This window comes from Pistacia vera, unplaced genomic scaffold (assembly GCF_008641045.1).
Source record: "Pistacia vera cultivar Batoury unplaced genomic scaffold, PisVer_v2 Contig578, whole genome shotgun sequence".
In the NCBI taxonomy this organism is placed as follows: domain Eukaryota; kingdom Viridiplantae; phylum Streptophyta; class Magnoliopsida; order Sapindales; family Anacardiaceae; genus Pistacia; species Pistacia vera.
This window is the reverse complement of record NW_022196421.1, coordinates 88,585-160,673: the sequence shown is the minus strand read 5'-3', so window position 1 is coordinate 160,673 and position 72,089 is coordinate 88,585. Positions and strand designations below refer to the sequence as shown.

Sequence of the window (72,089 nt, the reverse complement as noted above, 5' to 3'; positions counted from 1 at the left end):
ACTATAAAAGCGGGCGAACTTGTCAGAAAGATTACTCATCTTGCAAAAAGTCTCAAACGTTCTTGTCATTTCATTGTTGCTTCTTCATCTTCATGGTGTTTTTTCTAACGAGTTCATCCCATTCACTTGTTCCAATAAGGTTTCTTTTCCCTTTCTTTAGTTGTTTTCTTGATTTTGGCGGCTGAGAATGGCCATTTCTGTGGCCACATTGAGTCTTTTAGGGTTTTATTAAGGTTTTTAAGTGTGTCTCCAGCAGTCTTGGGTATAAGAAGGGTTTATCATGGCAACTGCCAGAATCCTTGGTAAGTCACATGCGTCTGTTGTTTGGCGCGAGCTATCTCGGGCGCCTAAACTAAAAGCAAAGTATGGATAGGTTGCCGAGTTTTTCGAGCTTTGACACATGTTCGCTTCTGTTTTAGGTTCCTAAAGGCGAGCTATAGTCATGTCTTCGTCTAGCAGCCACACAATTGATCGCATGTTCGATTCCCTTGTAGACTAGACAGTCCTCGGGGGCATAATCCCCAAGGTTTTCGAGGAGTTTATCATGTGGAGCTCGGATTCTGATGCGGCGGGCTCGTCCAATCATGCTTCTATGGAGTTGGGTCAGTTAAGGCGGTCTCCAGTTTACAGGCTGCAGAGGGAACTACAATCCTTCATTGACATTGAGGATCTTAGGCACATAAGAGAGACTTATGCACCTCAACTCAACTTGAGGATTTCGGGGAACTTTTCTCAGAAGAATCGCCCCACAGGATGAGTGGTGATCTCTATGACTCTTTTGAGATGTAGGGTGTCTATTCCCCCTCACCAATTCATTAACAACGTTTTGAGATGATTCGACATCGTCTCTCTCTAGCTGTCCACAAACTCATACGTCATAATCTTAGGTTTGTATATAGCGTACATGATTGCCGAGCTGGGCAAGCCATCTGTTGAAAAGCTAGTCCATTTGCATAGATTAAAGAAAGGTCAAGACCAGGCATATTACCTCTCGAAGGTAAGGAACGTATGTTTCAATGGCCTAGTCAACGTTCCAAAAAAGGTTCCGCATTGGGACTCTCAGTTTTTTTTTTATGAGGTCAGGGAGACTGGCATTTTTTCTTCGGAAGCTAGTAAGACTTCAACTCCCAATGTGTGTGAAGATCGTTTTGAAGCTCGAAAATTGAACTAATTGAACTTCTTTGCTTTGCAGTTAATGTTGAGCAGAATTTTCTCTCGGCTACGAGCTTACAGAGGCTTTAGTGTTTCAGCAACCTTTCAGACAAGGAACGTAACGTTAACGAGATTATCTCGCTTCTTCGCTTGAGGGCATACGACTTTTGCAAGGATAATGCCAAATTCCTTACCATTATCGAGAAAGGTAAAGTATTCGCTTGCTCGCGCTTCTTCCTTTTGTGTAGGTAGGTTGCTTATTGCTTGCTTCTCTTTCCACAGAAATGTGGGCCAAGAAACCAAAGGGTCTTAAGAAAAAGGCGGACTCTTTCAAGGCTACCAAGAAACTGTTGGTTGCTTCAACAATAAAACTGCCCATTGATGTCACTGGTACGAAGAGAAGCGAGGGCGAACTTAGGGAAGGCCCAAGTGCAAAGAAGCTCATGACTGCCTCAAAGGCAACTGGCTAGAAAGGTGCCCTTAAGCCCCAAAAAGGGTTAGTGAAGAAAGCATTTGAGCCAACTAGAGGCTCGGGGAAACAAAAAGCACTTGAGCAATATGATGGCTCGAGCAAGAAGAAATCGACCGAGCCTTAAGAGGGTTTGGGAAAGCAAAAGATGGTCTAGCAATAGGTTGGCTTAGGTAAGGAGGTTGTTGGGCAGGCTAGGGGCCCAAAGAGATCTACGGCCAAGGATTTGGCCAAAAAAGAAGTTTGTTGCCACGGACAAAGCTACCACCACTGTGGGAAGTAAATCCAACTCGTCTCGGCAAGGAGGCAAAAAGATGGATGACGCGCTTAAGCTACGATTGACGCACTAATTGATCAAGTCCCTGATCATATCAGCATCGAGGCAGCAACGGCTAAGGATGTCATCACCCCACAAACCTTCGTGGGTGTTAGGGATTTGTCTCCCACCCAGATGCTAGCATGGGCATGCAGTTATACGGTAAAGGTCCTAGTAGTTCACCCCCTCCTTCCTTTTATACATGTTGTCATTATTTCTCGCTAACTTTCACTCTTTTTTTTTAGGTTGTCGTAGCATGCAGACTTCTCTACGATAAGTGTTATCCCACATTGGAGGGCACTCATTAGGGATGGTAGCTAGCAGAGATGGTGAAGGAGGATTCCTTGGCTAGAGCCCAGGTTGCGGAGAAGGAGAAAGAAGTGAAACAGGCCAAGCTTGAGCGGCTTAGGGAAGAGATGGTGACCTTTGGGGTCAAGGAAAGCAAGTTCCTTGACAAAATTAAGGTGAGCGAGGCTACGCGGGCAAATGCTGAAGCCAAAGTAGGCGAGGTTGAGAAGAGTTTGATACGACAGCAGGGTACCAATAATAAGTTGAACTCCGAGCTCTCCTCGGTTCAAAAAACTGCCTTGGATTAGGAGGCAAAGTTCAAACAGGTCTCACTCAACCTTGCCTAGGAAGCAGAAGGTCGACAAAATGTCGAGGCTGAGATGGAGTAGCTCAGGCTTCAAATCAGGGAGCTGAACGAAGCCATCACTAATCAAGCTTGGGAGACGTTGTACTTCCTTGTGCAAAAATTGTGGGAAGCTCACCCTTCGATCAACTTTTCCTTTCTTTCATGAGCTTATCACAAAGAGGTCGACAAGATGAGGACCGAAGCTCAGGGAATGGCCTATGTGTACTTAGATGATCCGAGCTTGATGGTGAGGGCCAAAAGAAAGTCGAGGAAGGTGAGGAGGAGACTGGCCTTAAGCAAGAGGTCGAGGATCCAACTCCTCTGGCTACACTTCCCCCTATTGTTGTCGATCTTCCTATGGGTGAGGCTCCAAAAGATATGCCAGCTCCTAACCTCAAAGAGGTCGTCGTCACTCCTATTGTCGAGGAGCCATCTGTCCTAGTCAACGACGAGCTTCATGGTTCAGCCGATGATGATGCCCCTGCTCCTCCACTTGCTTAAGAATTTTTTTTTGTATCTTTCTTTCTTTTTTTTTTTTTTATAGTTTGTAACCAGACCTTATAATGAATGAAAGATATTTTTGCATGTCTCTGTCAAGCAATTTTTTTTTTATTTCTGTAGAGTCGTTTCAATCGTCCTAATCAAACTTACCATAAAAAATCGAATTTGCTCCAAGTTAAGCATAGCTCACTTTTTGAGGAACTTTTCAAATATATGCAAGGAAATATTATGCGACAACTCCGACTTTGGATTCATTGTCTGTCTCTGATGCGTGTTTCTTACAACATGTAATATGTAGCAAGTATACTAATTGCACAAGTAATATAATGATCAGTGAGTATCGTTCCCAAAAGGATTGCTAGCTAAGCACTAAGTTTTCTACCGTTTTCAAGTTAGAGTAACCGAAATCTTTTGGATAATTGGGAGCAATTTAACCTATTACTAAGACAAATTTACTAAACTACAAATTAACTAAGAATGCAAGATGTAAAACACGGATAAAAATCAATTCAATTAAAACGGGTAGGGTTTTGACTTCATTCAGATTTTAGGGGTTGAACCTAAAATTTTACTAAATTCATATTCATACGCAATGGTTGTAAATCGAACTCACTAAGGTGTTAAACTGTAACGCCCCACTTGAGGTACGTAGCTAACATTTCTTCTTTTGCTCTTATTTGAGTTGGTTTATTAGTATTATTGTTTGGTTGACCTTTGTTTGAGTGGTGTGTTGAATACTTGCCCTGAAATTGGTTGAAATAGAAGAAGTTCAGTGTTCCATGCTTCGCCGGGGCGAAGAAGAATCTTCGCCGCCGTGAAGAGGTGTTGAAGCCACGGGAAGCTACTGGACAGTTTCGCCGCGGCGACGGAAGCTTCCTCGCGGCGGCGACGTGCCAACCAAAATGTTTGTTAAGTTTTAGATATTTTCTTCCCTAAGGGCAATTTGACCATTCTACCCCTAATTAGCAGGAAAAGTGGGGAGTAAAATGTAAGGAATTTTCATGGAGAATATGTTGTTATGGGGGTGTGTTTGTAATGAATCAAAGGATATAGATAGAATTCCCAAAGAAGAGTAAGGGCAAAATGGGAATGCTTGTGTATAAATTTCATTAAAAGGAATTAAGTCATTGCAAACCCTTCATTCTTCTTCTCCATCGCCACTCTCCTCTCTTGCTTCCTCTCAAATTCTCTTTCTTTTGATCAAGGAGTTTTAAAGGGCTTTTGGAGTGATTTGGGGTAGAAAATCAACCTAAGGCATCCTAAGGTAAGGATTCTTGCTTTGGTTGTGAAGCTTTGTGAGTTTTAGTATATATTGAATATTGAGGGTTTTTGTTCTTTTGTTTAAGAGTAGAGAAAAAGTCAAGCAAACCAAGTGAAAGGAAGAGTTAGTGAAATCTCTCCATAACAAGGTAAGTAAACCCCAACCCAAGTTGAGATTTGGGAATTTTCTTGATTAGGGTTTTGATAGCACTTATGTATGTATGTTATATACATGTTATATGCCATGTTATTGAGGCTTAAATAGAGATTTCTAGTGCTTTGTGATTGTTTATACATTTCAAATATAAGAAGTGAGATGTGGGTTGGAAAGGTAGTTTGAGATGGAATTGAAGGGTATTGGGGAATCCTTTTGGAAGTGTCTTTCTTTGGCAGGATATGTGGCTATGTGAGGGGGTTTCTCCCCATTTTGGATGGTTAGAGAAAGATTTAGAATTATTGTTATAGTAGAGTTTTATAATGCACTTGAGTTGTTTGATGAAATGCCTAATAGAGGTTTGAGTATGAGTAGTGAACCTTAATTCTTGCAACATTGCATGTTGGCATTTCATAAGTGCATTAGTGGAGATGAACCATCCATAGGCACTAATTGTGCATTGAAAAGTGACCTAAGAAAGTGTAGGAAACTTGTGTATGCAATTACCCTATGAGTAGAGAGCTTGGTGGATGCAACTACTCTAAGGGTAGAGAGAATGAAAAATGCTAGAATAGAGTGAATTAGAAGAGTAGTAGAGATGGGTTGATGCTTTGTGATCATCACCCGACAGTTATGGGAATCGGGTTGATGCTTTGTGATCACCACCCGAATAGCCCTTAGAGATGGGTCGATGCTTTGTGATCGTCACCCGATGAGTAGTAGAAATGGGTAGATGCTTTGTGACCACTACCCGGTTAGTTGTTAGATAAGTGGGTTGATGCTTTGTGATCATCATCCAACATTTAGTAGAAGCGGGTTGATGCTTTGTGATCATCACCCGACAGTGACTAGAGACGGGTTAATGCTTGGTGATCGTTACCCGAAAGTCATGAGGAACGGGTAGGTGCTATGTGGTCTCCACCCGATAGTTATGAAAACCGGGTAGGTGCTTCGTGATCCCCACTCGGTAGTCACTAAGAACGGGTTGGTGCTGTGTGAACTCCACCCGACAGTCATGAAGAGTGAGATGGTGCTGTGTGAACGCCATCCGGCCGTGCCTCCGGTAAGATGAGGCCATGACGTTTAGTAGGAAACAACAGAAAGTGTGAGGAAAGAATTAAGAGAAATACATACGGGGATAAACAGATAGAGGGTTTTACTTACTGAGCATTATTTTGTGCTCACCCTGTTATTTTCCTTTGTGGATGCAGGATCTAGGTGATGATGCAGTCGGAGGGGCGTCGACAAGCGAGGAGCAATAGCTACACTGTTTCCCCTGTTTTTGTCTTTTAAAATGGCTTTCTGTAAATGATGCTCTTTGTGTATAAAAGACTTATTACTTATAATAAAAAGTAAAGTTTTGGGCCCATTTTCTATTGTTATTATGCATGCATTGTACTAGTTTACAGCAGTTGTTACATAAACATACCCTCTCGGGCTATGTTTTTCTATTCTTCCTTATTAACCTTCCGCACCAACAATTTGAAGGTTAACAATTCCGAACTCATTAAGCAAGAGAATCCTACAATGATTTCATTGATTCTTGCATCTATCTCTAGCATCCAATACTACAATGGTGATTACCCCAGAAACCTAACATGATTCATTTCTCAATCTCATCATGTTCTTCATATAAAAACATTAAAACTTAGAGTAAACACACAACCAAAGCATACTCATATGAAAATAAAACAATCAAACACTTAACCTATTAAAATCCAAATTAAAATCAAAACCCTAACCCAAAATGGGTCAGTTCATAGCTAGATCAACAATACAAAAACGAAAAACGAGAATATCAAAGTTTAGCATAATGAAAAATGAGATAAAAGATAAGAGATCTCCCCAAAAGATGAATCCCTCGATTAGAATCGAATCTTCACCCTTGTTACAACTCAATATCGCTCAAAACCTCAGCCAAAAAAATGCAAAAGCTGTTTAACCTAAAAACCCAGCCTCCTGGACAAAAGGCTAAGTGTTTCTTTTATACCTCGCCCTAATTACCCAGCAAAAACACGCACAAAGTAAAACTGTGCATTTAACAAAACTGAAAATAATGACCGTCACCGCGGCGAAGAAGAATTCTTCGCCGCGGCGGAGAGAGAAGCAGACATGCTCGTCTCTGGCCTACTTCGCCACGACGACGTACAAATCTTCGCCGTGGTGAAGCTTCTTGAAAAGTTCTGAAATTACAGAACTGCCACTGTACTCGTTTCTTCGCTTGATTCTTCGATTCTCGGTGCTCTCTCTTTGGAACAAACCTCATCGTGCTTTATCCTGCTTCAGAACTCTCTTATCTTTTGAGATCCGCTAACTTCTGAGTCAAAAACTTTCAATTTTGTCCTTATTTGCTCTAAATGTCCATTTTAACCTGAAACACAAAATGTCAAGAATTAAGAAACAATTCAGGTAAAAATGCACTAGAAAGTACCTGAAATCCAATTAAAAAGTCTAATGAAAACTGTATAATCCACGGATTATCAAATACCCCCAAACTAAAGATATGCTCGTCCCCGAGCATACGGTACAAAACCAACGGAAACAAAAACAACAAACAACGAACAAAAACAACAAACAACAAACAAAAACACAAAACACACATAACAACACTGGAAAATGAACAAAACCAACAGAAATCAACTCTACAAATGAATTGCCTAGAAATTGCACACGTCTCAAAAGTTGTTGAAAAATTATTATAAGGAAATGTTCAACACTCCAAGAAGTTATAAGCATTATCGACTGTCTTCCTCAATCGGTTCACCAAGTAGGTGATCCCCACTTCAATCCACATCCCAACTTCCCGGACTATTTTATGCAAAAATGAAAAGTTTATCAAATGGTGGCAGACTCCATAAGCCTACATATCGAACTACTCTCCACTAATGAGGACTAAACACAAATGAGAATCAAAAGGTCTTTAAAAGGTTGCATCGTTAGGCTCGGGTAGTGGGTTCCAAGAAAAGGATAGGAAAAACAAAGTAAGAGAACTCGGTTTTCCTTATGCGAACACTCAAGTCAAAGCAAATTCCACTCCATTTCAACCAACAATCAACATGTCCACTTGTTTACCACCCTCAAACTCGTATCCTCCTTATTTTTGAAACCACAAAAGTACGGGTTTAAGGTGTACGTGGCGTTGTTAAACCTGAGATCGCCAAGTACTGCTAGACAGTTTTTAAGGCAGTTACTGGTTTCCAACCGATATACCCTTAAACCCGACAAACGAATTTATTACAGATTTTTTTTTTTTTTTAATGAACAAACAATCAATTGAATTGAGGTGAACTACCTCTTTTATACTTTTTCTTTTTTTTTCTGCCCTTCTCACAACCCCCAAACTATTCTTTTGGTTTATTCGTAAAACTCTTCTTCCATTCTTTGTGTTTGCACTAAGGTCGAATTCTCCTAAGGGTACAACAAAGTGTTTAGAGTTACAGGATTGGACAATTTTTGGTTTGCCAAGAAAAATAAAGCAATACTGATCCATACGGCTCAAACAGGTGGCTAGGGACAATTTCATTCCTGGGTCGGCTAGAAAGGCTCAAACGTTCCAACAAGAATGCCTAAATCATCTCCTCATCCATGTCTAATCCTAGAATTTCGCCTCAAGCACTTCTCTACTAGGTTCTAGAATCCACCAACATTATCAAACTTCACCTAATCACATAAAATGAATCTAAGCATTTTGAAATAAATGAACATTGTGGCTGAACCACTCAATAAACCTCAATAAAAATCCAGTCAATACACAAAAACTTAAAGCAATGCTTAACATTTCTCAACAATAAGATTTCGGCAACTTAATTATCATCATTGATTTGTACAATTCATCATCGGCAAAAACAAACAGCTAAAGAAAAAAAACTAAAACAATTTTTTTTTTCAGTTTTTTTTTTTTCAGTTTAAGGTGTACGTGGCATTGTTATACCAGAAGTTGCCAAGTACTGCTAGGCAGTTTTTAAGGCGGGCACTGATTTCCAGCCAATATACCCTTAAACTATTATTTTTTCTTTTTTTTTTTCTCTTTTTTTTTTCAGTTTAAGGTGTACATGGCGTTGTTATACCAGAAGTTGCCAAGTACTGCTAGGCAGTTTTTAAGGCGGGCACTGGTTTCCAGCCAATATACCCTTAAACTAGGTTTTAACCAAAAAATTCCTACCCCCAAACTAAACATGACATTGTCCCCAATGTTCCATTATGCATAAATCAGGAATAGAGAAAAATAAAAACACATAGGTACGAGAATGCTCCCTGGTTAATCCATGAAGTGTCGCTCCACAATGAACACCCGGTCTCTGACTTTTCATCACCCATAATCTGTCAAAACAATTGAAACTGTGGTGTCCCTTGTGTTAGCACAAATTCACAACTAACTTGAAAATATTACAACATAATCTCTTCCTTTCAACAACTACAAATTAAAAGCAACAACTAAACAACTAAACAAAAATCCAAAACCAAAACCAAAATAAAACTGAGTTTAATGTTTCGAATGGACACAAAATTAAATGAAAACAAATAAACAAAAACAAAAACAAAAACAGGTGCTCTGGCTCAATCTTCTTCTTCTTCTTCCTCGGAGTCCATCCACTCATCCGAGTTCTAGTCGGCCCATTGGTATGCTGAAGTGTCAACATTGAGCTCCTTAAAGCTATTCGTCAGCAGCTCATGCATCATCTGAGTCTGCTCCACCATCCAATCCTGACATCTCTTCATATATTTCATTAAGCCCATCATCTGCTGCATCATCTCTTTTTGTGTACCTGTGGAGCTAGATGATGTGGCAAGGCTTGTTCTTTGCCTTTTTGCCCCTGCTCTTGGTTGCGCAGCTTTCGAACGGTCAAGATACTTCCTGTAATACTCTGAATCTAGGACTGGGGCAGCATGAATACGGTGCTCGTCATCCTGAACCAGGACTCCAGCTTTAAGGCATAAAGTTGTGATGAGATGTGGGAAACAGTAACTTGTTCGCCCCTATTTGGATGCTAGCTTGATGCTGTTCAAAATCATGTCTCCCACATCAATACTCTTCCCTGTGGCAATAGAGTAGAGCAAAACTGCCTTCTCATGAGTCACGGTGCTGTAATACGATTCCGGCATTAATTTCGCGCAGACAAAATATTGTCACAGTCGAGCCATCGGTGTCAACTGCATTCCCTTGAGTGTCTTCTTCTGTTTCTTTGACACTTTCCACTCTGCACCCGGTTTTGCAATGACCGGAAGGATGATGCTGTCATCAATCTGTGATCTCTTGAAATGCACATACTCATCATTGAGAATTTCAGGCAAGTGATAAAAATCATTGATCTCTTTTCCCGTAAATGGCACGTCCTCCCCTCTTACAAAAACAGTATCTTCCTTACACTCCGGGAGATTGCCATAGAACTCCCTTACTAGCGGCTCAACAGCCAACTACTCAGGAGCTCAAAAAACATGTCCCAATGTCTCCTTTTACTCCAGTCCGAGGCCTGAATCGCGGTCAATCCACGCTCAGGGATAATACCCTTATCCTTTCTTTGGATTACCGCCTCATACCTTTTACGGGCTTCATCATTGACAAAACGATTGTCAACATTCTTTCCTTTATTCTTACTCTTGCCCTTGTATGGTTGCTTAATTTTGGGAGCCATTGTTCACAATAAAATTTCTATCCAAAATTATTCCCCAACAATTCAGACCTAGTTGTTCTACACAGCCAATTCAATCCTGCAAAAACAAGCAACACTTCCAAAAATTCGCACTTTACCCCCAAACTACAAATTTTCAATTCAACATAAACACTCCAAAAATTCAACACCCACACTCCTAACAATCACCCAATGCATGAACTACCCTTCTTCGAACAATATCAATGCTCAAACTTACCCAAATTCCACAACTCAATCGCAAATAAAATCTTCAGATCTACAAACTAAAACTTGAAATTTTGCGATAAAAAGGTTAGGGAACTTGAGATCTTACCAATATGAAGGAGTATTCGCCACCAATTGAACCGGAAACAACCTAGATTGAAAAGCCCCAAATTTTGGATCCAAAAATTTTCGTGAAATTTTCACGAAAATTGTTGTTGAAATGGGTTGTTTTGGTGTTTAGGAATGTTATGGAGTAAGAAATTTGGTTGGAAAAGCACTAGGGAAACAAAAGATTGAATTTTGAAAAATTTTCTCTCAAATGGAAGTGAAGGTTTGCGTGAAGAATGAAAGAGAAAAGTTTGTATTTATAGAAAAGTGTCGTCGCCGCGGCGACGTTCTTCGTTTATGAACCCTAAAAATTTCCCAGGTTTCGCCGCGGCGAAGAATTCTAGCGAAAACTTCCCGAGGATACAAGGCTTACTTCGCCCCGGGGAAGAATATTTCTTTGCCGCGGCGAAATGCCTTAGCCAATTTTCCAAAAATTTTATTTCACTTTCTTCGCCGCAGCGAAGACAATTCCTTCGCCAAGGTGAAAACGGCCAGGAGCTTACCCAATTTTTAGGTCTCTTCGCCGCGACGAAGAATTCTTCTTCGCCCTGGCGAAGTCTGGAACATTTTAATTACTTTCTTTGGCTAAAGACTTCACCTGAAACACCCAAAAACAAATACATAAAAATTCATAAAAACTCATAATGAAATTAAACAAAATCAACAACCAAAATGAAAAACAAAAAGTTAAAAACACTTGGGTTGCCTCCCAAGAAGCGCTTGTTTATAGTCGAAAGCTCGACTTTCTCAATTCTCAAGTTGGGATGTCAAGCCGGATAGGGATGGAATTGCAACTCATCACCCCTTCAATGTATGGCTTCAACCTCTGTCCATTGACCGTGAAAGTGCCCTTTTCTTCATGTGTAACTTCCACCGCTCCAGATGCGTGAATCCTTGTAATAGTGAATGGTCCGGACCATCTAGACTTAAGTTTTCCAGGGAATAGCCGAAGTCTAGAATTGAACAACAACACCTTCTGTCCTACTTCAAATTCCTTTCTCCGGATGTGCTTGTCATGCCACCTTTTTGTCTTCTCCTTATAGATCTGGGCAGTTTCATATGCTTCGAGACGAAACTCATCGAGTTCGTTCAAAGTCAGCATCCTTTCTTCTCCAGTAGCTTTCAAGTCCATGTTTAACTGCTTAACTGCCCAATACGCTTTATGCTTAAGTTCAACTGGTAAGTGACATGCTTTCCCATATACCATCCTGAATAGAGACATATCAATTGGAGTCTTAAAGGCAGTTCGATAAGCCCATAATGCATCATCCAGCTTCCGTGACCAATCTTTCCTAGATGCATTAACTGTCTTTTCCAAAATCCCCTTGAGTTCTCTATTCGACAGTTCCACTTGCCCGCTTTTTTGTGGATGGTATGGTTTTGCAACTCTTTGTGTCACTCCATATTTACTCAACAGTGCATCCATTTGCCTATTGCAAAAATGAGATCCTCCATCACTAATGATTGCCCGTGGTACCCCAAACCTTGAGAAAATATTCTTTCTCACAAACTTAATCACTACCCTAGCATCATTAGTCGGCAATGCAACTGCCTCAACCCACTTTGACACGTAATCCACCGCAATTAAGATAAATGTGTTTCTAGTAGAACTTGGGAAAGGACCCATGAAACCAATCCCCCACACATCAAAAAGCTCAACCACCAAGATGTTGTTCAATGGCATCTCATCTCTTTTTGAAATATTACCCATCTGTTGACATTGGTCACACTCTTGAATCATCCGGAAGGAATCCTTAAAGAGGGTTGGCCAATAAAAACCTGATTGTAAAACCTTCACTGCTGTCCTAGCTCCTCCAAAATGGCCACCTACTTCCTTCTTGTGACAATGCCTTAGAATGCTTTCCATCTCCTCCTCCGGGATACATCTCCGTATCATTTGATCTGTACAGTTTCTGTATAGAAATGGTTCTTCCCAAAAGTAGTACTTCAAATCTGAGAAAAATTTTCTCTTTTGCTGGTACGTCATACCACTTGGGAGCACCCTTAATGACAAATAATTTGCAAAATCCGCATACCATGGTGCTTCTTCCACTCTCATCAACTTCTCGTCCGAAAATGTTTCTTTAATTGGCATTTCCTCCTCATTTCCCTTGATTGGTCTCTCAATTCTTGACAAATGATCAGCCACCACATTTTCCGACCCCTTCTTGTCTCAAATTTCCAACTCAAACTCCTGAAGTAGTAAAATCCATCTTATTAACCGAGGTTTTGCTTCTTGCTTTACCAAAAAGTGCCTGATTGCTGAATGATCCGTGTAGACGATCACCATTGCACCTAACAAATAAGAACAGAACTTGTCAAAAGCAAAAACTACAGCCAACATTTCTTTTTCAGTGGTGGTGTAATTCAATTGTGCATCAACTAGTGTTTTGCTAGCATACTGAATTACATGCAACACTTTGTTTTTCCTTTGTCCTAAAACTACCCCTAAAGCAAAATCACTAGCATCACACATCAATTCGAAAGGTAGTCCCCAATCGAGAACTGTAATAATAGGTGCAGATACTAATAATTTTTTTAGAGTTAGAAAGGCCTGCATGCAATCATCATTAAAGTCAAAAACAACATCTTTATTTAACAAATTGCAAAGGGGTTTAGAAATCTTAGAAAAATCCTTGATGAAGCGTCTGTAAAACCTCGCATGCCCCAAGAAACTTCGGACTACCTTGATATTTGATGGTGGTGATAGCTTCCCAATCACTTCCGTCTTTGCTCGATCAACCTCTATCCCGTCCTTGGAGATCCTATGCCCAAGCACTATCCCCTCTTGGACCATGAAGTGACATTTCTCCCAATTCAGCACCAAGTTTGTCTCCTTACATTGCTGCAAAATAGAAGAAAAATTAGTTAGACAGCTATCAAATGATGAACCAAAAACTGAGAAGTCATCCATGAAGACTTCTATAAACCGTTCCACCATGTCTCCAAAGATTGACATCATGCATCTTTGAAATGTTGCTGGTGCATTGCACAACCCAAAAGGCATCCTACGGTAAGCAAAGGTGCCGTAGGGGCAAGTGAAGGTCGTTTTCTCTTGATCCTCAAGAGCGATGGCAATTTGGTTATATTATGAATACCCATCCAGGAAACAATAATAGGCATGTCCTGCAACCTCTCCAACATTTGATCAATGAAAGGTAATGGGAAATGATCCTTCCTTGTCGCCTCATTCAGTTTACGGTAATCAATGCATACTCTCCAGCCCATCACCGTCCTCATTGGTATCAACTCGTTACTCTCATTCCTTACCATCGTGATACCTCCCTTCTTCGGAACCACTTGTACCGGGCTCACCCATGGGCTATCGAAAATAGGATATATAATCCCTGCATCTAAGAGTTTCACCACCTCCCTTCTCACCACTTCCTTCATCAAAGGATTCAATCTCCTTTGTGGTTGCACCCTAGGCTTAAAATCATCCTCCATGAGTATCTTATGCATGCAAAATGATGGCGAGATGCCTCTAATGTCCGAGATTGTCCATCCAATTGCTAGTCTATGTTCCCTCAACATCCTAATCAACCGCTCTTTCTCTAATGTACTCAAATCTGAACTAATAATCACCGGGAAAGTTTATGAGTCTCCAAGATAAATATATTTGAGGTAGGACGGTAAAGGTTTCAATTCAAGCCTTAGAGCTTCTTCATTTTTTTTCCTTCTCCTTCTCTTTGTCAAAATCAAACTCCTCAAATTCTATATCTTGACTCTCATCAATCGGTTGAAGTGCTTCTAACATCCTAGCACAATCATTACTTGCCAACTCTTCTACCACTACTGTTTTTGATTTGGCTATACAAGCTTCTAGAGTTAATTGTGGGGTGTTTTCTTCCATAGATTCCTCAACCAATTTGTCCACCACATCGACACTAAAACATGAATCCGTTTCAGCTGGAAACTTCATCGCCTCAAAAACATTGAAAGTTACTGTTTCATCTTGAACCCTTAACAATAACTTTCCTTCTTGTACATCAATTAATGCTCTTCCCGTGGCCAAGAATAGTCGGCGCAAAATCAAAGGAATTTCCTTATCCTCTTCCATGTCCAACACCACAAAATCTGCTGGAAAAATTATCTTCCCCACCTTCACCAACACATCCTTTACTATCCCACTTTGGTGTTTTATTGACCTATCCGCTAATTGCAACGACATGGTCGTTGGCTTCACTTCACCAATTCCCAATCTCCTGAAAACAGAAAAGGGCATCAAATTAATGCTAGCTCCTAGATCACACAAAACATGATCAAATGTAATATCTCCTATAATACAAGGAATTGTAAAACTCCCTAGATCTTTGAGCTTCGGGGGTAACTTTTTCTGGATGATGGCACTACACTCCTCCGTGAGCATCACCGTTTCCTCATCGTCTAACTTCCTTTTGTTGGACAAGATTTCCTTCAGGAACTTCGCATAACTCGGCATCTACTGCAATGCATCTGCAAAAGGAATGTTAATATGCAATTTTTTAAAAATTTCAATAAACTTTGAAAATTGTTTATCCTGATTCTTTTTCTTCAATCTCTGAGGAAAAGGCACGAGTGGGGTGTGATGTGCCAACTCTGGTGGTATCTCGGGGAATGGCAATTTCTCCTTCTTCTTTTGCCTTTCATCCTTTTTCTTTTTCTCTTCCTCCAAACCACTTGGTTTCTTTTCATCAACTTCCTCATCAGAAGCTTCATTTCCGGATTGCTCAACCTCCTTTGTAGCTTGCTCTACCTCTGCCAAAACTGTCCCACTTCTCAACATAATGGCATTCGCTTGCTCACGTGGGTTGGTTACTGTATTGCTTGGTAAGGAACCCTGCGGTCTCTCATTAAGCTTCTCGGCCAATTGGCCCATCTGTACCTCAAGATTCCGAATGGATGCCCCTTGATTTCTAAAATTCATTCTTGTCTCATTCATGAATCCCGTGGTCTCCTACATAAATTTCCCAAACATATCTTTCAACTTCGTCACTCTTTGATCTCCCGATTGATTCGTCACCCCTAGTTGGTTATTTGGAACTATCCTCTGGTTCCATTGGTTATTTTGCTAGTTCTGATTTCCCCAAGCCAGATTTGGATGATTTCTCCACCCTGGATTGTATGTGTTGGAGTATGGATTGTTTGGTTGTCTCTGATTGCCTGCCAAGTGAATTCACTTGCTCCGTTGATGAAGATGACGAAGCAAAGGTGTTCCCAACTTGACACTCGCTGCTCACATGGTTCCCTACACAAAAATTACATGTTAGTTGAGGTGCTTATATAGAGTTTACCTGCATAGTTCCCAACTGTTTTTGAAGTGCAGTGAGTTGGGCTGAGATGGCTATGAAGGCATCAACTTCATGAAGACCCGAAGATTTCCTTGTTGTTGCTCTCTCATTTGGTCTTTGATAGTTGTTGCTTGCCAAAACCTCAAGTAACTCATAAGCCTCTTCTGGTGTCTTATTCTGCAAAGCCCCTCCTGAAGCTGCATCGACCATGGTTTACACATTACCCATCAATCCATTGTAGAAAGTTTGGACTTGAAGCCAAACTGGCAACCCATGGTGTGGACATTTCCTCATCAACTCCTTGTATCTCTCCCAAGCCTCGTACAATGACTCGGAATCATCTTGTAGAAATGATGTGATATCATTTCTCAATTTTGCTAATTTAGCTGGAGGAAAGAACTTGGTAAAGAATTTCTGTGCTAGATCATTCCAAGTTGTTATAGTCCCCAGTGGTAATGCCATTAACCACTCCTTTGCTTTATCTCCCAATGAGAATAGGAATAACCGCAGCCTATTAGTGTCATCTGACACTTCATTCAACTTGAAGGTGTCACAAAATTCCAAGAAATTTGCAATGTGCTGATTCGGATCTTCCTTCAAATCACCATTAAATCTAACCGACTGCTGGATCATTTGGATGATTGCCGGCTTGATCTTGAAGTTGTTTGCTTGCACAGTAGGTCTAGTAATACTTGACCCACTTCCATTCACTATGGGAACTGAAAATTCCCTCAGTGTCCTGTTTTCTGGTTCAGCCATTTCAACAACTATTTCTTCTGCTTCAACAACTAAATCCTCTCTTTCTCTTCTCTCTCTGTTACATCGTCGAACGGTTCTCTCAATCTCAGGATCAACATGAACCACTGATTGACGTCTCGTTCTTCGCATAAACTGCAAAGACAGAATTGAAAGAACGTGAGATCACAAACCAACTGAAAAATAAAAACAAAAATAAAAACTCCAATCTAGCTAACTATCGACAAACTCAATGTTAACTTAAAACAAATCCCCAGCAACGGCGCCAAAAACTTGATGCGTGTTTCTTACAACATGAAATATGTAGCAAGTATACTAATCGCACAAGTAATATAATGATGAGTGAGTATCATTCCCATGAGGATTGCTAGCTAAGCACTAAGTTTTCTACCGTTTTCAAGTTGGAGCAACCGAAATCTTTTGGATAATTGGGAGCAATTTAACCTATTACTAAGACAAATTTACTAAACTGCAAATTAACTAAGAATGCAAGATGTAAAACACAGATAAAAATCAATTCAATTAAAACGGGTAAGGTTTTGACTTCATTCGGATTTTATGGGTTGAACCGAAAATTTTACTAAATTCATATTCATCTGCAATGGTTGTAAATCGAACTCACTAAGGTGTTAAACATACCCTCTCGGGCTATGTTTTCCTATTCTTCCTTGTTAACCTTCCGCACCCAACAATTTGAAGGTTAACAATTCCGAACTCATTAAGCAAGAGAATCCTACAATGATTTCATTGATTCTTGCATCTATCTCTAGCATCCAATACTACAATGGTGATTACCCAAGAAACCTAACATGATTCATTTCTCAATCTCATCATGTTCTTCATATAAAAGCATTAAAACTTAGAGTAAACACACAACCAAAGCATACTCATATGAAAATAAAAAAATCAAACACTTAACCCATTAAAATCCAAATTAAAATCAAAACCCTAACCCAAAATGGGTTAGTTCATAGCTAGATCAACAATACAAAAATGAAAAACGAGAATATCAAAGTTTAGCATAATGAAAAATGAGATAAAAGATAAGAGATCTCCCCAAAAGATGAATCCCTCGGTTAGAATCAAATCTTCACCCTTGTTACAACTCAATATCGCTCAAAACGTCAGCCAAAAAAATGTAAAAGTTGTTTAACCTAAAAACCCAGCCTCCTGGACAAAAGGCTAAGTGTTTCTTTTATACCTCGCCCTAATTACCCAGCAAAAACATGCACAAAGTAAAACTGTGCGTTTAACAAAACTAAAAATAATGACCGTCGCCGTGCTGAAGAGAGAAGCAGACATGCTTGTCTCTGGCCTACTTCGCCACGGCGACGTACAAATCTTCGCCGCGGCGAAGCTTCTTGAAAAGTTCTAAAATTATAGAACTGCCACTCTGCTTGCTTCTTCGCTTGATTCTTCGATTCTCGGTGCACTCTCTTTGGAACAAACCTCATCGTGCTTTATCCTGCTTCAGAACTCTCCTATCTTCTGAGATCCACTAACTTCTAAGTCATAAACTTCCAATTTTGTCCTTATTATCTCTAAATGTCCATTTTAACCTGAAACACAAAGTGTCAAGAATTAAGCAACAATTCAGGTAAAAATGCACTAGAAAGTACCTGAAATTCGATTAAAAAGTCTAATGAAAACTGTATAATCCATGGATTATCAGTCTCGAGTTTCAGTTGCCAACTTATGATTGATTTCCCTCGATGTGTTTTACTTGAATTTTTCCAAGTGCAACTTCGTTGATTTGGGGTATTTCACCTTTAATGAGTTGGATTTTGGCATGGTTTACTAAGATAAACTGCCTTTTTTCAAACTCTTGACTCTAAGTTTTATATGCGATCGCATAGGTTGCGATTGTTGAAGCAATGAATGATGAATGCTAAACAACAAGTAAATAAAAATGGTGAACAAAGAAAAGTTATGAATAGTACCTTTTTTATTGATAGAACATTTTGGCCGTAAACGACCTTATAAAAATTGATCGAAAGAAAATAAAACATGAGTGGAACTCGAGCTGTTTATTGGTAATACCTTCGTAGATGCTCGGTGTTCCAGGCTCACAATATTGCTTCGCTGTTAAGGTGTTCCAGGTGGAAGGTTCTTGGTGTGAGCTTTTCAGAGATCCTGAATAAACCTTCCTATTTGGGTCCAAGTGCCCCTAAGTTTGGGTTTTTAGTGCCCTAGACAACCTTTCTTAAGACTAGATCACCCACTTCAAAGTCCCTGTTCTTGACTTTAGTATTAAAGTATCACCTGGCTCGTTGCTGATACGAAGCAAGCCTTAACTAGGACTTGGTCTGATGCTTTTCGATTAGGTCTAGCCTTAGGCAAAGAAGGTCCTCGTTTGTTTCTTTGTTAAAAACTTCCCTTCGAAACGAACTAATCCCCACTTCAACCGAGGCCATTGTTTCACACCCGTATGATAGAGAGAACGGGGTTTCTCTTGTCAAGCTTCTGGTTGTCGTTTTGTAAGACCACAAGGTCTCGGGCAATTTCTTCAACCCATCTTTCCTTTAAGGCGTCGAGGTTCTTCTTAACGGTGTGCTTGATAACTTTGGTTACAGCCTCTACTCTACCATTGACTTGAGACTGATAAACAATAGTGAAGCTCTTCTTAATACCAAGTCGTTTACAAAAAGATTTGAAGTCTTCACTATCGAACTATTTTTCATTATTGGTTATTATATTGTGGGGAATTCTGAACCTACAAATGATGTTTTTGTAGATAAAATCCCTCAATATGTTTGACGAGATGGTAACTAAAGGCTCGGCTTCTGCCCACTTGGTGAAGTAGTCCACAGCAACCATTAAGAACTTAACGTCCCTTTTTCCTTGAGGCAAAGGGCCTATCAGGTCGATGCCCTAGATTGTGAATGGTCAGGGCTCGTCAAAGTAGTTAACTCTTAGGGTGGAGCTCGTAGAACATTTGTGAAGCTTTGGCATTTGTCGACTCTACGTATATAATCTATTGCATCGTCAAAAACTATTGGCCAGTAATAACCCTAACGAAGCACTTTGTATGCTAGAGATTTGCCTCCTGCATGGTTTCCACAAATACCCTCATGGATCTCTCTCAGGACATAGTCTGCATCCTCATGGTCAACACATCGCAATAATGGTGAATTAAACACACATTTGTACAACTTGTCATAGATGAGCATGTATCGAGTTGATTTTGCGTGGAGTGTTCTGGCTTCATTTCTCCTTTCAAGTAATGTTCCATCCCTTAGGTATACAATAATTGTGTCCATCCAACTGTATCTTCGACTTGTCACTAAGACTGGTCCTTATGGAACAAAGATGCTTGGACTTGGGAGGAACTTAACAAGTATTGAATCAGTTTTCTCTTGGCTCATTGCAAAGGCTAGGCGGGCTAGAGCATCAGCTATTGAATTCCTTTTCCTTAGGATCTGAAAAATTGTGAAGGATCTGAACTGCTGAAGCTCAGACTTCACCAACTAGAGGTAGGACGCCGTTTTGCCCTCCTTTGCCTGATACTCCCCAGTGATCTGGTTGACTACGAGCTGGGAATCATTGTAAATCTTGATAGACTCTGCCCCCATTTCCTTAGTGAGGTGGATCCCCACGAGCAACGCCTCGTACTCATTTTTGTTATTGGAGGCAACGAAGCCAAACCTTACTGTGGCTTTGATCGGGTTTCCTTCAGGACTTTTGAGTAAAAGCCCCTCTATGGCCTCCTTATAATTTGAGGACCCATCTACATACAGAGTCCACTACCATAGGTCATCGAGCTTTGGCTTCTATTGTTTAAATCTTCCCGATGTCTCGAGCTTTTGTAATATCTTCCTCAACAAAAAGTTTGTCAGCACATGAACGGAGTGAGCCTAAAAATAAGGCCGTAACTTCCTAGCGGCAATGACAAAGGCATATGCAAGCTTTTTTATTTCAAGGTATCTTGTCTCCACATCGAGCAGCCTTTTGCTCACATAGTACACCGGCCATTGCATTCCCTGTTCTTCGCGTACCAAAGCGGCACTAATGGCAGACTTTAATACCGATAAATGTAATAGCAGTGGCTCACCCTCGACGAACTTTGATAATAAAGAAGGTTGTCCCAGCTGTTTCTTTAGTTCCTATAAAGCTTTCTTGCACTCCTTCATCCACTTGAAGCCCTTTTTTCCCTTCAAAATCTCAAAGAATGGAAAGCACATGTCCGTGGCTCCAGAAACAAACCTGCTAAGTACGGCCACATTCCCTGTCAAGCTCTATACCTATCTTATGCTGATCAGGCTTTTCATGTCTAAAAGAGCTTGAATCTTCTCTAGGTTGGCTTCAACACCTCATTGATTTACAGAGAACCCTAGGAACTTTCCCAAGCTTACTCCGAAAGCACACTTCAAAGGGTTGAGTTTCATTCTGTATTTTTTGAGGATGTCAAACATTTCCCCCAGGTGCTCAATGTGGCTTTCGATGACCTTTGACTTGATGAGCATGTTGTCGATGTACACCTCCATCGTTTTGCCAATTTGGTCGATGGACATCTTGTACACCAAGCACTGGTAGGTCGTCCCAGCATTCTTAGGCCAAACGACATAACCCTATAACAATAAATCCTCCAATTAGTAATAAAGGAGGTATGCTTTTCATCGGGCTGATACATTGGGATTTGGTTATATCCCGAGTATGCATCCATGAAGCTGAGTGGTGCGTTTCCAACTATCGCATCTACTAACTGGTCGATCCAAGGCAGCAAAAAGTTGTCCTTGAGACATGCTTTATTTGAATATGTGAAATCGATGCAAGTCCGCCACTTATCATTCGACTTCTTAACCAAAATTAGGTTGGCAAGCTAGTCGGGATATTTCACTTCTCTGATGAAGTTGATGTTCAGGAGTTTGTCAACTTCATCTTTGAGCTCTTTAGAGCGCTTTACATCCATAGACATTCTCTTCTGTCTTATTGGTCGAGTTGTTGGGTCGATGTTCAATCTATGACACATTACCTCGAGGCTTATCCCCACCATATTTGCATGTACCCATGCAAACACATCGAGGTTTTTCTTTAGAAACCCCACCAGATTATCAACCATTTCCTTGCTCAGACTACTTCAGTATACAAGTTGGATTTTCCTCGTTGACGCATATTTCTCATAACTTTTCTATTAGCCTTGCTGCAGGTTCTTCTTTATGGATGTGAGGATCTATGGTATCCTCAAGAAGTTCATAGTGCGGCTCAAATTTTGTAATGGTAATTGTCCTCAAGAGCAGTCATTTTAGTGTAGCATTGATGGCCTGGTTGTAACATTCCCGAGATTCTTTTTGCAGCTTCTGATCGTCACGAATCCCCTACGAGTTAAGAACCTCATTGCTTGGCAGCGCACTGAAGTGACTGTGCTCAAATCATCCAAGATCGGTCTTCCAAAGATGACATTGTATGTGGTTAGACAGTTTACCACTAAGAATTCAGACATCACCGTCCTGATTTTGGGCTCTGCCCCTAGAGTCACAGGAAGGTCGATCATTTCCTTAGGGACTAAGCTATCCCTGGTGAATCCATAAAGCGGCGATGGACACGCCCTCAAGTCTCTCTTTGTGAACCTCATTTCTCGGAAAGCTCCCCAAAAAATGATGTTCGTTGCACTCCCATTATCGACCATCACCCTCAGTATTTTGGCATTATCGATCCTGACTACGACTACGATTGCATCATGATTATAGCGAGGGGATTCTTCACATTCTTCGTTTGTGAATCCTACTACCTCGTTCTCTTGTCTAGGCCACTTCGACGGCTTCTATTCACATCTCATTACCTGGGGGACCAAGTTTGTTTTGGCCTCTCGAGCATATTGCTCACGAGCGCACTTTGAGCTCCCCGCTATGTCAAGCCCCCCGTAGATCATGCCTACTAGGACTTCATTATTGGCGTTGGCTGGGGCTTACTGGACCTGGTTATTTTACTCGCCAATATTTTTGCAAGGTGGTGCCTCCTTAACAAATTTCTTTAGGTAGCCCATTCATATCAAGTCTTAGATGGCATCTTTTAAGGTCTGACACTCGTTGGTATTGTGCTTGATGTCCTAGTGGTATCGACAATATTTTTGCCTATCTCTTCTGTCTGGGGCCCCCCTCATTCTTTTTGGAGTAGGCAATCTTTTTGTCTCACAAGAGACTTCATATATGTGGGCTATATCTTGTGTGAGGGAGTGTATTTTACATATCACGGGAAAAGCTGCATGTCCCCGTAGTTAACTGTTTTCTGTCTTTTTTGGACCTGTTCTGGTCTCTATCATTGCGGTCTTGGTCCCTCTGCTTGTTTGATGGGAGATCTTATCGCTTGTCCAGGGCTCTTTGCGACGAGATCCTAGCTAGGGCTACTAGCGAGCTTTCTACTCACTGGTGTTTTGCAGCCATCTGGTAAAACTTTGCCAAGCTCACATGATCCTCACTTTGAAACTCTTTCCATAGCTTTGTTTGTGGCCTGATGCCTACAATTAGCAAAGTTTGGATTGACTCTTCGAGCGCGTCCACGACCTTTGCTTGCTTTTACTAAAACCTCGTTAAATACAAGGTCAATGTTTTGTCTCTTTCCTGACGAATGTTGCTCAAATAGCTGAGCGGCATTGCAAACTGTCTTCTTGCTTAGAACTGTTGGAAGTACAACGAGGATAATTGTTGCCAAGAACTGATAGAGTTTGCCTTGAGTCTTTTGTACCACCTCTTGGCATCCCCTTCCAATGTAACCGTGAAGCAGCGACACTTTGCCAAGTCATAGACCTGGTGCAGCTCCATCAAGTCATTGAAAGTGTCAAGGTGGTCTCTAGGATGTCCTTTCTTGTTGAACTTACTTTTTGGTTCCCTGAACCCTTATGGGAGCGGGGTCTGGCGAACTTCCTCTACGAAGGGAGAGCTCACTATTTCTTCTGCCGCATTGTTCTAGCAAGCTCTTAGGTCATCGAGCATTTTCTACACCCGATCTAAGTCTTCGTTGTGATTGCCGTAGCTGGCTCTGTTCAACCTTACCTCGAGCAAGTAATTTAGTAAGTTTGTTGCTTGTGAGCCCCTTCCATCATGCGTATTGATAAGCAAAGTTGAGTCATGATAGCTAGGTTGATAGGTGCTATCATGCTCATCAGTGCGTTGCTCGCGACGTCGGTTATAACCAAAACGTCGGTCATAACCAAAACTTTGATCATTGCCAGATTGGTGCACATGACTCGTCTCATGAGCTTGTGAGGATCAAGCTTGCCTTGGGCGTGGGTTAAGACAGGCACGTTGACGTTAGGGATATTGCCTAATAGGTTAAGCATCTCATGGGCAACCATTACCTTCACTTTCCCCCATTGATTGTTTTCCTGGTCGCCTCCCAGGGTTAGTTTGCTCGCGGGACTCACGCTTATGAGTGGAATGTACTCTGTGACATCAGAGGTGTCAGTCACCCCTTGGTGTCGATGAGCCAGACTAGTCACTAGTCCAATTTCGACCTGTCAGGGTGATATTGGTGAAGCGTGGTTGGTCAAGGTTTTGTGCGGTTGGTTGCTGATTTCTCAATTCAACCACGTTTTGTTGCACCACCTGTGCAACCATTGTTCTGATTATTTCCAACAATTGGCAGTTCTCAGGGTTGACGTCCCTGCTCCCTAGTTATTCACGGTCTGTTGAGCCGGCGGCACTGGTGGTCGAAGCCCACCGGCATCTTGTTGCACCTTTTGGTGGGTGGTCTCCACATGGTCATGGTTTCCAGTGGTGGTTTTTGATCTTATACGCACCATTAATTGTGGGCCTAGACTAATTAAATCACTAAGGTTGTTTGCTGGAATTTGTGAGATTTTGGTGGAGGCCCTTATTCTAGCTCTAAAATATTGATACAAGATTTTGCACCACCAACTAGAGTGATCCAATCAACCTTGATAAGATCGGAACTGATGTGTGCGTGATTGCGAGTAACCAGCAGTAAGTAAATAATAAAATGCAGTAAAGCAAATGACAAAGAGAATTTTAAAGTGGTTTGGCGAGATGAACTCTTGAGCCTACATTCACTGTTTTTGTATTTGCTGTGAGAGCTTACAATGACAATCCTAGAAATGTTTTCTAACCCCTTTCTCATCGTTAAAAGAGGTTTATACATAGAGTTTGTGCAAAGGAAAGAGCAAAAATAATGGGATTACAATTAAGTTTGAAATGCAACTCCGATATTCTCACGATTAGGCACTTGATTGCGCAAAGATTGTTGTCGATCTGATCCTTCTTGAGATATCTGGGATCTGAACTTGTCTGTGAGTTGGTTGAATGACTACAAGGATTGGTTGCAACTAGCTTGTGCTAGGTATAACTCGGCGAGCTTATGCTGGGTTAGTCAATCAATAGAGTCAAACTAGTTCTGGATCGGGCTATAATCTCATAATAATCCGAGCTTGGTAGAAAAATCACACACAATATATCCAGTCTCATACTTCACCAAACACAAGACAGTACTATTCTAATATAATCCTAATCACAAAACCTAATTCAATCCAATCCTCCCTCTCAAACTCAGCCTAAGTATTGTCCTTTATTGTTTACTGATGATAAAAAAACTATTAACCAATATCAGTAAATGTACTTTAGAATAACATAAATACACAAATTTTGTATATACAAACTGATGTAATATTTTCTTTTAATATTACTTTTTTGATCTTCGTTTATTCAATATTTGTTGATCATTGGTCAATATTTTATACGCACTATTTTCTTTTATACAATTGGTAAAATACGTTAATTTATATACAGAAACTTATATACAAGCTTTGTATGTGTAAGAACATTTATAAACAATATGATTAGATTTTGGACTTGGAAGAAACATTAATCGACAAAGAGATGAAAATTTTGGACAGAAAAAGCATCTCTTAAGACACAATTAAGAGCACAAAGGTAGTGGAATTAATGCTCCACTCTCTCTATATACATATTGACCCACATTAAGAGATCATGACACATGACAATCAAGATGATGATGATGATGATCATCATCATCATCATGTTTCATGCTTCATGAATTAATGGCTAGCATTTTATTTGGTGACACGCACTATTGTTTCTGAGTGGGAAGAGATAAAATTAATTTAAAATTTTGATCTTCTGGTACCCATGGCTACCAAGTTATTGTGTGGGATCTAAATTTTGAGCATTAATGGGGCCATGCCACTACAGCTGAGTCAACTTGAGAAAGAGAGAAAAAGATAAAATCGTCAAAACATCAAAACATTATAAATATGAGGCTATCCCACTTGTTACTTTGTCTCAAATTCACAAAAGAAGATTCAATTCAACTCTCTCTTGCTATACAAAAGTAGAGAGGCTGAGTCTCCCTCTTTTATATTTTTAGTGTTTTGGGTAGCTTAAAAAGTATTCATATGGATAGTGTGGAGAAGACAAGAAGGAAGTTGAAAGGAGATTCCAATAATTTGGGTGAAAGTTTTGAAGAAATTTCTGTTGATTGGAGAGGCAGACCATGCAAACTTAACAAACATGGCGGCATGGCTTCTGCCATTTTTGTTCTTGGTCTTTCCCTCTCTCTCTCTATCTCTTTCTCTTTTCCTCTATACATAGTTTGCATGCTCATTTTTGTTTATCTCTATATTTATCACTAGTTTGAAAATTTTAAATTTTATTATTTTCTGAATTTCGTCCCTATTTACTTGAAATCCTGGTTCCGCCGCTTCTAACATCCTTGCATTAAATCGATTTACAGGACTTCAAGCCTTTGAGATGATGGCAATTGCTGCAGTGGGAAACAATCTCATAACATATGTGTTCAATGAGATGCATTTCCCTTTGTCAAAATCTGCAAACATAGTCACAAATTTTATTGGAACTGTCTTTCTCCTCTCTCTGTTTGGTGGCTTCCTTTCGGATTCTTATCTCGGTAGCTTTTGGACAATGCTCATCTTCGGCTTTGTCGAGCTGTCTGTAAGCACCATCTCTCTTTGTGTGTAAACATTCAAATCTCTACAAGAAAATACTTTATGTCAGAAGAAATTTCTTGTCGCAAAGCTTTAATTATCAATTCATTTTACATGTTATAGGGTTTCATATTACTATCAATTCAAGCTCATCTCCCTCAATTGAGGCCTCCTCAATGCAACATGGTGACAGAAAGCAAATTTTGCGAGGAAGCAAAAGGCTACAAGAGTTTGATATTTTATGTAGCACTCTATTTAGTGGCATTGGGAAGTGGGTGTTTGAAGCCAAATATAATTTCTCATGGAGCGGATCAATTCAAGGAGGAATCAAAGAAGCTCTCAACTTATTTCAATGTTGCCTATTTTGCATTTTGCATGGGGGAGCTTGTTGCTTTAACTGTTCTTGTTTGGGTTCAAACACATTCAGGAATGGATGTTGGATTTGGAGTCTCGGCAGCCGCCATGGCTGTGGGATTAATCAGCTTGATTTCTGGCACCTTTGTTTATAGGAATAAGTCTCCTCGTGGGAGTATTTTCACCCCAATTGCTCAAGTAATTAACTATTTCTCTCACTAATTTTCTCTTTTAATTATATATCTTGACTTGGGTTCTTTCTTTCTTGCCGTATTCACATCGATACAAAAGAAGTACGAAATTCACAGATGGTTTATTAATAATATTTACATACCAGAGATGCGTTTAATATAAAACCTGAAACTATAAACGAACAGAGTTTCATAATATTTTTATTGATATCAATATTAATTAATTTAATTAAAATATATTTTTATATATAGAATTGCCTTGAGGTTTCTATGAAAAGTGGAAGGACACTAATAAAAATTGTGAAAAGTAAAAAATCAAAAAAATAAAAAATTATTTTTCTTTCTTTTTAAAATTACAAAAGCTTCTCTTCCTCCATCTTTATGCCGACCATATATGAGATAGTCTTTTTGCCTTTCTTTTCAGTATGCCATTTTAATGTTGTCTGATTATTTTGTGGGAATGTTTATTTTTGTGTACATGAATAAAACTTCTGTCTGTTGGTTCATTCTGGGGCATTAACAAGTAGCTAGCTCCAATAACCCTTCAATAATTTAATAGGGGAAGTGTTTGAATTGGCTAAACACCAAATTATTCTTAGTTCCTTTTGAATTTTATATAATAATAACCATTTGCGTATTTTTTTAATAGAATATATTTGCTTTAACTTTATGTTTAATTATTTATTTCTATTATTTATTTTATTTTATCAGGTTTTTGTTGCTGCAATTACAAAAAGAAAGCAAATTTGCCCTTCAAATATAGAGATGCTCCATGGAAGCCACGATATTTCTCAGAATCACATTTTAGCTACATCACCAAACGTCAGAAGCCTCCTCCATACAGAAAAGTTCAGGTCGGTCATTAAAATTAAAATAAATTGATAACAGATTATGCCCAAATAATAATAATAATAATCTTCAAGTGCTCTCAAAATTTTGAAAATTGTGAAGTATGATGATTATGTTGGCTTTTGTTGGAGATCCGCTTACCCTACTTGGATCAATTTTTAAAGGGATCTTGCAATAATTGTTTCACATATTTTTCTCCAATTACATATACATAAAAAAAAAAAAATCAAAATGATTATATTTTCGTAATTAATAACCATGTATATATTTATAACACATAACGCTATTTATAAATTTCTAATTATAACACTTATAACATGAAATGTTATTATAGATTTCTAATTGTGACAATATGAATCGTTGTTATAGATTTCTAATTGTGACAATATGAATTGTTATTGTAGATTTTTGGACAAGGCATGCATAAAAGTGCAAGATGGAACAAGGGAGAGTCCATGGAACCTATGCACAATGGCACAAGTTGAGCAAGTGAAGATAATAATCTCATTGATTCCCATATTTGCTTGCACAATAATTTTCAACACCATTTTAGCACAGCTTCAAACTTTCTCAGTTCAACAAGGAAGTGCCATGAACACAAGAATCACAAATTCCTTTCACATCCCTCCTGCTTCTCTTCAAGCCATTCCTTACATTTTGCTAATTTTCGTTGTCCCTCTCTATGAAACCGTCTTCGTTCCAATCGCGAGAAAACTCACCAAGAGAGACTCAGGGATCTCTCCTCTTCAAAGGGTTGGAATTGGACTGTTTATTGCGACATTTTCAATGGTTGCAGCTGCATTAGTAGAGAGAAACAGAAGAATTTCAGCCACACGCTTCAATGAAATTCTTTCAATCTTTTGGATTGCTCCACAATTTCTCATCTTTGGACTCTCAGAAATGTTCACAGCTGTTGGTCTCATTGAGTTCTTCTACAAGCAATCGTTAGAAGGGATGCAATTGCAATCTTTTTTGACTGCCATGACTTATTGCTCGTACTCATTTGGGTTCTATTTGAGCTCAATTCTTGTTTCTTTAGTCAACAAAATTACCTCAAGCTCTTCTCAAAGTGGGTGGCTAAGTGAGAATGACCTCAACAAGGATAAGCTAGACTTATTTTATTGGCTTTTGGCTGCCCTTAGTCTCATCAATTTTTTCAATTATCTCTTTTGGTCAAGATGGTACTCTTTTAATCCATCTTTATCACTCAACACTACTACTTCTACATCTACAAGAACTCCACATCAATCTCATGGAGAAGACTTAGAAAACCAAAAGCTTCAAGCGCTAGAACGATCTTAAAGTCGATTAGTTAACAATTATGAAAAAGCAAACCCTAGATAGGTTGAATAAATTACATTAATGTAAGCTTAGGCCCACTTAGTGCTATGTAATATCGAGATAACCCTAGTGTTTATGTTCACTTTCTTTTTGTTTTTATAAATAATTGACTATGTAAAGGAGGACCATAGTGTGAAAGGGTCCCCGAGTAATTGTGTGCTTTAGTTGTTTTCCAAGATTCTATAAGTTAGGTCTAATTCCATCAAGCAAACAAGATTCAATGAACTCTCTATCTTCTTCTCTCCTATCTAGCAATTCATTATTGTTATATTTACCCTTCCATCCTCAAAGTTTGGGGTATCTTTAGCTTGCCCCAGTACTGTGGGATAAAAACACTTTAGTCCTTTTAGATGATTGACATTAGTGTTGTTGGCTCATTTTCTTAACACCATAAAGGTAAATATGACACCTTGACAGAATGTACACTTCAAAAACCCCTTATGGTGTTAAGAAAGTATGCCAACAACATTAACTTCAATCATCAAACAGAATTGAACTGTTTGCATCCATAGTATTGGAGTAAAGTACAACAAACTGTTTGCATCCATAGTATTGGAGTAAAGTACAACAAACCCCAAACCTCAGAGATGAAATCAAAATATCACTATTTCAATGGAGATTTGCAACTGTAGCTAGGGCCTCTTCATATTTTCTTCTTTTTGGTGCAAAAAGAGGAAGATATGTGTTAGTGAATGGTGGGGTTGTGCTTTGTGCTATAGCTTTTATCAATGTAGTTGAAAGAAAATGTAAATCTTTTGATAGCACATCTAAAATATTGCGACAAGAATCACAAGCTATTGTTTCATCTTATTGGCTCTGACTCTATGCACCATGTGAGTAAAGTAAAAATCAATAGTGGAATAGGTCAAAAATGAAAACCACTTTAGCCCAATATTTCTTGAGTGTGTTGAAAAAATGTTTCCACATCTTGTTTGTTTCTCAAATGCTTTTTACCTTCACTAACAAACATGTCACATACATGTTTTCTGCTTTTTCTTGTCCCATTGCATGTTCATGCAATTATATATATATATAAAAAAAATGAAAAATTCTACAAGTAATTGTATGTTTAGAAATATATAAGTGTAGAGATACTTTTGTATCTATAATTGTTTTTTTGTAAATCTTATAGCTAGTGTTAGTAAACAATTTATGGGTTTTATTAACACTAAAAGACAAATTTTGAGAAAAAAAATTGCACTAAAAAAAAAAACTGTTAATGTTTATTGACATAAACTAACAGAGTCCAAATTAAAATAAAAATAATTAGAACTTGCACTTGAAAAATATTTACGTGTATGCATATATAGTTTATTCTTTATTATGAACATCGACATTTAAAAAAAAAATGCATACTTAGTTAACCAATCCAAGTTAATAGTTTATTGTCATCACTAAATGCTGAAACACAAAATTTTTATGAAATTTTTTTATATCAAAAATTGTAAAATTGTATCTTCTAACATTAATAAGAAAACAGTAGTTTAAATTTTAAAAATATAATTATCTTTATCACATAGTAAAAATATAATCTTCTATGACACTATTAATAGTGGACAATCTGCGAGTGATTTTCATCATAATTTCCAATGTTCCATCCATAGTATTGCTAAATGGTCCCATAAGCACCAAACTTTTGCAACATAATTGGCCCCATGCTCTACTTTCCATCTAAGAAGTCAAGAACTAGATAATACATGGATTAAACACCAACCATAAGTATATTAATTGTAGCAAATTAATAATTAATCAACCATAAATTGTCCACAATTAAATGACTTTTTTTTTTTAACCAATGTATCCGAGTCAGCTTACGTACGCGCATTTCGACTAATCCTCAAGAGAGACTGGCACATCAACCCACTGCCACGTCCCCTAATTTAAATCGTGAGAGTTAAAGGATTTAAACTTGAGAGCGTATATTTTAACCACACATCTTAACACTTATCCTACCACTTGAGCTAGCCAGGTGGGTCACAATTAAACGACTTAATTGATGAAAAGGATGTTCACAAGAAACTTAATTTATTTTATGTTTCCAACCAAAAGATTAAAGGTTGATTTGAAAGCTAGAGACTTTACAAAGCCTAGCTACTAGATGAACATTCTAAATCATATTATATAGAGTGACTAATATTTTCCCACCCAAACTTTTGTGAAATTACACTTTCCACCCTTGGTTTTGGAAACTAATAACATCCCACCTTTTGTTAATCTCTATCCAACTTTGGTTGATGAATAACAATTGTATCCTTATAAATAAAAATAATTATTATTAAATCTAAAAATCCTATATAAAAAATAAATATATCTCCTAAAATAAAACAAATAACACTTAAACCGAAAAAAACGTTAATACAAAGCTCGACTCGTTTATTAATCTCTTCTTTGAGATTTTGTTTGTTGTTTTGATTAGTTTATTGAGTGAGGTAGTCGATCTCTAATGTGAACGTCCTACAATGTTAAACTTTTGAATTAAATGTGAACGTCCAATCACTAACAATACAAACTCTAAATCAAATACTAATGATCAGACACTCACTTTTGATCTGCACATAAAAAATTTAAAACGTTCACACTCGATAATTTTTGTACAATTAGGTTATATCAACTTTAATTTTTAATTCAAAATTATTTTACTGATCCATAATCATTTATGAATTTCAATCTAATGATACAAAATCTCTTTTAGCTTATCTTTCACAACCATTTGATTATAGTTTCTCTCGTGTTCATCTTGATCTCAACACATTCAAACTAAAAGTAGTTTCTACCTTATAATCAAAGACATCTAACAAAAATTAATCAAATTAAATCAATTAATTTCTATTTCTTTTCATTATAGTTAATTAATTATGTCAACGTTAGGTTTAATTAATTATATCAAATTAAATTAATTAATTAACCAAAATATTAAGTTTAGGCCTTGAGTAGCATTATGCACTTGGGCTCAGCTACTGCGGCTCTTGTTTAAGAATGTGGGCCACATATTATTTTAGTCAATGGGCTGGGCCATCTGGCTACTGTATTGATTGGACAAGGTTATAATGGGAAGTGAATTTTTAGCCCGCATGAAATTGATCCTTTATCTCTGATTGCTAAATAGGCCTCTATTATATTTTAAAAAATTCTCTTTAAACCCCATTTAATATCAAAAATAGCTATGCTTAATTAGATTTAATTATGGTTTTCATTTATACATATTTTTCCGAATTTCATATATGAAAATTTTTTTTTTCTTCAAATTCATATTCATCATGCTATGTGATTATTTTTTCTATAGCTTTAGTAATATATTTTTATCGAACAAAGAATTATTTAAAATAAAAAAATCAATGATTTAGAATTTAGATTTAGGGTTTATGTAATAATTAAAGGTTAAAAATTAAAACAAAAATAAAAAAAATAAGTGTATTTATAAATTATTATGTCATAAAGGTTAAACTTGTAAAAACAAAAATACATTTAAAAAATGGAGGATAATGATCAATTTGATGGAGCCTAAAAATTACTTCCCGACTATAATCCGTAAAACTTCTTTTTTAACACTAAAATTCAAAAATTTTGAAATTATTACTTCAAAAAAAAAAAAAAAAAAGAGGAAATTATAACATTAACCCTGAGCCTTAACAAATGCCTATGTATGCCTATGCGCTATGGCTATGACTATTATAAAGGGGTGCACAAGTGGCGTTGGGCTTGGGTGAGGCATGAACATGATGGAGGCGAGATGTATCCTATCACATCTTTTTTATTTACTGGGCGGCCTTTTCGGCCCAACACCTTTTTGGGCTAAAAACCATAAAATCCCCAAATTTGGGGTGGGCTGGGATGGGGATGGGAATCATCGCATCCCCGTGGGCTAGGGGTGGGGATTCCCCGACATCCCTGTCCCCAGGACGAGCCAGGCTCAAGGAATCCCCTTAGGGGTCGGGCTGGGCCTGGTTCCTAGTCCCACCCTTGCCTACATCCATCCCCAAATATGTTATTAAAGTGACCATAGACTTATCCAAAATTTTGATCTAGAATGGGCAAAATTTATACTATAAAATAATTTGTAAAAAAAAAAAAAAAAATTAGTAATATTTTCTCTATAATATTTTATTAAGTTTTTCTGTTTTAATAATACTACATATCTCAAATAAATATTTCAGTTTTTTTCTATTTTAAGTAGCGTTTTCCTATATAAAAATAATATGTAAACAATATGTTGATGGACAAATGATATGGATTAATCATATAAATCGACACATTTCAAATGAAAATTTTATACTATTACTAGCATTACTATTTTGTTTAAGAATAAAAAAAAATAATAATGATCTATAGAATCGAAAGGATAAAAAGTTTTCTAAAACAAATAGGGACAATTCCCATACACAGAACGGTGAGTTTTGGTTTAAGGCTTTTTTGAAAATTTTCAAACAAATCAAATGCTATTTTCAATATTACTTAAAACGAGGGTATTTTTTGAAATACGTATCAAAGTTTTCAAAAAATACAAGACCTTAGCTCGTCAGTAAAGTAACCTCTTTATCAACTATTACGTCACGGTCAAACCAAATCCCAATGAAGCTTCTTAGAAAGAAGCTAAATGGGAAATAATAGCTGAAGGTGATAAGGATGAACAAGGACAGGTGCTAAATTTTGTGCGTTAAATTGTGTGCATCTGTGGACTTGTGAGAAGGATTAAAGAGAGTCAACACGTTTATGTTGATGATGATGAGGAAGATGAAAAAGGACGAGTGAAGACTTAAAAAAAGATGAGAAGTGGGCAAATCTCGTCCCAATTTTGGTATCTTATTCATATATTTATTAATTTACACAATAATACAGCTGGGTTTACGTGTTCCATCATTGATGTGATTCACGAACCTTTCATATTATGCCTTATTATTTAGTATAAAATGACCAAATTATCCTCCACCTTGTTTCTATTATTAGTCTTATTCTAAATGTTTTAATCAACTTCTAATTAAGTTTTTAAGCCCTTAAGTCTAACATACCACCTTTATGTCAAAAATGGATCCGTTTTTAAGGTGTAACAAATCTGACAAGAAATCGACATAATGAGTGGTATGTAAAAGATGAGACCTTTGATTCTAATATTATGTTAAGTTACTATATGATCTAAAAGTTTAAGCTATTAGATAAAAATCCAACATGCTTTAATTATCTAACAAAAGCTTACGGAACATCATATACTGTATGTATTATATACTAATGTTTTACTAATTTTACAAACTAGAGTAATTACGTTATGATAAAATTTAATGTCACTATCTAATAATTTATTCCATCTATACCTTCTAATCTCTGTAGTAGTCCACCTTTTCTACACCATCAAATCATGAGCCAAGGTTACTAAATAGTAACATAGATTGATGTTCACCAAAAACCCACCATATAATTACATTACATAAAAATAATCATACTCAATTTTCTCCAAAATCAACAAGGGCAATATCGTCATTTCTCATCCTGTCCCATTCACATTGTACTTGACATTGTCCTTTTCAATTCAAAACTCTCCAATGGTACAAACTTTGCCAGCTATCTTCTCTTCACATCCCAAAAACATTCTCCCCGTATATAAAGTCCCCGAACCCCCCACTCTCCCTATGCACATTCACTCTTTTTCTCTCACGCCGGCATTTCTGCAAACACTTCACAATCACCCTCTTTTTCATGCCTTCAAACCCAGACCAGAACCCGGATCAAACCAAACCCGGTTCCAAAAACCGGAAAGGGAAAAACGACACCCAGTTCCGTGGAGTTCGTAAACGGAGATGGGGCAGCTACGTTTCTGAGATAAGGCTTCCGGGTCAGAAGACCCGGATATGGCTCGGGTCATTCGGGTCGGCGGAGATGGCGGCTCGGGCTTATGACTCTGCGGCTTTCTTCTTGAAGGGAAACGCTGCGAGTTTGAACTTCCCTGACTTGGTTGAGTCCTTGCCCAGACCACAGTCTTGTTCGAGGAGGGATATTCAGGTGGCGGCGGCGAAAGCGGCGGTTCAGGAAGTGACGGCGAGTCGGGTGGAGGATGATGGATGTAGTGGGTCGTCGGGGTGTGGGTCGGAGAGTGATAAGTATTGGGAGTATGTGGAAACGGCGTCGTTTGAGGAAGTGAAAATGGGTTCACGCGTGAGTCAAACGAGGTTTGACTCGGTTATTGAGGAGTTGCAAAGTTTAATGGATTGGCCCGATTGGGATAATGAGTTTTTGATGGGTTCTTCTTCAGAAGGCTTTTATTATTAGGTTTTATTTTTTTTTAAATGTTAATATAATATGGAGTTCCACAAAGATATGGAATAAAGTTTTGTAATATACAATTGTAAATTTATCATGTATACAAATGTAAAGTTTATCATGTATTCAAATTAACGTATATCTTTTAGATTAAATTATTAAAAATTGTTTTTTTAATCAAAATAAGAAATATTTAAGTTTATTTTGTTATATATATAACTATTAGTTTATATTCAGTCACCCCACACTTCAAATCGTAGTTCCACCCTATTGTTATATGGTATGTCCTGATTGAATAAATAATCATTATGTGACATATCATCACTATATAACTACATAACAAATGATATTCATGGATTGTTTTCCAATTTATAATAAATGATATTAAAATAAAATAAAACAATTTTAAAGTTTCATGTGATTCTAAATTTTTTATATTATAATATTTAATTTATATTAAATCAAAATTCGCATATTCTATGCTATAAAAAGGGATTTCGTATTTGATAGTCTTTACTTAAAATCGAAACTCCTCAATCAAATATTATAAATGAATGCATCGATCATGGATTATTTCTTCAAGAATCAATTACAGGATTCACACCCTCCTCCAATAGAGCCTTCTATTTTAACTACATCTATGGTCAAAGATATAGCCATTGTTAACAGTTAGATGTGGCTAGATTTGTCTGTTAATGGTCAGATCTTTGGTCGTAAATTTGATCTTTTTTTACCAGATCCACAATGGATCTAGCTAAAAAAGTCTAAATCTGATCAGTCGTGCGCCATTCCGACAGATTCCGACTACCTTCAATAGTAGTGGTAAGCTGTTGGTAATATATGGGTGAATAAGGGTGTTTTTGCCAATTTATACTCATAATCCTAATAAGAGTCACTGAATAGCATTAGACAGAGTTGCTAGATATTTGAAGGGCACCATTGGTTATGGGCTAACGTTTGGAAGTACACCACCTGTATTAGAAGGATATTCCGATGCCAATTGGATATTAGAGTTAGATGAAATAAAATCCACAAGTGGTTATATCTTTACACTTAGTGGAGGTGCAGGGTCATGGAAGTCTTCCAAACAAAATTGCATAGCTCGGTCTACCATGGAGTCTGAGCTTATCACCTTAGAAAAGGCATGTTCTAAAGTTGACTTGTTAAGGAATTTCTTAGCAGATCTTCCCATTGAAACTTACCCTCCTGTTTCAGTATCAATCCATTGTGATTATCAGGCCGCAATAGCAAGAGCAAAGAGCAAAATTTATATTGGGAAAAGCAGACATATCTGGATAAGACATACCATTATAAAGCAGCTGCTAGAATCTGGGGTAATGAGCCTAGATTTTGTGAAGTCAAAGTTAAATTTGGCCGATTCTTTGACTAAACCACTAAGTAGGAGGTCAGTGGAATATACGTCGAGGGGGATGGGACTTATGCCTAAAGCATAAGGCAAGAGTGATGGTAACCCTACCTATGTGATAGGAGATCCCAGGAAGTAAGTTCATAAGGGTAATAACAAGTCACTTATTGTCTTGATAAGTATTATCGAATTTTATATAGAAAGTCCTCCCTATGGCGAGATAATATTGATTGCAGTGAATAAGGTTGAGTAGAATTAATCTTAATGAAATCTAGAGCCAATATAAATGGTGGTGTGAAAAACTGCAATTCACACCTCATGGAGGTTCACCTATGTGAGTATAGAATTAGGTCGATTCCTATGAGAGCTTAGGCAGACATCTCTAGAGTACTCATGAAATCCAGGCTAGCACAGGGCCATAAAGTGCTAAGTCACAGAACAGTATACAATGTAGAGAATTTAGTGTGAGGAACTAATCCTTTGAATTACATAAAGAAATTTTTGGTTCATAGAAACTTAGTTTTACCAAATTTCTATAACTTACGTTTAGTTACTCAATAATTGGTTCATAGTCTGAAAGACACCAACTCATAAATATTAAATTCTATAATCAGTGGTGATTGGTTATTTTGAAATATGTAAGGGATTGTGAAAATAGTTACTGTTATGGTATTTCAAAACACCAAGTTTTAATTGTTTTTGGACTGTTATGTGTTAAAAGCAATTGAATATTTTAATTGCTTTTTGGACTGTTATGTATTAAAAGCAATTGAATTGCTGCAGTTATTGCAATTCAAATCATTCTTGGGCGTTATGGTTTTAAAAGCAATTGATTGACTTCGGTTATAGCAAGAATGAGTTAAGGAAAAACGGGCAGATTTTCAAGTACAAAAATGGTTGGTGGTTTTTTCATTTGAAGAACACAATTTTCACTTGAAAAATCCTTGTTTCCTCTATGTTTTTTAACTTCTAGCTCTCCTTCACCACTGTTACTTTTCCTTATACTGTTCTAAATATCTCTTAGAGAGTGCACTCTAAAAAGAGATTCGTCATTGTATCCTGAAGGTCAGTCCGCTGTTGAGTCTTTTTGCACCATGAAGATTCTTCTAGTAGGGGCGGAATTCTGATCTTAAGGACAATGCTTTTGCACGCCTTGACGCTGCTGTATCGTTACTGTTTTGCTGCTGTTTTCCTGCTATTCTCACTGCTGTTTTTCCTACTGTTCTCACTGCTGTTTTCCTGCTGTTTTACTGCTGTTCTTCTGCTGTTTTGTTGCTGTTCTCACTGCTGTTTTGTTACTGTTCTTCCACTGTTTTGCTGCTGCTGTTTTGTTGCTGTTCTTCTACTGTTTTGCTGTTGCTGTTTCTTGCTTATTGGTATTAAAATTTCAACAATTGAATAAATATACATATATTTCATCATTATGTGAGGTATCGTAATTATATAAATATATAACAAATGATATTCATGGATGGTTTTCCGAATTTTAAATGATTTTAAAATTTTTTTTTTATTAAAATGAAAAATAAAACAATTTAAAGTTTTATACGCTTCTAAAATTTCTACATTATAATATTTAATTTATATTTAATTATAATTAGCATATTCTATGCTATAAAAAAGGATGTCATATTTGATAGTCTTTACGTAAAATTGAAACTCCTCAATCAAATTAAGGTATATGCTTTAGATTAAATTATTAAATTTTTTTATCAAAATAAAAAATATTTAAGTTTTTGATATTTTAAATTTTTATTTTGTTATATATATATATATATATAACAAATGATATTCATGGATGGTTTTCCAATCTATAATTAATGATTTTTAAATTTTTTTTCTTTTTTTATCAAAATTAAAAATAAAACAATTTTAAAGTTTTATATGCTTCTAAAATTTTTATATTATAATATTTAATTAAAATTCGCATATTCAATGCTATAAAAGAGGATCTCATATTTGATAGTCTTTACTTAAAATTGAAACTCCTCAATCAAACATTTACAGGATTCACACCCTCCTCCTCCAATGGAGCCTTCTATTTTGATCAGATTAACAGAAAAGGTAATGGTACTTTCAATCAAATCATTAAATTTACTTGTTTTAATTAGTTTTAATTAAATTATTTTATTTTAATTAATTTGTATTAATGTTTTTATGTTTTTTTCTCTAGTGGGCTGATATGGTTATGGCGTCTCTATTGTGTTTAATCGAGTGGGTTTACCTCCTCCTTGACTCTCCGATGATAATATTCATATTATTTCGATCATCTTCTGTGATATTAATCTTCTTATTATTCTTCAACTTGAGAAAGATGTCCAAATATTCTTCATTTCGTAAAGTAATTTCTTGTTATTGTTTTTATTTGCAATAAATATTCTTCGATTCAAAAGGTAATTTATTTGAGAAAAAAAAAAAAATTTAACTGATTTTTTGCATATTTAATACAATTGAGATTAAATAATATCCTTATTCTCGAGATGATTTCATTCAACGTATATATCCTCAACCACGAATACAGTAGTTATATAGCAAACTAAACTCTAAATCCTATTTTTTTTTCTTTTTACATATATACAATTTTCAAAGCATATTCAATTAAATTGAGATTGAAAGATATCCTTGTTCCTGAGGTTATTTCACTCAACATATATAATAAACAAAATCCTAAATCCTAAATCCTAAATTCTCGACCATGAACAAATATAAAAACTAAACCCTAAAGTAATTTTTTTTTTTTTTTAATAATTCCACCTTTTTATCTTTTTAGACCGCTTTTGTAATTTTCTTTTTTTGTAATTGTTATTCTATATTATAAAATTTTATTTTAAATTAATTTCTCTAATGCATCTTTTATCCATTTTGGTTCGAATTGCTTTTTTTTTTTAATTGCTATAACAAAATAAATGTGGTATTGTTTTTCACAAGCAAAGCTAAAAAAATCAATTCCTACACACAATAGTAGTATTAGTTGATGAATAACTTACATCATCATGTAGATATTAATATGTTAAAAATTTTCAAAATTACTTATAGTGTCGAACGAAAAAATATTTGATTAGTAAAAAAAAAAAAAAAAAAGGAAATTCATCAATATTTCATTTTCTAATCAAATTAATTGGAGTTATATTCAATAATTTGATAGTTGTATTGTATAAGTTGTATTTGGTTTAATCTCAAAATTAGATTTTATTAAACAAAATATAATTTATTTTATTTAAATCTTAAAAAAAAAAAAGAATAAAGATTAATAAAGTACAAGAAAAGTAATTGTTAAAATTTTAATAAAAAAGGTTTATTTACATATTTTAATAATTAAAAATTTTTTAATTGGGTTTTTTAGAAACAGGGTCAAATTAGAAAAAAATTGGGGGACAAATAGTATCGCTCTTTAAATATTTGGAGAATTTTGTATTATCCATGCATTGATTCGGGTTATTTTTCAGAAGAGGAAGCGAGAATCAAAGACTCATGGCATTCCGAAAGGCATGTATCGGTATAATTTTATATTAATTGTTTTTAAAAAATAGATTTTTATTTTATGTTAACCATTATTTATTTATTTATTTTGCTCTAGATTCATTATCTACTATGGGTATGGGGATCTATTGCTTGCTATGTCATTGGCTATTGCTCGTGGATTTGTGGAATTACTAAAGCCATATTTAATCGTTGACAGACTTTCAAGTTCAAACTCGGGTTTGTGGAACTATCAAAACTATATTTAACCGATAGGAGGGTTCGACAGGGGCTTTTGAACTCGAGTTTGGGAAGCAAGTGCGAAAATAAAAAGAATCCCGGCTAGTAATATGAGATTCACGTTTAATTTAATTATTTGTGTTATGGGTTTTTCTTTGAATAGATTATAAGAACATTTTCTATTATTATTACAATAATTTGGTGATACTCACCATTCAAAGAATTAAAGGTATGTTATATGATTTATGTTATTTAATTATTTTATTTTTGTATTCACATAGAAGGGGTGCTTCATATTCATCAATTTAATTTTAATTTCTATATATTTTAAATTTATAAATAAATAATAAAATTATATATTTAATGAATTAAATGTTGATTTAAGTTTATTTTGTAATTTAAATAATTATGTATATGTGATATATTCAAACATAATCTACCAGTTCAAATGTTAAATAACGTTTTAGTTTTTATTATTTTTTTTTTATAACATAATAAAACTCTTAATTAAACTCGTATTTTATGTGATGATTTACACAACGTTTAATCCCCCTATTATATTTTGCGTGTACAATTAAAAATATTGATTTGAGTCCATAAATTATCGTTAAAATTGAAAAATTGTATACTCATCCAATCAATGTAAGCTACCTAATCTATAAATGATTGGACATACACACATATGCATCTATTAACAAAAAAAAAATTTAGCTCTCAAATGTTTTATTAACCAATTTCTATGTATGCCTTTTTAATTTACTTTATAATACTATTATATAAGCCTAAACTTTAATACATAATTTTAAAATATGGTATAATTATTTGGTTGAAAATTTTAAAACATTGTCACATATAAAATTAAGTCTAACCATAGTATGTAAGATATATTATTTTACCAATTTTACATTTAATATTAATAAAACTAATCATGTTTTTCATCCCATTTAATATTAATTTGATATATATAAATATCGATTATTATAAAAATAATTTTAACACTTTTTGAATAATATGAATAAATTAAACCAAGCGATAAAAAGAAACAAATTCGAGGGATTTCTGTTATTTCTAAAATGTTAAAGAAAAATTTTGTAATTGGATTAAACCTCGGGAAGGATTAAGAAAATAAATTAAAAAAAATAAAAATTTGATAAAAAATTAAAACTTTGTTAATATTCTAGTTCAAATCCCTTTCCCGCCTAAACTACCCATCTTCGTCCTCCAAACTCCGTCAACGATCTGCTCCTCCAGTTCTCAGTAAACGATGCATTCCATCCGATTCCGATACCGATTCCGATTTCTATTACAATTTCGCATTCGATTTCGTGTTCGATTTCGACTTACAGCTGGAGTCGTAATAGTTTAGATAGTTCACTCTGCTTCGGGCTTAAGAGCTTTAATATCTCCTCTTCGGCGTTTTCTTCTCTAGATTTTGAAGCGAGGTTTGAATTTCGAGTTGGTATAGTTCAGTTCTTACTCGGTATTTTCTGAATTTTTATTGTTCGGAAAACCCTAGGTTCCTAATAATTATGGAGATCAAACTATCGTTTGCCGCCAATGGCCCTCCGATATCGGTTATTGCTGTTGCGAAGCTTGCCGGCGTATCTTTACCGACCGAGAATTCTGGCTGTGCTCTTACTTTCCACATCTCCAATGGGTAATTTTTTTTTTTTCTTCTTGATATGTCTCTATTTGTTTTGGTTCTTTATATATTGCTTTAATTATCGATTCATGATTATGATTTATGAAAGAAAAATTTTAAGTTTTGTTTGGTGTGGGGTACTCTGTTCAGTAGCTTGATTTTTTTCCTTTTTTTGTTTTATTGCCCATTGATGTATGAGTTTGGAAAACATTACCAATTCTAGGTTGAAATCGCATTGCTTTAATTACTGAGTTATGAACGAAAAATTTTAAAGTTTGTTCGATGGGTTCTCTTTTTTAGTAGTATGATTTTTTTACTTTTTTGTTTTATTTCTCATTGATGTATCGGTTTGAAAAACAATCACAATTCTAGGTTGAAATTGCATGACACATATGTTCTTCTTTGATACATTGGTCAAGTTGCCAATTTGTACAGGCAGAAAGCATACGAATCTGGCGAGGTTATTATCTTTAGTCTGTTTATTTACTCCCTCTCTTACCTGGAATTGTATTTATTTTGAAAAATTGATTTTTGCAGTGTAAATTTCTTTTAAATTTATGGTTCTTAACAAGTATCTTCTGTTATGAAAATGAAAAATAATGTGAAGCCAAAACGGGGTCATTTGATTTAAGTCCATTGGTGGAATTCTAGCCGTCAGATCAAGACAGAACCAAGGGCTGATATTTACTGATATGGGCATATATAAAAGAAGCAACAGCGATGTGAATGAGTAACGCGTTTTTGTTAATAAGAAATTAGGTTTGTGAGAGAAAAATAGAGAGCAACTAGGGTTGAGTATTTGCTGGGTCTTTCTGGGTATAATCTGGGTAGATTTGAAGAGAGGGTTGCGTTTCCTTCTTGAGGCTGGTGTTTGTCTTCTGTTTCTTGCAGATTATTGAGAGATTCTTGAGCGAATAGGCCTAGGTTGAGGGTTGATTTGTTTTGGCAGATTTGTATGGTTGTCTTCTTGTAATCATTGAATATTCTTTTAGTGTTGTGAGTCTCCGTATTTCGGAGCTTAACGTGGATGTAGTCTATCCAAGATTGGATAGACGAACTAGGGTAAATTCGTGCCTTGATTTTGTGTGTGTGGTTCTTTGATCTTGAATCTTGTTTGTGTTGCGAATTGGTTTATTAGGCTTAGGTTATAACAGAAAATTTACGTTTAGTTGTATTTGTTATGAAAATTTAAGTTTATCAGTGTAAATTTCTTTTATATCTATGGTTCTTAGCAAGTAGCTTTCTCCTTTTTTTTTTTTTTTTCAGATTGATGAGTGGCTAGAATATGTATAGGTGTTTTCATCTAGCTCTTAATTTGAGAATGAATGCAGTTCTGTGGACTCGTATCTTGAGAAGTGTACTTTTGTGGTTGGTGATTGTTTGTCAATACAGATATAGCAATCTGGTCTGCTCTTGCTGGTAAATGTTTCAGATTTTTCTGTTTAATTAACTTCTAAAAATTTATATCATGTCTCTTTATAGATGCTTAATTCTTTTATACTTTGCAGGAACTGGACAAAGATGGGAAAGTTTGAGGAAATCAAAAAGGTCCAAGAAACCGGTAAAGTGGTTCAACTCTGTAGCCACAAAATATAGTGACTCCTTGAATGAAGTCACAGCCATGTATTTTGGTAAAAGAGCCGTCAATCAACAATAAGTGAATGCGGATGTTTCTGAGAAGGGAAAAGCAGGCAGCCGTTCATCTTTTGAAGTAAATCTTCCTGATGCTGAAATTCGAAAGGTGCGTTTACGATTTGCACCAGAACCAAGTGGTTATCTTCACATTGGGCACTCAGAAGCAGCACTATTAAATGAGTAATGCCCAGAGGTACCAAAGTCAGCTGATGATACAAACCCTATAAAAGAAAGCAATGAATTTGTTGATAATCTTTTGAAAGACATTAAGACATTGGAAATCAAGTATGAAGAAGTTACCTATGCTTCAGATTATTTCCCTGATTTGATGGAAATGGCCGAGAATTTGATTTGACAGGGCAAGGTTTATGTTGATGATACACCATGTGCGCAAATGCAGAAAGAAAGGATGGACGGGATTGAATCAAAATCTAGGAGTAACAGTGTTGAGGAAATTGTGGATGGAAATGATTTTGGGATCTGAAAGGGGTTTGCAGTGCTGTCTTTGTGGGAAGTTACACATGCAAGACCCTAACCAATCTCTTTGAGATTAGTTAGTCTATTATTGTTGCAATCCACTTCCCCACCATCGCATGGGGTCTAAGTACAAGTTATACCCAAACATATTATTTTGCATGTCCTTTTGTTGATGCTTAAGGAGGAATAAAACATGCAACTTGATCTGGCGAGTATCATGACCGCAATGCTCAATATCATAGAATTCAAGAGGATATGGGAGTAAAGAAGGTTCACATTTATGAGTTTAGCCGGTTGAATATGGTCTATACGCTTCTCAGCAAGCGTAAGCTTTTGTGGTTTGTTCAAAATGGAAAGGTTGATGGGTGGGATGATACTCGTTTTCCAACTGTTCAAGGAATTATGTGAAGGGGTCTTCTACATTTAGTCACCAATTTTCCTCTCGTTTTTGTTATATTATTCACTTAAACCAAGATGAGTCATTAGAAGATGAACATGAGAGAGTAGCTCCACCTCTTCTAAGTTGGTAACCATGGTGTATCCAATCACACTCATTTGCAGCATATGCCAACATTTCCACCCACACTTCAATAATCATTTTCCACTTCTTTTCCTGACTCCAACCATCTCGAGATTCAAGCGATTGCAATATTTTCGCAAGATTGCAGCCCTCTACCAACACTGACATATCTTTGGTTGGATCATCAATGTTGTGTATTAGCAACATTTTGCAATCTTCTACTCTTTCAATCGACGTGAAACTTGCCTTCGATGTTTCGATGAACCTCCTTACCATGGCACAAGTTTCTCTGAACATTAACTCACCATTCCCCTTGGGCATCATGTAGGGGCATACCACTAAAAGATACAGCATGCATTCTGACAAGCATTTGCCAAATTTGCTAGTCTGATGAATATTATTATTGGTATCTGCAGGCATATCAAAATCATCGTAATAACAAAGATCAGTCGCGATGTGCCAAAGCAAAATGCTGTGATCAAATTCTACCTCCTCAATGGACCAATCAAAATCGTCAAGTTTATACCTTTCTTTAAGCACGTAATCACCTCTGTGATCCAATACCTTTTTGAGTAAACGAGTTTCACAAAAGATCATATAGCTTATGTTTATCGATTTCTCTTTGAGCTCCTTGAAGATCATCTTTTGCAAATCGACATTCACAGCTTCCCAACTTAAGTTCAATGATTCTTCATCCGTTATTGATGAAAAAAATTCTGAACCCTGATTATTTGGCTGAAATGTCTTGGAAGGAACAACTTAAAAGATTGAATTGCCCATGGCCTTGGACCACCTTTTGCATTGCCAGAACTGGACTTGGTCGTAGTTTCTTGTGCTTGGTTAAAAGAATAAGTATTTTCCAATCAGACGAACAAAATTCGATATTGCTATAGCTTCAAGAACAACGGTCACAAGTAGAAGTGAGAAAGTTATGAAGAGGTCAACCAGCGGAAAATCATTAATATAAAGTTAGTTGAGTAGAAAAATACTGTAGAAATGGATGTAAAGAAGCTGATGCAGCGGAAAAAGTCCCCATCGAGAATAAACGATCATCGCCTTCGTGAGAGCATATCATACATGATTCCAAGCTCATTGCTACCAAATTGAAAGCATCTTCGGCTAACTTTGGCTAAAGATCTTATAACTTATCAACAATTCATTGTATCAAGAACGAGGCCTGCAAATAGATTCGCAAATCTCTTGATAGAAAAAAAGCTTCAAAGATTTGATGTGATTCATTCTTTAGTACTGCTTCCCTGTCAAAATCAAACTCCTCCTCCTCTAGTCCTTTCTGCATATCTTGTTCCGTGATTTTAACAAGATTTGGAAATGGATCAGGATTTGAAAGCAAATACTCTTTAAAACGCTCGGTACTTGCAGACCATAGAACAAAAACCCTCTCTCCATATTTAATAATTCCGAACATAAATATGGGAATAGATAGATAAAGTGTGAGGAACTCAGAAATGTCTTTCCAAGACACTGTAATGAGATAAAATACTCCCCAGATGTTAGCCATGAACGCGAAAACGGTCCTCGACCACAATTCATTATCTAAGGAGTAAGCTGAGATAGTATCTGGACCACCAAGGAGTAAGAGAAGGAAGAGTGACCACGATACCTTGAGTACCTTGTTCGCTGTTAAAACACGTTGAAAGGTCTGACATTCTTGTGAATTTGGAACTTTTTTGCAGTGTAATTCCAATTCTGCTTGGTAATTGACGAGGTTGCCCAGGGCAACAGTTGCCATCCAATTTGCTTCTAAATATGTTGACCAGACAAGGACTCTTATCCAGCTTCGTACTATATATTTTCTTCGGAAACCATAAGAGGAGTATGATTTGTAAACAAAGGGCAAGTACAATGAATACTAGAACTTCCAATCTGTACCAATCAGTTTTTAAATCATTTGGATTTAGAGATAGTTCCATCCCAACTTTCCTCTCAAGGATAAAATTACTTGCAAGCAAAAATTAATTAAAAAGGAAGAATCAGACCATGTATATTTGATTAGTCATTGGAATTGATACTAGAAATTAAGAATAATATCGTCTATATAAAGTACGTATGGAAACTTTTTTGAAATTTGGGGTTTGTTTGGATGACATATAAGATAATGGAGTTAATCTTCGTATATTTTGCAAGATTCTGGTGTTTAGTTTGTAAGTAATATAATATTAAGGATATTTTTTAATGCAAATAGTGTTTACTGTTGGCAATGTAGAGGGTAATCAAATTCCCTCACCAGGGGCTATTATTAAAAGATTATCGGGTAATATGACTTTTATATCTATTTTGCCGTTAATTAAATATCATCTCGGACACAATTGTCATCAAATGTCTAATAAGTGACAATTATCCAACCCCCCTACATTTGAGAAATTAGCTAAAACATCCTAACCACAGAAAAGTTTAAAAGTTAACAAAATACCCTCAATCACCCAAAACCATAGCCAACCGTCAGCTGCAGTCATCGTGATGGCGCAATACCACGCGATCTTGTCGATCGTGTGCTAGAAAGGCCGTTTCTTTGGTTGTAATGGCTTTGCCTGCGCACGACCGACCATATACGGCTAGTCGCGCGCCATTCAGCCGACTGATAGCGGCGGCTGGCGGTGGTGCCTGGTTGCCAGCAGTGACTTGGGGTGGGTGTATTTATTTTACTATAAATTAAAGTTTTATATGGTTGATGGATTTTGAGTTCGAATCTTCACAACTACTAATAAGGAGTAGTTATTGGAGGCTTACCTAGCTGTTAACTTTAGAGCCCTGAAGGACTAGTTAAGGTGCGCATAAGTTGGCCCAGAGTTTTGCGAATACCAAAAAAATAAAAAAAAATAAAAAAAAAAAATCCATCAAATAAGTTTTGGGGTTCCATCTCAGTTTTCCAAATTTGAGCCTTTGTTTCTTTTCCCTAGATTTTGGGGTTTTAATTAAGAGTAATGCTATGCTTACTCACCATCTTATTATCCTTTATAAATATAACGTATAGTACGGATATCATTCGCATAGTATGGGTACTATGTGTAATTTTAACAAAGATAGTAAGACGGTTAGAAAACTCGTGAGTAAACATAGTATTTCTGTTTAATTAATGGGTCAAGTTATTGGGACACAATTTCTTGACTTAAAATAAAACACAAATTACTTATGTTCCATCCGAATCTAATCCAATGGTTTAGAGAAACTTGAATAAAATGAAATTATATATTACCAACATTCTATTATTTCTCCAAGTTAAAAGAAATTCAACTTACGATCTTCTTCTTTCATTACTACTCGGCCAATAAACTCCACAGAAATTTTAATCTTTTGAGAGATTAAAATCAAATCTGGAAAAAAAAATGGGAATTCATGGGTCTTTGAAAATAAAGAGACGAAATTATACCAAGTAGAACAAGAATTTTTGAGAAGAAACTATTGGATCGTTGAAAGCACAAAATCAAGAGCAAATTAACTCATTTCATCTCCATTACTATATGAATTAAGTATGTGTTTAAGAATTAAATTATTTGGATATTCCTAATTTCTATTGCTGAGGAATTATAATACTAAGCTTGAAAAAGATAATAAAAATTTTATTTTTCCAAAAATATTACTTTCTCTTTTGAGTGTTTTGTTGAACTATGGCTATGCCTCTTGGATTTTGAACAATCATCCTAATGGTAGATTAAGTATGAGATGGACAACTTTTGGTTTATGTTGGCGGAGTACGTAGTGAAAATAAAATATCAAGTTAAATTCATTTTAAACAAGAGAAATAATAGAATATGGGTTATATTTAATGTCTCTGTGTTCAAATTTCTCTAAACCATTGGATTAGATTCAGATGGAGGGTGGTTAATTTGTGTCTCTTTTCTAGTCAAGAAATTGTATTACAATAGCCTGACCCTCAATTAATAATCTCATCGAATTTGTGTCTCTTATCTAGTCAAGAAATGGAGCTATATATAATTCCTAATTTCAAAGTTTTTCTTTTTTTAATTATATGGAGCAATTGATACCATATTATTGTTTTAATATAGAACCTTATTGTTATATATTATATATAAGTTAAAGAAAATATAGACCAATCTAAGAATTATTTCCTTAATTTCTTTGTCAATTCCGTTGAATATATTTACATTTCCAAGTTGAAACCCCCTAAAGCATCATTTGCCTGGTCGATTCAATCAGTGAAGAAAATCCAAATCCTATGGGGCAATCTTTTGTCTTCATATAGATGTTTATAAGTTGTTATATTAAAATATTATGGTTAATTATATGGGTTGTTCATAAGCTGTTTTCAACTTGTTTTACTTAATGTGTTTATCATATGGTATTATAGTTTCTTCTTATCCGTTTTACTTTAAATCCTTGAAAAAATATAAAACAGTAACCCAACATTATTATCGACTTTATATATATACTTCATGTTTGGAAACAAGTCACAAGTACCAATTGGGTTACATGTAACATAAAAATAATAGCAAGGTGAAAATTATAACAAACTTAATGAAAAATCTATTGATTGTTAATTGCGTAGGTCTGAATTTTTTTTTTTTTTTTTTTTTTAATTTCCTCTTTTCCTCATCTAACCTTATACATAAATAAACCTCTTTAGAATTTCAAGCCCGTATTAGAAAACGTTACAACATCAATCATGGTTTTTTTAAAGTTCTTGCGAAAAATTGACATTTAATGTTGACTAATAACGCACTAATGAAAGACTAAACTTGTAAAACAAAATCTACAAAAACGAAACAAATTAAGATCAAAATAATTGAAGAAAATGGTGGAGAAAGTAGAAATGTAGAGACAAAGAGAATAAAATATTGGCAAGAAAGTTCTTGGACAGTTCTGAATTTTGTTCCACACAGCGTGTTTAGATTAAGTGCATAGAATATCTGAGGGTGTGTTTGTTTTGTTATTTTGGATAGGATTTTAAGAATAATATTGGCTAGTTGAATATGGTGAGTATTACGAGGTAAAATTTAAAATTTAACAAAAAAACCCCCCTAGATTTGCTAATTTAACTAAAAACTCCAATATATAAAAATTTTATAAAATGACAAAAACACCCCCACCCACCCACAGTGCTAGATTCTGGCCACCATCGAAATTTGACCGAAAAATGGTATTACGACCTAGACTGGTTGGATCTGGCAGGTAGAGTGTCAATATGGCCTTTTCCGGCCATATCCACCACTGATCTGGCGAGTTCCGGTCGTTTCTATGCCATGTTAGTGGTTGCTGGAATTTGGCAACTATGGGCGGGTGGGGGTGTTTTTGTTAATTTTTAAACTTTTTTTCTAGGGGTGTTTAATTAAATTAATAAACTTAATAAGCCTAAAAGTAATTAAAAAAATAGAATAGTATTTCTCAAATAATTAAACAAATAAATATTTTGGGAATAGGATAGGGAATAGGGCATGAAATAATAAAACAAACGACCCTAAATTATTTAGAAGTTCTTGATTTTGAGCTTATCATTTTTATTTATTCATTGTCTTCCAATACAGTTATGATCATTAAAGAAATTGCGGTGGAAGTAGTAAATATTTATAAACCAATGGTAGAAATCAAGATTTATCGTAGATGTTTATGGTCTGGATTTGATACAGTAATGGTAAATCTCACCTCTAGAATCATTTCTGTATTAATGCAAAAAGCTAAGCTTTTAGTACTAAGAAGTATGGGCAATAACAAAGTTGTTCTTAGCAGAGATGCAGTCTAAATGATTATAATTCATTTTCCTTTTGATTAGTGAAAAGTGGGCAGCCGGTAGGCAGAATTAGGTAAATGTTTGTATTTTCTCCTTGCATTAAATTAATTATCTATTAGGCGGCATAGAATATTGGCTGTATTTGTTTTATTATTTAGAGTAGTATTTTTGAAAACGTAGAGTTGAGTTATTATTATGAGGTAGGGTTTAAAAATCAACAAAAACACCTATTAGGTTTGTTAATTTAGTTAAACGCTCCCAATAATAAAAAGTTTATAAATTGACAAAAACACTCACACTCACCTACATTTGCTAGATTTCGACCATCACCGTTGCCAGAAATTGGTCGGAATCTAGTGTAATGACGCACAACTGGCTAGCTTTGGCCAGTAGTGCACCGATATGATATTTTATAGCCAGATCCACCATAAATATAGCTAGAAAATGCTAGATCTCTATAACCAGATCTAGCTATCAACGATGGCCATATCTTGGCCGTGGTCGTAGATATCGTCTTTTTTGGCCAAATCTACAGTGGATCTGGATGAAAAAGGTCAAATCGGTACACTACAGACTAAATCCAGTCGATAGTGCGTCATTACGCCAGATTCCAACCACCTTCTGATGGTGGTGGTCGAAATTTGGCAAATGTGGGTGGGTGAAGGTGTTTTTGTTAATTTATAAACTTTTTTTATAGGGGTGTTTAATTAAATTAATAAACTTATAGGAGTTTAAAAAAGTTGAATATAATAAGATTGAATTTTGAGAATAAAAATAGAAATATACATTTCGGGTAGGAGAGGACAAAAAAAAGTAAAACAAATGGGCCTAAATTTTTAAGTTCTTGGAATTGAGCTTCTCGTTTTTATTTATTTATTGTCTCCTAATAGTTATGATCAATAAAGGAGTTGCAGTGGAAGTAGTAAATATTTATAAACCAATGGTAGAAATCAAGATTTATTGACGATAATATACATTAATAATTTGAGATTTACCGAAGATATCGTCATAGAAATATCAAGTAAATTAAGGTTATGTTTGGGAATAGGACAAAGTAAGATGGGACTATTTTAAATAATTTTTGTCCCAGCCCTTTTGGTGTCTTTCTAAGGGATTGCAGTATTGGACTAGCAATCCCAAATCCCAAAATTAATCCTAATGTAGTGGGATTAATAGTTCCGGCCGTAAGAATCTGCAGCTTGGGATTGAACTAAAGAACTCTTAAATTAAGCATTGTGACTATATATAATTGACTTGAAATCATTGTTTTTATTTATTTTTAGTTATTGAATACAAATAAATAAATGTTTTATTTTATTAATGCACGGAACTTGAAATTTTTTTCATTCTCTTTTATCCAACTGGTTGTAGGAATTCGAACTTTAGACATTTAATTCTATTTTAAGTTGCCATTCCACTTAAAAATTTAAACTAGTAGCTAGGTGATGATCAAATTTTATATTAGTCTAATACGATCCTATGTCATATCTCTTAGCTTTGTAATACAATTTCTGACTTAAAATTATACATAACTTATAAAATCAGAATCACTAAAACCTTTAAGCCTGTATACAATTTTTTCGATTTCAAAATTTTCAATAATTAGGAGAAGATAATTGCTGACTGTCGAAAGAACATTGCGATCGTGAAAAAAGGAAGTTCAGGCTCTTATTGTTTTTGTGAATTAACATAATAAAACTCTTAATTAAGCTCGTATTTTATGTAATGATTTACACGACATTTAGTCCCCTATTGTATTTTGCATCTGCGATTAGAAATATTGATTCTAGTCCATAAATTATCATTAAAATTGAAAAATTGTATGCCCGTGGTCCGATCAATCAAGCTACGTAATCCATAAATGATTTTATACACATGCACCTATTCTGTTAAAAATTCTTACTTGCAAACAAAAAAATTAACTCTCAAATTATCTCATAGCCAATTTCTATATATGCCTTTTTAATTTACTTTATAATATTATTATATAAGGCCTAAACTTTAATACAATTTAAAAATATGGTATAATTATAAGGTTATTTTGCTATGTGAAAATTTAAAAACATTGTCACATATAAAATTAAGTCTAACCATAGTATGTAAGATATATTATTTTACCAATTTTAAATTTAATATTAATAAAATGAATCATGTTTTTCATCCCATTTAATATTAGGCAGATATGTATAAATATCGATTGTCATAAAAATAATTTTAATATTTTCTGAATAAAATGAATAAATTATACCAAAGCAAGGGGAAAATGAAATAAATCCGAGGGATTTATGTTGTTTCTAAAATATTAAAAGAAAAAAATTGTAATTTGATTAAACCTCGGAACGGATTAAGAAAATAAATTAAAATTTGATAAAAAAATTAAAAAAAAAACAAAATTAAAACTTTATTAAATATTCTACTTCAAAACCCTTTCCCGCCTAAACCACCCATCTTCGTCACACGAACTCCGGCAACGATCTCCTCCTCCTGTTCTCAGTAAACTGTGCATTCGATTCCGATTCTGACTTAGATTTCGATTTCACCTCCGATTTCGATTTCGCATTCGATTTCGCGTTCGAGTTCGACTTACTGCTGGAGTCGTAATAGTGTAGATAGTTCACTCTGCTTCGGGATTAAGAGCTTTAATATCTCCTCTTCGGCGGTTTCTGCTCTGGATTTTGAGGTGAGATTTGAATTTGGAGTTGGTATAGTTCAGTTCTTACTCGGCGTTTTCTGAATTTTTATTGTTCGGAAAACCCTAGGTTACTAATAATTATGGAGATCAAACTATCGTTTGCCGCCGATAACCCACCGCTATCGGTTATTTCTGTTGCGAAACTTGCCGGCGTCTCTTTACCGACTGAGAATTCTGGCTCTGCTCCTACTTTCCACTTCTCTAATGGGTAGTTTTTTTTTTTCCTTCTTGATATGTCTCTGTTTGTTTTGGTTCTTCATATGTTGCTTAATCTCCGATTCATGATTGTGATTTATGAAGGAACAATTTTAATTTTTGTTTGGTATGGGGTAATCTGTTTAGTAGCTTGATCTTTTTACTTTTTTTTTTGTATTGCGCATTGGTGTATGAGTATGGAAAATATTCCCGATTCTAGGTTGAAATTGCATGACACATATGTTCTTCTTCGATACATTGGTTGAGTTGCCAATTTGTATGGGCAGAAAGCATACGAATCTGGCGAGGTAATTATCTTTAGTCTGTTTCTTTACTCCCTCTCTAACCTGGAATTGTATTTGTTATAAAAAATTGAGTTTGACAGTGTAAATTTCTTTTATATTTATGGTTCTTTTTTGGTATCTTTTGTTATGAAAATTCACGTTTAGTTGTATTTGTTATGCAAATTTAAGTTTATCTTTGTAAACTTGAGAATGCATGTAGTTACGTGGACTACTATCTTGAGAAGCTTACTTTGTGGTTGGTGATTGTTTGTCAATAGCAGATATAGCAATCTGGTCCACTCTTGCTGGTAAATGTTTCAGATTTTTCTTTTCTAACTTCTAAAGTTTTATATCATGTCTCTTCATAGATGCTTAATTCTTTTATACTTTGCAGGAACTGGGCAAAGATGGGAAAGTTTAAGGAAATAAAAAAAGTACCAGAACCCGGTAAGGTGGTTCAACTCTGTAGCCACAGAATATAGTGACTCCTTGAATGAAGTCACAGCCATGTATGTTGGTAAAAGAGGTGTCAATCAACAATAAGTGAATGCAGATGTTTCTGAGAAGGGAAAAGCAGGCAGCCGTTCGTCTTTTGAAGTAGATCTTCCTGATGCTGAAATTGGTAAGGTGCGTTTGTGCTTTGCACCAGAACCAAGTGGTTATCTTCACATTGGGCACTCAAAAGCAGCAATATTAAATCAGTCTTTGCCCAGAGGTACCAAGGTCAGGTGATTGTAAGTTTTGATAATACAAACCTCCAAAAGAAAGCAATGAATTTGTTGATAATCTTTTGAAAGACATTGAGACATTGGGAATCAAGTATGAAGAAGTTACCTATGCTTCAGGTTATTTCCCAGAGTTGATGGAAATGGCTGAGAATTTGATTCGACAGGGCAAGGCTTATGTTGATGATACACCACGTGAGCAAATGCAGAAATAAGGATGGATGGGATTCAATCAAAATGTAGGAGTGACAGTGTTGATGAAATTTTGAAGGAAATGATTTCGGGATCTGAAAGGGGTTTGCAGTGCTGCCTTCATGGGAAGTTACACATGCAAGACCCTAACAAATCTCTTCCAGATCCAGTCTATTATCGTTGCAGTCCACTTCCCCACCATCACATTGGTCAAAGTACAAGTTATACCCAAAGATAATATTTTGTATGTCTTTTGTTGATGCTAAAGGAGGAATAAAACACGCACCTTGATCTAGCGAGTATCATGACCGCAATGCTCAATATCATAGAATTCGATGGAGCCACCTGTACAATAGAACCAAAAAACCAACCGCAATACACACAAGAACAACAGCAAGCAAAATACACACTCTAATAAGAACTGTATCAGTATTAATAAAGAATTGAAATAACAATTGAAGAAGCTGGGGAGCCGCCCTTAATGACCTATGAAGAATTAACTTGATAATCACCTCACTCTCTATCTCTCTTTACTATATACTAATTATTCTATACTCACTGACATCAAAACCATCCTCTAAATATTAGCCACGTGTATATTCTTTTAACAAACTCACTCACACTCTCCACACTCACGACCTCTTCACACTCCTTGCCCTTAACACCTATTCTTGCCTTTCAACTTATAGACCTTGCTAATGGGTGGTCTATCAATACCCCCCCTGTTATTATAAGGAAGTATTGTGTCCTTGTTAAGTACTTTGGTTTAAGGGAGAAATAGTGAGTATAAGAGTGAATGAGAAGGGTGTTTTTGTAAAGATTACAAATATTGTTAGTGTTAATAGGGTCTGTTTTATAAAGTTCAAAAGTTGTGATTAAATGGTGGCGTTTTGTAGATTTTGTACTGCTATATAAAATAGAGTGTTCTGTTTTGTAAGTTAGTTATTCAGTTAATAGTACATACTTTTTTCTTTAGCTCTTTAGCTTGAGCCTTTTCCCTCACAAATACTTTTTAGTTTTGCATTTTATTTTCAATTCCATACTAAAATCTATATGGTATCAGAGCTATAGACAAGCGTCAATGGCTCAATTGAATCCTGGATCTTCCAATTTCACTTCGAAACCAAAAATTGAACAAGCTGGATGTGCAAATGCAAACAGTTCAACTATGCATGCAACACTTCCCACGATTTCAGTGAAGCTTGTGGAGAGGAACTACAGTCACTGACGATCTCAAATTTTTTTAGCTCTAGCATCTCATGAACATGGTTTCATTACCGGTGAGAATATCTATCCACCTATATTTTGAGTTGGAAAATCTATTGAATCTAAGGAATTAGTAAAAGAACCCTAAGCATTTTAATTGGAAAAAGACAGATCAATTTTTAGTAAGTTGGCTTTTATCTTTAATTTCTGAATTCATGTTTAGACATGTTGCTAAGTGTACCAGTTCATATGAAATTTGGAACACCGTGGAGTTACATTGTCAATCCTATTCTAAAGCCAGAACCCTACATCTTAGAAATTTGTTACAAACCACTAAGAAAGGTGATCTGAGTGTTAATGAGTATGTGCTAAAGATGAAAGAGCTAGGAGATGAAAGAGCTAGGAGATGAGTTAGTGGCTAGTGGTGTTAATCTTGGAGATGAGGATTGCTGTTGTATATTCTGGATGGTTTAGGACTAGAATATGATGCAGTGGTCACAAATCAGACTTACAATAGTAGTAATGCAAGCATTCAAGATGCTTAATTCATGCTTCATAAGCATGAAATGAGGTTAGAACATTAGCACAATGCTATGTCACATTTCCACGACCACTTTAATTCTGCTCTTTTTGCCTCAAAACAAGAGAATGCTTACTCATATGCATCACATTTGCTTAATGGTTCACCTAGTCTCAAAATTCTAGTACAAAATTTTCTAGCTCCTGCTCTTAGCTTTACTTATCAGAATAACCCCAACATTGGTGTCCCTACTCCTGGTATTGTTCATTCTATAGCAGGTAATGTTGATTTTGAAAACAATAGCTATCAAGGAGCAACCCTTAGTAGACTTGGTTACCTGCCTAATACACAACCCTTTAATGCTGGAGCATTTTAGTTTAATAACAATATGATTAAAGTCAGAGGTAGAGGTCGAGGTTATTTTATGCCAAGGTTAATTTGCTAAATGTGTGGCAAACTAGAACACTAAGCCATACAATGTTACCATAGATTTGATCAAGAATATCAGGGTTTTGTTCCCTCTTCCTATAATCCTCAAACACAGCCCAATGCCTATAATTCATAAGCTCCCTCTTTAAATACCTTAGTTGAAGGACCTGTTGAATTTGCTGAGGCTTTGTTTGCCAATCACTATACACCAAGGCATAATAACTTTTCTAGCCAGACACCAAACAGTTCCAATTTCCCTGTTTCAAATAATTCCCTCGCTGGTTTCCATGATTACTCTATTCCTGCAGCACCAAAATACCCTCATTACTTAGGTGCAAGTGTACCCCTTCCTTCTCTAGTAAATCATCAACATCATTCTGGTCCTGGTTATCAACATAATCCCACTGTTGATTCTTCTGCTGTTCTCTTATCAAGAGCTACCAATGAACATCTCTTTCATCAGTAGCTTCTTACCAAGCTATTGGCACACCTCAGACTCTTCAAGATTTGTCTTGGTATATGGACTTTGGAGCCTCAAATCATATGACAGCTGATGGATCAAATCTAGTGCTCAAATCTGCTTATCCAAAAAGCTCTAAAGTGCAGGTTGGTAATGTGGAATACATTCCCATCACTCATTCAAGTATGATGCTAATACACTCTTATGATGCAAATAGACTTATTCATCTTAGGGAAGTATTATGTGTGCTTAGAATTGCAAAGAATTTGCTTAGTATTTCACAAATTACTAAGGACAATAGTGTGATTGTGGAGTTTCATTATAACCATTGCTTGGTAAAGGACAAACACAGTAGAGATGTTCTGCATCAAGGCATAGTCAAGGATGAATTGTATCAGCTCGAATTCAAACACATTGGTAGCTCACCCTTGGATTTTATCTCCTGTCTCTCTACTGCACTATTGTCATCAGAAACTTCTACTTCTCCTGCCACAGAAGTTGCTACTGCTAGTTTTTCTATTGATTGTCACTTTTCTAGGAATTTAAATAAAACTACAAGTGCATATTTGTTCATGTTATCGCATGCAAGATTAGGATACCCAAATGTTAGAACTCTCAATATTGTTTTGAACAAAATGAATGTAAAACATTCCTTAACTAGAAATAAAAATTTCTTTTGTGAATCATGTCAATATGGTAAACTGCAACAATGTCAATTTCTTGCTTCTACTTCTAAGGCCAAAGCCCCTTTAGAGCTGGTGTATTTAGATCTGTGGGGTCCAACTCTAGTTAATTCTAGGGAAGGTTTCAGATATTATATCATCTTTGTGGATGATTTTAGTAGATTTACTTGGATCTACCCACCGAAACTTAAATATGAGGCTTATTCAACATTTATGTAGTTCCATTGCTTTGTAGAAAAATAGTTAGGATATAAATTGAAATGTCTACAAACTGATTGGGGAGGAGAATATATGACTTTTACTGGTTATCTACAGCAGAATGGAGTTATGTTTAGGCATTCATGTCCTTGTTTGCACCAACAAAATGGGAGAGTTGAGGGAAAACATAAGTCCATATAGATTGTCCCTCTTGGCTCACGCTGGTATGCCTTTGAAACATTGGTGGACAACCTTTAGTACAATAGCTTATTTGTTCAATAGACTACCAACTTCAGTCCTTGAGTTGCATCACCTTACTTCACATTGTTTAATCAAGAACTTGATTACCTTGAGTTGAAATTCTTTGGATGTAGCTGCTACCCTTACCTAAGACCTTACAACAAACATAAACTTACTTATCACTCTGAAAAATGTGTTTTCCTTGGTTATAGTCTTTTCCATAAGGGGTGAATCTATCTTGCTTCTACATGCATAATTTACATTGTTAGGCAAATCAGGTTTAATAAGGAAAAATTTCCCTTTAAAACTGGTTTTACCTTCCTTACATCTATTGACTTGACCTCACAAAATGACCTTTCTATGAATACATTTGCTACCCCTTGGACTTTACCACAACTGGCCTCTACGTTCTCAACATTAACAACCCCTTTGATTCTATTCCAGAATATCCATGGCCTGCTGATTCCCCAAAGACATTACCAACTACTAATTTTGATTTTGAATCTCCAAGACATGATGTCTCACATGGTGTTTTACCTACAAATGTTATTTCACCAGCTGTGTTAGATTCTTCTAAGTCCTTAAGAAAAGAACAATTTGATTGTAGTCTGTCATCTCCATCTAACACATGTCATCAATCAACATCTTCACAGAGAACTTTCCTTGGTATTCAAGCAGAAGTTGTACTACCTTGTACTTCTAATTCAGCATTGAATACTCATTCCATGCTCACTAGGTCCAGGACTGGTAGTTCTAGGCCAAACCTTGATTTAACTGCCTATCAAGTTGTAGTGACTAACATTGTCATTCTTCCAAGACTAGTAGTTTTAGGCCAAACCTAAATCTGTCATAGAAGCCCTACTTAGTCCTGAGTGGAAGCAAGCTATGGACTCTAAATATCAGGCTTTATTGAAGAATAATACATGGGAACTTATTCCCTATAAAGAAGGAATGAATGTGGTAGGTTGCAAATGGGTTTTTGAAGCCAAATTGAACTCAGATGGTACTATTTAGAAGTACAAAGCTAGGTTGGTTGCCAAGGGCTTCTGACCGACTCCTACTGTGGATTATTTTGATGCTTTCTCACCGGTAGTCAAAGCAGTAACAATTAGAGTTATCTTGTCCTTGGCAATGCATCAAAATTGGACCATTCAACAATTGGATATCAATAACGCTTTCTTGAATGAAAACTTGACGGAGAAAGTGTTTACATTACCCCTTAAAAGCTACTCTAGTTTTGTAGCAAATAAGAAAAATCCTTAGCACATTTGTCGATTAAATAATGCTTTGTATGAACCCAAACAAGCTCCGAGAGCTTGGTTTGATAAACCGAAATCTGCATTTATTGATTGGGCCTTTGAGAATTCAGTTTTAGATGCGAGTTTGTTTTTCTATATAAAAGAATGTACGCTAATGTATCTACTAGTTTATGTAGATGATATACTTATGACAGGAAATAATGCTAAGCTCATTTGTACTTTGGTTTCTAATTTGGAAAGTAAATTTGCTCTTAAAGCTCTTGGGGAAGTGAAATACTTTATAAGATTTGAAGTTAAATGAAATGCTACTAGTCTACTTCTGACTTAGACCAAATATTCTTAGGATCTTCTAATAAAAGCAAGAATGGCAGAGTCTAAACCATGCTCTACTCCTATGGCTATTGGAGTCAAGCTTGGGAAAGAATATAGTAAAGGTTTTTATTAGCCTACTCTCTATAGAACCATCATTGGTGGCCTACAGTACTTAACCTTGTCCAGACAAGATTTAGCCTTTGTCGTGAACAAGCTTAGTCAATTCTTACAACAACCCATTGAAGTTCATTGGACAACCTGTAAAAGGGTCCTAAGGTATGTTAAAGGCACTCTACAACATGGTATTCTCTTTACTAAGAAACTGCCCTTTACTGTAGAAGCTTTTGTCAATACTGATCGGGTTGGAGATGAAATAGATAAGAGATTAATCAATGGTTACAATGTGTTCCTTAGTGGTAATTTGGTTCAGTGGTCTTCTAGAAAACAAAAGGTAATATCATTGTCTTCCATAAAAGCTAAGTATAGATCACTCAGTCAAGCTGCCATTGAGTTGGTGTGGATTCACTATTTGTTCACAAAATTGGACACTAATACCAGTCACACTCCAATTATTTGGTGTGATAACATGAGTGCTAGAGCACTCTCTTCCAATCTTGTGTTCCATGCCTGAACAAAACACATTGAGATTGATGTGCCCTTTGTTAGGGAATTGGTTACCGAAAATTTGTTACATGTATAGTATATTGCTTCTGAATATCAGATTATGGATGTATTAACCAAGGATCTTTCTACCTCTAGATTTGCTATGTTACAAGAGAAGTTAAATGTTACATCTGAACTTCCCACTGACGAAGGTGTTGAGTGTGTTAATAATGCACAGCATGAGTAGTTTATTATTGCTATACTCTTGGTTGTTACAAGCATGATTTACTGATCAATGCTACATTTAGTTGTTTGCAGGCTTGTGGTGCATAAATTATGTGAGCAAGACAAGTCCTATTCTACTACTGAGTACTGCATATTGTTGATTTGTAGCTGATTTGTTGAGTAATTGGCAATTTGCTGAATATTGATAAATGTGTGTAAAGTTGGTTTACTGAATGTTGATAAATGTGTGTAAAGTTGGTTAGCAATTGGATAGTATGATGAAGGCAGCAGTCAGGTTGCTAAGTAACTAAGAATTGAAACAGTTTTAGGAGCTTTGTTAGCTGAAGCGAAGTACAATAAAGTGTTGAGGATTCTAAAAATCTAGAAAAATGAAAATAGAAGAAGATGAACATAGTTGAAGAATGTTTGGCTTAAGAGGGAATGTTAGTATAAGGAAGTATTTTGTCATTGTTAGGTACTTTGGTTTAAGGGAGAATATTGAGTATAAGAGTGAATAAGAAGGGTGTTTTTGTAAATATTACAAATAGTGTTAGTGTTAGTCGGACCGTTTTGTAAAGTTCATAAGTTGTGATTAAATGGTGGCGTTTTGTAGACTTTGTAGCTGCTGTATAAGAACATAGTGTTTTGTTTTGTAATCAGTTATTCAGTTAATAATACTTACTCTTTTCTTTAGCTCTTTAGCTCAAGCTTCTTCCCTCTCAAATACTTTTCTGTTTTGCATTTTATTTTCAATTCCGTACTAAAATCTACACCCCCTCTTGAAGAGCCACCTTGTCCTCAAGGTGGAAGTGAGGAAATTGGGTGTTGATAACCTTAAAAGGTTCCCACGTAGCGTCAAAAGAGGGTAAATCTTGCCAAATGATTAAGACCTCCTTGGAACCATCAAGAAGTATCTGCACAACTAGGACCTCGATTGGTTGAAGCTAGAGTTCTAGATCTTCCATGAGAAAAAAGGGTAGAGGTTGAATGGGCATTGAAATATGCAAGCTGTGCTTTAGCTGTGAAAGATGAAAAACGGGATGAATACGGGCTGTAAGGGGTAGTTCTAGCTTGTAGGTCACCTGATTGATTTTTTCCAGCATTGGGAAGGGCTAATAAAACCTTAGACTAAGTTTTTCATTCAACTTCTTGGCTAGGGACTTAAATTTGTAAGGTTGGAACTTAAGGTAAACATGATCACTTAGAGAAAATTGGATATCTTGTTGGTGGTAGTTCGTATGTTCTTTCATGTGGACTTGTGCAACTTCCAGGTTGTGTTTGAGTTCTTGGATGATGGCATTGTGTTCAATAATTTGATGGTTTACATCCTCCAATAGAGAGGGGCAATTGGTGAGCTTAAGGAGGATCGGTGGGTTACGACCGTATAAAGCCTTGAAAGGGGTCATCTTGGTCAAACAATAATATGTCATGTTATACCAAAACTCAGTCCAAGACAACCAATTTGGCCACCGACATGGCTGTAAACTACAGAAATAGTGCAGATATACCTCTAAGCATCTATTCACCACTTCTAATTGGACATCCGTTTGGGGTTGGTATGCGGAACTGAATTTCAAAACTGTCCCAGAAACTCTAAAGATTTCTTGCCAAAATTGGCTTATAAAAAGTCTATCTCAATAAGAAATTATGGACTTAGGAAAGTCATAAAGTTCACCATCTCCTTCATAAAAACCAAGGCTACCTCCTTGGCATTGTAAGGATGGGATATGAGAAGGAAATTGTTGTATTTGGTAAGTCTATCCACTACCATCAAAATTCTATCAAACCCCTTGGCCCTTGTAAGGCTGCCAATGAAGTCCATCATCAAATAATCAAACACTTCAGACGGAATGGGAAGAGATTGAACCAGCCCCATAGGTTTCAGAGTTGAATGCCTGTTGACTTGACATATGGAACAAGTTTTCACAAATTCTGAACATCATGCTTAATGCCTATCCAATAAGCCACATTTGCCACCATTTTGTATGTCCGAAAGAATCCGGAATGACCCCTGCTGGACTAAAATGAAACCTAGTCAATAATTTAGGAATAAACTGTGAGCTCTTAGGCAAAACTAACTTGCCTTTGTACAATAAACAACCATGGCGAAGCTTGTAATTAGGTCGGCTATTTGGATCCACAATTAGGTCCTAGATAATGTGTTGAAGCTTGGGATCTTGTTGAGCTTCATTGGCCAAGTCCTCATATTCTGCAAACTGGATAACTGATAGAGAATTCAGTTCTAGTCCCTCCTCCCTTCTTGATAAGGCATTAGCCACCTTATTGGTGGTTCTCGACCAATAATGGATGTCAAACGAAAAACCCATTAGCTTGGACAACCATTTTTTGCTGCTTCAGAGTCTTAATCCACTGATCCTTGAGGAATTGTAGACTTCTCTGATCAGTTTTCATAATGAATTGCCTTCCCAATAAGTAAGGACTCCATTTGTACATCGCAAAGACAAAAACCATTAACTCCCTCTCATAAATTGATTTTTGTTTAGCTTGGGGTGAAAATGCCTTACTCAACTTAGCTATGGCACATGATTTTTGGACTAAAATTTCCCCCATGCCTTGGCCCGATGCATTTGTTTGCACCTCAAAAGGAATCTCGAAATTAGGGGTTGCTAAAACCGGGACACAGGTCATAGCCTCCCCAAACTTTTCAAAGGCCTGTTGTGCCTAACCACTCCAACGAAAGGAGTCTTTCTTGAGTAGCATAGTGAGAGGTTGGGCTATACTGCCATACCCTTTACTGAACCTTCGGTAGCACCCCATAAGCCCCAAAAATCCATGTAAACTTTTCACACTTGTAGGAATTGGCCAACAAACCATAGTTGCAATTTTCTGGGGGTCGAACTCTACACCTTTAGCCGAGATTAAGTGGCCTAAGTACTCTAGTTTCTGCTGCCCAAATGAACATTTCTTCTTATTTACTACCAAGTTGTTCTCTTCCAAAATCCGAAGGGCCTGTGTGAGGTGTGTTAAATGGGACTCTAAATCAGGGCTGCAGATGAGAATATCACATTAAAAAAAAAAAAAAAAAAAATTATACTGGCTTAAAGATGGTGTTCATTAGTGAGTGAAATGTGGAGGGGGCATTGGTCAAGCCAAAAGGCATGACGAGGAACTCATAGTGCTCCTCATCAGTTTGAAATGTTGTTTTGGGAATGTCGTCCTCCTTGACTCTAATTTGGTGGTACCACGATCTAAGATCCAAGTTAGAGTATATGGTTACCCCTGCCAATTCATCCAACAACTTTTCGATAATGGGGTTGGGAAATTTTTTGGGGATGGTTATTTCATTGATGGCCCTATAGTCTACACAAAACCTCCAACTTTTGTCTTTTTTCTTGACTGACAACACTGGGCTAGCGAACAGGTTAGTACTAGGTTGGATAATTATTGTTGCTAACATCTCTTCCACCAACTTTTCAATTTCATTTTTTTGGAAATAGGGGTACCTTTAGGGTCTAATGTTAGGGGGTTGGGCTCCCTTTTTAAGGGTTATGGCATGGTCTTGAGGACATTGTGGGGGTAGTTTGGATGGCTGCTTGAACATTTGGGTATAGTGATCCAAAACTGCTATAAATCCAAAATCTATATCCTCTCCTTTTGGTACTGTGCTACCCTCAATCGAAAAAAAATCCACCAAGTATCCTCCCCCAATGTTATTAATTGATCGTAACATGGACTTAAAGGAAACCATTGTCTTCACCAAACAGAGATCTCTCTGTAGGCTAACTCTTGCACCATCCACCTCAAACTTCATTGTCAACTTCTTCCAATTGACACACACATCACCTAATGAACTCGGCCATGTAGCATCCAACACGACATCAACACCTCCTAACTCAAAAGGGAAAAAATCTTGCACAATTCTAACTCCCTATACCTCCAATTGAACCTTCATACACACCCCTTCACCGTGATCCCATTGCCAATCATTACTCCAAACAACTTACCTTTTCCAATCGGAATTCCTGACCTATGCACCAAATCATGGGACACCCCACTATCAACCAGCACCACCACATCAGTGTTCTCGATTTCCCCCCTAACCTTCAAGGTTTTGTCAGAAGTTAGACCCACAATAGAATTCATAGATAGAGCCAAAGCATTAACTTTTGGGTTGGGTATCTCATCACCATCGGGATTGGGTTCACCTTTTTCAGAGTCGTCATCTTCCCACACCAAAAGAATATGTAATGACTTGCTCTTACAGTAGTGATTGGGACAGAATTTTCATCACATTGAAAACAAAGTACATTGAAAACAAAGTGCCTTTTCCCTCTTGTACCGGATATCGACCTATGAAAGACGCTAGAAATTTTCTCCTCTAAAGCTCGAAGCCCCTGTCTTCGACGTTCTATCTCTTCTTTTCAATGGTCGAGTTGATGTAGAGTAGGGATGGGCACCGGCTAGGCTGGGGCTAGGGACCCCTGTCTTTGGCCCCAGCTCGAAAGCCAAAGGGGATTCTCCATTCCTGGCTCGTAGCCTATTCGGGGTTTTTGTGTCTTATTACCATTTTCTCCAAATTATAATATATCATCCAAAAAGAAATTAAATCTATAATGTACATATTAAACATAAAGACTATCATACTAAATTGATAATATATTACAATAAATGACAGATTTATAATCAAAAGATTCAAAACATGAGCTGCTAAACTCCCAAAAGACCCCCACAATCCACATCAGTAGATTCAATACATCACACTATCAAGATTCAACATTATAGAGTAACATACAGATGGCTAAACCATAGCAGATAGCACCTAACATTCCATTTCCATGTGCAGCCCACAAACAGCCTATAGACAAATTTTAGATTATTACAAACCTAAAAAAAATATCTAAACCATATTAAATTGAACTAAAATATGGAGAAATAAACTTGTCACATATGAAATCCAAAACTTTTCACCAAAAGTATTCATATCATCAAAATTATACTACTTCGATTTCCTCCTAAACAAGTAAAAAATATAAATTAGATGATATTTAAGTAACATGTACACAAATTTTAACTATCATACAAATGAATAAAGAAGAGGAAAGAAAAAGAATATATTACAAAATACAAATCTATAATACCTGATCGTCTACATCACTGTCATCATAAATTGATGAACCACATCCTACCCTAGGCCTAACATAATAGTAAAAATAAACATTAACAACTAGCATATGTCAATAGGTTTTTTAATTTTTAATGTAGAAGAAACAAAAATTCTTTTTGATTACCTTTGATGTGTAGTGTAGTTTGCACTTTGCACAAGTAAACTGCATAGCTGATGCAAAAGCAAATTGCAGTGCAGTTTGCACTTTGCACAAGTGAATTGCTTAGCAAGTGCAAACAAAAATTGCAAATGCAAAATCATCAATCACACGAACCAATATAAACCCTTAAACCCCACATAAAATCTTCAATCATAACTCAATCAATCTAAACCCCTAAACCCCACATAAAATCTTGAAGCATAACTGCAGTGCAAAACTCAGTCAATCAATCTAAATGGCACATAAAATCTTCACTCATACGAACCAAAATTGATGAAAGCTTGAAACTTTAAAGGAAAACAAACCTATTTTTCTTGAATCTTGATGCAAAGGGCACAGAGAAAGAAGAGGCAAAGAGCCACTGATGAAATGTGGAGGCCGGCATTAGCGAGAGGCAATGATATTCCGATGAAGGTTTGACGATGACGAGGTGGACCAGGCTGAAGGACAATGTCCACAAGGACTTTATTTATAATGATTAAAAAAAAATTATAATGATTTATGGATTTATTATAATCAATAGCGAGTCCAAAAATTTCTGTTAGGATAGGCCAAAATAAAAACTAATTACACATTAATATTTTTGTCTATTAATATTTCTGTTAGGATAAGCCAAAATCCAAAAATTATACATATTAGTATTTTTTTGTTAAAATGCCTACCCTCAACAAGTGTTGGATCCGCCCTTGGTTAATGATTATAATGAATCCAAATATCAAAATGATAATTATGATACATTATATATATATATAAATATATTATATATTAACAGTATAATATTATGTATTATTGTATTAAGTAATAAGTATTAATAGATGATATTATGATTATGGATAATAACATATTATGTATAATGTATAATTTTTGTTTTATAACATATTTTGTATAATGTGTAATATACAATGCATTATCATAAATTATATATAAAGATTACCATATATATTAAAATGTCTCATTAATATTCTAAATAATACATAACATTATATATATTATAATGTATGATAATACATAATACATAATGTATTATAATAAATTCTAAATAAATTATACCATATATATTATAATGTCTCTTTAATATATAATGTATTACATATGATACATCATTCATATATGTTTTAATAATTTTTTAACAAATAACTACCATATATATTATAGTAAATTCTAAATAAATAGCTACCATAATATAACAAGGGCAATTCAGTAATAAAATTGAAATAATGATTCAATGAGGGACAAAAAAAAAAAAAAAAATTATAATGATTTATTGATTTATTATAATCGATCAAAATACCAAATGATGTATTATACATATATAACATATATATTTTGTATTAACATATGGTTATAGATAATGGCATATTATGTATGTATAACATATATATGTTATATACATTATACTTATATACCATATGTAATGTATAATGTACAATGTAAAATGTATAATATATAATGTCGAATGTACAGCTTTTGCTTCATAGCATTAACATATTATGTATAATGTATATTACACACAAACACACACACACACAGAGACACATACATTATGTATTACAAATATTAATAATGATTTATTATATTTAATCTAGTTTTATTTATTACCTATTTGTATATGGTTTTATATAATACTTACACAATTATAATTTGTTATTGTATAATATATGATTGATTTTCAAATATTAAAATTAATATAGGTATATATATGATTGATTTTTAATCATTAAAATTATATATATATGTGCCGGGCTGGGCCGGACTAGGGATTTTGGGGCGGGGACAAAATGGGGCCGGGCAAGACCTATCCCAGCCCTGGCCTAGTGGCCTGTCCCTGAATTTTGGGACTAATTTTGGGCTCGGTCCCAACCCAAATCTCAAATGATTCGGGGAAACTCCGCCCTGTTTAGGTCGGGTTGGGGTGGGTCCTCATGAGGCCGAGTTTATGCCCATCCCTAATTTATAGTGGAAGGATTCTAGGTTTTTTCACGAGTTGGGCCACTAAATAGGTCGGGTTAAATCTAGGCTGCTAGATACTCTAGAATAGGGCTCTCTTATAACTTGGGCTTTAATGAACTTGGGCTAGCATTTTTCTAGAACCCAGTTTTTTTCCTCCACCTTATGGGCCTGCTTAATAACCTCTTGAAGGAATTGGGCCTCATCAATTGCAAGTCAGCTCTAATCTTTTCCTTAAGCCCATTGACAAAAACTCCCATTAACATTTCCTCACCCAACTCTTTCAATGGCGTCGTATGAGCTTCAAATTCTTCCATATACTCAGTCACTGTTGATGTCAGCTTCAATGCCACTAGAGTTTCGTGCACAGAGCCTTGTAATGACGGATGAAATCTGGCGATTTAAGCTGCCTTAAAATCCTTTCATGACTTGAATGGTTCTCGCGATTCTTCTCATTGGTACCAATTCAAGGCTCTTCCTTCCAAACACACGGCGACAACTTCCAACATATCTAATGCTTCATACGGATTAATGGAAAAATAACGATCTACCCAAAATGTTTACCCAAATGGATCCTCTCCATTGAAAATTGGAACCTCAAGCTTCCTGAATTTCTTATCCTCTTTTCTAGTATCTTCATTACTTTCTCGCCTCTGTTCTCAATCAACTCCAGAATTGGGATTTGCCAAGGATGATGAGAACTTCTTCTTCTCCCAATATCGTTTTTCATCTCTTCTTCCATCATTCGCTTTAACTCTTGCATCTCTATCAGATACTCTTTAACGCTACCCAAATTGGTCTTCATTGAACTCATGTCCTCTTTCACCAATTTCATTTCTTTCTCCACATTATTCATTATGTTCTCCATCTTAGATTTTACCATTCCCTAGCCAAGCATTGATACCAATTTGATGGAGCCTCCTATAAAATAGAACCAAAAAACCAACCGCAATACACACAAGAACAACAACAAGCAAAATAAACACTCTAATAAGAACTATACTAGTATTAATAAAAGGATTGAAATAATAATTGAAGAAGCAAAACACTCAAACAGACAGATTCCTAGCAATTCAAGGAGTTGGGGAGCCTCTCTTAGTGACCTATGAAGAATTTACTTGATAATCACCTCACTCTCTCTCTCTTTACTATATATTAATTATTCTATACTCACTGACATTAAAACCATCCTCTAAATATTAACCACGTTTATGTTCTTTTAACAAACTCACTCACACTCTCCATACTCACTGCCTTTTTACACTCCTTGCCTTTAATGCCCATTCTTGCCTTTCAACTAATAGACCTTTCTAATGGGTGGTCTATCAGAATTCAAGAGGACATGGGAGTAAATAAGGTTCACATTTATGAGTTTAGCTGGTTGAATATGGTCTATACACTTCTCAGCAAGCGTAAGCTTCTATGGTTTGTTCAAAATGGAAAGGTTGATGGGTGGGATGATCCTCGTATTCGAACTGTTCAATGAATTATGTGAAAGGGTCTGAAAGTTGAGGCGTTGATACAATTATACTTGGACGGTAAAAAATTTATGTTATACTTTAATGTAATGCTCGTAGATGATTATAGTTTGTTTAATATGAACATTAACTTCTTTGTCCTTTTCTTTTTCAGCTGACTTGAAAAATCCAAATCTCATGGAAAAGGGACCAACTTTGGACTATAAATATGAAGATTATTGATCCTGTGTGTCTTAGATTTGGCCCTTACCAATGTTCCTAATGAACCATTTGTGTGCATCATTCCAAGACAAAAGAAATATGAAGGTGTTGGAGAGAAAGCTACAACATACACAAAGAAGATATGGATAGACAAAGCAGATGCCATATCCATCTCAATAGATAAGAAATTTACTTTATGGATTAGGGGAATGCCATAGTGAAGGAAATAAGTAGGGATCAGAATTGGAACATTACACAATTAACAGGTATTATGCATTTGAAGGATTCGTCAAGACCACAAAGTTGAAGCTTACCTAGCTACTTGGAACAAATGAATTAGTTAACCTCAAATCTATGAGATTTGACTAATTAATCAAGAGAAGAAGGTACACTTAATAAATTGATAATCAAAACTTTTTATTCTGTTATTTTTGTTGATATAAACTCTACAATCTCGTAGTATTTTTATGTTGATGTGAACTAGTTGTTACTCTAGTTATCTGCATTATTTGTCATATAATCCATAAACAAACTTGTTTTAGCTAGTGTACTTAAAATGAATTGACATAGTGATTGGTACTTGTGACCATTTTGGATGTAACTCGAAGAAGTAGAGGACTTCCTTGATGTGCTCAATCCATGTCAAAAATCAAGACTCAAGCAGTTGGAGATTCTAACATGTGGAATCTGAAACGTGGAAAGATTTTGTAGCAGTAGAGGAAGTGCTACTACAGATGTGTCTCACTCACAAGACCTTCAAAGCCATCAAATAGTGTTGAAGTGAGGCCTTTCACATTTGAGGTGTTCAATACTCTAGATCCTAAAAATCCTATTGATTTTTGTATTCAATGAAACCATGATTTGGAAGTTTGGAATCCAGCAAACAGTTTTAAAGTGAGACCTTTCACATTTGAGGTGTTCAATACTCTAGATCCTAAAAATCTTATTGATTTTTGTATTCAATGAACCATGATTTGGAAGTTTGAAATCTCTCTCTCCCTGTTTCTATGTCTTGTATTTGGTTATAGATACATTATTGACTTAATTTATTGATTTACTTTTCTCTAGATATTGTGGATTGAACTTTGCCTTTTTTTTTTTTTTTTGGTCTAAATTTACTGAAATGACCTTTCTCTAATCTAGTGATGTTTACTAAGATTTAGTAATAGTCTCTGTTACAAATCTCCTTGATCCTTCTATCCGAAAACAATTTTTGAACTATCAAAATCATTTCTAGATTTTAAAAATATGAAGTGTATCTTAGTTTTTGAAAATGGTTTTCAGATCGCAAACAGATAAATTTAACTGTCCTCAAATGTCTACTGTTCTTTCTAGTATTTGCTATTGGTGAAAAATGGTTAGAAGGAAGATATTTAGTCTGTTGTTAATTGGGACAAGCTATGCTTCTATACTCCATCTTCCATAAATAGATATGAATGCCCACCTATTAATTGAAACCCCAAATATTTCATACCTGGATCTTAATGTTATTTAAATATGTTACGTATAAAAGGAAGGAAAAGGCAGCAAAGGCAAATTAGTTATGCTTTTTGGGTTGCTATGTTTTCATAATTTCTAAAAGAGTTTGTTATACTTCTTTAGATCCTTAGACATTGCCAACTGTAGTTGGTTAGAGATGGTCACTAGCAAACCACCATATATACTCAAAAATTGTAGGGAGGGATTATCAATGAATTAATACAAAAACTCTCTAGACTTCTCCTCTCTATTTTTCTTTCCCTTTTCTTTCTTTTCCCTTCTTCTTCTTTTTTACTCTCTTTTTCTCTTAATTTCTTAGGACTGGTTTTAGTCATAACAATTTCGTATCAGAGCAAAACGAACCTTAGGCTTCGACTCTTAGATTAGTAAAAACATGAGGAACACTAAGGCTGCTTTGACAGAGGAGTCGATGATGCAAGGTCTGGAGGATCAATTAAATTTAATATAAAACCAATTGGAAGAGGTTAATGACTTTAGGCTCCAATAGCTGGAGGCAATTCAGCGAGAGAACCTCCGAAGGTTCAAAGATATGAGATTGGAGCAATTAGCGATGACGAAGGACCAACAAAAATCTTAGTCGATGTATGAAGAGTTGCGATCTAAACAGTAGAGCACGAGGAATGAAATGCAAAAAGCATTTGCTAAAAATCAAATGATCCTCGCCAATCTCACACAGATGGTTTAAAATTTACATCGAGGTAAGGAATCTAACTCTGAGGTCGAATCATCCAAGGGAATTTTACCAACTCCTAAGGGATACAATGATATTAATAGCAATGACACAACTCAAACATCTTCTTATTGGATCAAATTATTGCCCAAAGTAGATTTTCCTATGTTTGATGGAGACGATCCTAGGACTTGGGTTATTAAATGTAGGAGGTATTTTCATATTTATGAGGTGGGTAATAGCAGGAAGTTTGAATTAGCTTCTCTATTTTTATTTGGAAAAACGGAGATGTGGTTTCAAAATTGGGGTAAGGAAAAATGAGTGATAGAATATGAGGAATTTGAGAAAGCCCTATATGATAGGTTTGGGG

At 35.9% G+C, this 72,089-nt stretch overlaps 2 protein-coding genes, 1 non-coding gene and 2 pseudogenes across 3 annotated transcripts; all 5 read left to right on the top strand.

Moving 5' to 3' along the window:
- Nucleotides 1-15,987: 15,987 nt before the first annotated feature.
- Nucleotides 15,988-16,094, top strand: LOC116109377. The gene has a single exon (XR_004124761.1). It is a non-coding gene; the product is annotated as a small nucleolar RNA R71 (small nucleolar RNA).
- A 9,644-nt stretch (nt 16,095-25,738) lies between these two features.
- LOC116109367 (protein NRT1/ PTR FAMILY 4.4-like) lies at nt 25,739-29,275 on the top strand. The gene is made up of 5 exons (XM_031395598.1): nt 25,739-25,987; nt 26,178-26,395; nt 26,512-26,940; nt 27,645-27,787; nt 28,187-29,275. The coding sequence occupies exons 1-5, from the start codon at nt 25,840-25,842 to the stop codon at nt 29,082-29,084; spliced, it is 1,836 nt and encodes a 611-aa protein (XP_031251458.1). The 5' UTR covers nt 25,739-25,839; the 3' UTR covers nt 29,085-29,275.
- Nucleotides 29,276-34,691: 5,416 nt separating this feature from the next.
- Nucleotides 34,692-35,527, top strand: LOC116109368 (ethylene-responsive transcription factor ERF023-like). Its single transcript, XM_031395599.1, has one exon. It carries the CDS (start codon nt 34,812-34,814, stop codon nt 35,379-35,381), a length of 570 nt encoding a protein of 189 aa, XP_031251459.1. The 5' UTR covers nt 34,692-34,811; the 3' UTR covers nt 35,382-35,527.
- Nucleotides 35,528-41,966: 6,439 nt separating this feature from the next.
- On the top strand, nt 41,967-44,659 carry LOC116109314 (annotated as a pseudogene).
- An 8,528-nt stretch (nt 44,660-53,187) lies between these two features.
- Nucleotides 53,188-70,401, top strand: LOC116109313 (annotated as a pseudogene).
- Nucleotides 70,402-72,089: the final 1,688 nt, after the last annotated feature.

Bases quoted from the DNA above. Each gene is read 5' to 3' on its own strand.
- LOC116109367 (XM_031395598.1), top strand. From the start codon at position 25,840: ATGGATAGTGTGGAGAAGACAAGAAGGAAGTTGAAAGGAGATTCCAAT. The intron at 26,396-26,511 runs GTAAGCACCATC...TACATGTTATAG, and splicing joins TCGGCTTTGTCGAGCTGTCT to GGTTTCATATTACTATCAAT. The intron at 26,941-27,644 runs GTAATTAACTAT...TTATTTTATCAG, and splicing joins TTTTCACCCCAATTGCTCAA to GTTTTTGTTGCTGCAATTAC.
- LOC116109368 (XM_031395599.1), top strand. From the start codon at position 34,812: ATGCCTTCAAACCCAGACCAGAACCCGGATCAAACCAAACCCGGTTCC.